General features: G+C 41.7%; 2 protein-coding genes across 3 annotated transcripts in view; both read left to right on the top strand.

Moving 5' to 3' along the window:
* The first annotated feature begins 30,425 nt into the window (after positions 1-30,425).
* LOC104349371 (interleukin-1 receptor type 1) lies at positions 30,426-47,882 on the top strand. Of its 2 annotated transcripts, none has more exons than XM_009954899.2 (10): positions 30,426-30,516; positions 32,212-32,443; positions 34,520-34,709; positions 36,710-36,884; positions 38,095-38,160; positions 39,816-39,936; positions 42,958-43,103; positions 44,683-44,826; positions 45,866-46,030; positions 47,506-47,882. In XM_009954899.2, exons 1-10 carry the CDS (start codon positions 30,426-30,428, stop codon positions 47,880-47,882), a joined length of 1,707 nt encoding a protein of 568 aa, XP_009953201.2. The 2 variants fall into 2 exon arrangements, with proteins under 2 accessions (XP_009953201.2, XP_086338273.1); XM_086482147.1 differs by having other exon boundaries at positions 30,456-30,516; positions 42,916-43,103.
* A 13,829-nt stretch (positions 47,883-61,711) lies between these two features.
* The window catches only part of LOC104345456 (interleukin-1 receptor type 1), a 16,361-nt gene continuing 6,419 nt past the window's right edge, over positions 61,712-71,653 (top strand). Inside the window, exons 1-5 of the mRNA XM_086482146.1 lie at positions 61,712-61,759; positions 64,477-64,546; positions 67,885-68,128; positions 68,506-68,692; positions 69,489-69,651. Of these exons, the coding sequence (XP_086338272.1) occupies positions 61,712-61,759; positions 64,477-64,546; positions 67,885-68,128; positions 68,506-68,692; positions 69,489-69,651 (712 nt within the window). The remainder of the gene's footprint in view (positions 61,760-64,476; positions 64,547-67,884; positions 68,129-68,505; positions 68,693-69,488; positions 69,652-71,653) is intronic.

The raw sequence follows: 71,653 nt of genomic DNA, 5'->3' as shown, positions 1-71,653 counted from the left end.
ACAGGTTTTGCACCTACTACTAGTGCATCCAGTAGTAATTCATTGAAAGCAGAAAACTAGAATAGCTGCAGCACTAAAACTGTTGCTCAGAGTCACCAGGAATTGGCTGCAGAACAATTGGCCCACCTTAACCCAGTAGGACCTGACATCCTAACAGATACAGGCATTTCCTGCAAATGATGGAGAAGGTATTTATTGTGGGAACCAGTGGCTCCAGACACCACTGTTGGCCTGACTTGCTATATTCTGTTTTTACAGAGCTGACAGGGATATATATTAGAGAAGGTATGCTGAGTCTATCTAAGAAAATCTGTACAGCAGCCTGTAGACATCAAACATTCTTAAGGCTGGCAGTTGACCTTTCCAGACAGACGTTGTTTCCACCTTGTTACCTGCATAGATTTTTGTGGTTGCTTCTTAACAGTCTGAGCTCCATGAGCTGTTCCCACGTATTTTATGCCTTGCTGCTTGTGTGACAGTTTCTACACGCTGTGTGGCACGTGACCCTACAGTTGAAATCATTACTATAGTTTTTGCTACGTTTTCCTGCAGAGCTCTTCTAAGAGTCTGACCCTCTGCCCCAGCACTCTTTTCTGAAGAAGAGACATAATGTAGGACACAGAACTGTGGGACTGCAGCAAGTAGTCTTCTGTGCTCAAGCTCCACCAAAAATGGGTAAAATACAAGAGCTACAAAAAGGGACAAAGTTGAGACCCAGAGTCCGCTGTTTGGTAGGTCTTCCAGGCTTGGGGTGGACAGCTAGCAGGGGTCAGAGATGTTGTGACACCAGCGACATTCAGCAGACATGGATTTGAGGGCACAGGGCATTACCAGAACATGGGAGGGATGCTATGATGCTCTTGCAAGTGTATATATCCTGCTGGAACTGGGGGCAGAACGAAAGAGAGCTCTTATGAATGCCTAAGCACCGAGTGCTCCCACTATGTGGGCTGTGAATGTATTTTACTGTGCAGTTCATATACTGCATAACCAGGATTGTGAAAGAGGGTGGAAGAGCTCCAAGGATGAATAATCAGAGCACTTCAAGCACATGCTGTCCAACTGGAAACTTCAAATCTGCACCCTGAACAAAGTCTGGGGGAGGGAGAGACTAAAACCATGAGGTTTTAGCTAGGAGGACAGAAAAACATGTTCAAAGGTCAACTTGGAAAGGGAAAGAAGCTGAACATAGCATAAGAACAATTTTCCTGCACTGTCATCTTCAGTGGGGGCTTCTGTGAGCAAAACCCACACATGCAGGCTCCAGGGAATCTGTGGGCATTGCACAGCTGCAAGGGCTTATTTTTGCTTAGTGGTGGCCCAGTGTTTTCAGAAGGAAATCCCTGAATCTTTGGATGAAGTCAGAAGAGATCAGATGAACCACAGAATCACACAGAATCACAGAACGGTCGGGATTGGAAGGCACCTCCAGAGATCATCTTGTCCAACCCCCCCTGCTAAAGCAGGACCACCTAGAGTAGATCACACAGGAACGCGTCCAGGCGGGTTTTGAATGTCTCCAGGGAAGGAGACCCCACAACCTCCCTGGGCAGCCTGTTCCAGTGCTCTGCCACCCTCAGAGTAAAGAAGTTTTTCCTCATGAAGCACTAAATGTACTTAAGATATGAAGGAAAAGAAATGAGATGAAGTGTTGCAAAATGAAAAGCGAAGCACCCCAAGGAATTATCCGCTAATATTCAATGGGATTTTGAATTGGGGTTTTGTGAGTTCTTCAGTTCACCTGGGTTTCACAGGCGTGGGGGGACATAAAAGCCCTGAAGTGACTGTACGCTCTGTACTTCCACCTCTTGAGATTACTCTTTTTTTCCAGATGCCAGAAGGATGCCTGCCTGCCTGTGCTCTTTAAGAGCCTCTCTCTCTCCCCTGTGTAATCAAACGGAGTTTAGTCATCACCTTGAGTTATTTTTAACCTTTAGCGAGGAAACTCCTAAATAAGTTTGAAACACAGTGTCACGGGAAATGGAATAAACGGGGCATATTTTAACAAAAAAGGTGTTTAAAATGATCCGATATGTCTTTTCCCTGTAAATCTTTCTTAGACTGTATTTAAATATGCAGTTCAATATGTAAACTATATATTATAACCTGTATTATTGCTATAGTTTTTGTGTATGTATTATAAGCTTTTGTTAAATATACACCTAATTGGAGAGAAAGTTTACTTTGAAATGATGGACTGGAACTCAGAGTCTTTGAAAGATGCTGGAATAGTTTTGGTTTGGGGAAAATGACATTTCTGGCTCAGCCTGTAAAGACTTACACAGAACTACTGTGCTCCATGCAGGGGAGTTTGGCCATGGCAGTAGGTAGCTGCGTTTGCACTGAGCCTGGATGAGGGCTCTTGGGAACACACTGGACTCGGAGGAGATGCCGACATCATTCTTGCATCTTATAAGAACTTTGAACCCAGCCTGAGCTCAGGCTTTGTAGAAATACTGTGCATTTTTACGGAGGGTACATGGAGATGCCTGCACCCTTTCCAAAAGGACTTTTCTAGACAAGAAAGGTCCCAAGCCATCCTTTTTGTCTGATTTTAAAACAAAGGCAGATAGAAACCGTATACTTTGTATTCTGGGAGGCTTGAGCATTGGTCACATCTGACATTTCCTCTTGGGAATACCAGCAATTTAACTTTAAACCTTCTTGCATGAAATTCATATTATCTTCCTTTCTCAAATTTAAATAAAGATGTTTTTGGATGGATACTCAACAAACTTTCACAGTGGTATACTGCAGGCAATGAACTGTAATGAAGTCATATTTCAAGAATGGTGTATCACACAAAGCCCAACTAAAAGGGTGAGAGCCAAAAACAATGTAAAAATGTAGAAAAAAAAATGAGGTTAGTGAATAAGCTTTATTATGAGGATTAGTTTCTGATTCTGATCAGCAGGACTCTGGTCATTCAAAGACTTTTAATAAAAAGCTTAGTGTGCTGAATGTCTTCAAATTGTTAGGTTCCACAAGACAAATAAACGAATGCTTCATGAGCTTGTCCTGTATATGCAAAAATTCATATTATAATTTATAATTCGTTCACTTGTATTGTAATTTGTATTAGCTCTGTGTTAATAGAAGTCTCTTTTTGAAACGTAGAAATAAATTTAAAAAGAAAAGCCCTTAAAATTCATAGCTAAGTACAGGGATGCAATTAAAAGCAGATGTTCTTTCAGATAAGATGATGCTGTCACTTACACAATATAGTCCCATGGCTCACATGGTTAATGTACATGATATCATGATTACCTCTGTAAGTAATTTAACCAGTGAAGTACAAAAAGATGACCATAAATTATTTATAATTTCTCACTTTCATATCCAGACTGTTCCTCCATTAAGATGATCCAAAGTTCTCCAACTTTCATTTACCCTTGCTGATCTCAAGCAGTAACTCAAGTCAGTCCAGTGACTCATTCCAGATAGCTGTTTCAGCATCTAACTGGGGAAATCAATGTCAGTTGAGATAGAGTGTCTTGAGTGTTACAGATTTGGACTTGTTATTTCTGCTGTATGTGCGTGCCATATTAATGTTTTGATATTGCAGAAGCACCTTTATATATGTAATCTCATTCAAATCTGTTAAAATATCAGACTAGTGTGCTCTGGCTGTGGAAGTAGACTAGGGATGATGAGATTTCCTCCATGTCTTTGAGAAAGGGACTCATTGGTTTTGCTTTGGGTTTTTTCGTTTGTTTGTTTTTTGTTTTATTTCACAATTTTCATGAGGAAGAATTAGACTTACTCAGGAATTAGATTATGTCATGTGCAGACCAAAAGTATCTAGTGTATTGCTTGGAACTGAATTGATAATGATTTTTTCCCTAAATTCCTCCTGTTGAAGAAGTATAAACAAGTAAGCCTTTTTCATGCTCTGTGTGAGCTTGTTTAAGATGTACAAAGCTCTTGGCAGGGGATGAGGAGGATGTTAGGAGTTTTATCACTTCCTGCATTTTTCATGTTAAACCAAATTACTCCCTTCCTAACATTATAATTTAGAAAGTGCTCCATTTTTAAACAGGCTGCAGCATGACCTGACTCCTGGTTCATTACCAGCCTGCAAGAAACACACAGGGGTTATTTTGATTTATGTTGCTTATTGCATTTTTCTGTTTGTTACTTTCTCTACTGGCACAACACAGCATGTAACTGCTGCTCATAGCAATAAGGGCATGGCTGCAGCTTCAGCTGCTATGGCTTATCAGCCTCTAAAAATCCTTTTGACATGTGTCAACAAATTTCAAAAAGAAACACAGAAACATGTTAAAAATTCAGTACACGCCGACTGGTCTTTAATTTTCATTGTGTTGTATATGGAGGAATTTCAGGTAAAAGCTTTTGTTCAAAAGATTACCTGGTGGTGTTCAGAAATCCCTTTTGAGACAGGGAGCCTGATGTTTCTAAGTCACAAGTTCTAGAATTCATAACTCACAACCTGTGTTTTTGCTCATAGTTTTTGCTGTTAGTTTGCACCTATGAGCAAAACAGTTACCTAGCCGATGGTGAGAGTGCCCGTCCTTCCTCCTCCATCACAGTGTGGACATCCCCTGTATCACACTGGGGGAAGCACGAAAGCCTCAGCAGTGCTGCTGTTGGATCTGCTCCAAAAGCTTTTTTTTTTTTTATGGTAAGCTGTCATATTTATACCTTCCAACTTGGAAGTTTGGTCTATACAGTTTCCATGAGTTATTGGATTCTGAAGAAACTACCAGACAATTGATATGCAAGGATGATGACTGCAAGAGGCAGCAAGCTGTGGGTGATAGCGGCTGCATAACGACCTTTAGCCCTTATTGGCCACTTTTTCCTGCCTATGTATTGCCCTCTCTTTGACCTAGTGGCAGTGTTCCCAGCGTACATCAGGCCTTAACATAAGCTGTGTGTTAGCCAAAACCTGAGCAGGAGTTGAGTGAACAGTCACAGGGATGCAGTTTTCAATTTTGTTGTGAAAGCTGTGTTTTCTTACAGCAGAAAAGATGAAGGGGAAGGGCAAGAACACGGCAAAAGATAAATGCAGCTTTGAAGCCTGCAACACAATGCTCCTTCAGCTGGGAAAAGCTGTAATTCCCAAATAGGGATGCAGAAAATTTTTTGCGTCTAAAAAGAATGTGTGCTGTGTGCTACACTGCTAACGTAGGCCCACCCTCAATCTCCACACCATTAATTACAGCAGCATCCACCTGGAGCAACATAAAGTGCAATCTTCATCTCTCATTTACAGTAAGTTCATCCTTTGTAGCCTTCATAAAGGACATGATGACCTTACTAGCCAGTCTAGTTGTGGTCAACTTTGACAGTTTTGAGCTATCAAGGCACAGCAGAGATTTTTCCTCAGCTTATTAGGGTGTGTATACACACACCTGCTAGGAGGTGCAAATATCCTCATCAATTAGATCTCGTATTTTGAAGGCAGACTGTTTCTTTTACAAGGCTGAAGCAGGTTCTGGTGAAGGGTGAGGTGATGCACACCCTGATGGAGGCAGCTTCACTAAAGAGCGGAGATGTGCCTGGGAGTGCCACTCAGCTGGCAACTTGGGGACATCTCCAGGCCCCCTCGTCAAGGCAGAGATGTGGAGCATAAGGAAACAAGAAGTACTGAGCCACTTTCCCAATTCGGAAGCTGTAAGAGGACTAAAGAAATACCTGTAAGGCATGTAAATGTTGTAAGAATCTGGGAAATATTTAGGATCGCTGGCCATTTTTTAGGTAGCTAGGGACTTGTTCTCAAGTCGAATGCTATTGTTCAAATCTAAAAATATGCAGAACTTGAAAGTAGAGGAAGATGGTTTGGCAGCACCTTCTCTTTTTTCCTGCCACACATGAAAGAAGGAGATAAAACAGGAATCTCCAGCACATCCCTTTATTGTTATATATTTTCCAATTGCCTGGAAATGAGGGAGAGAAGTGCAAAGAGGTGGAGACAACACCATCTCAAGAAACTTCAAAACAATCTTAGCTGCTCATAATTTGATACACTCATACAGTGAAAATGATGGTTTCCAACTTCTAAGGCACTTGTAAGTATTTCTAAGTTATAAGTTATTCATGGGTTAATAAACTCTGAGGCACGAAAGAGAGGAAAACGATACGGTGGGAAAGGAAAAGGATGCATAAGGGATGGGATGATGACAGACACTTCAGGCACATGTTTCAAGGTTTAGCCAAAACTAGTTGAGTACTGGCAATGTCACTGCATGATTTAAGTAGTGCCTGTTACAGCCTGGACAAAATCCCTCCCTGTTGAACAGCTGGATTTTATATTGTACCAAAATGATCTCATTTAATTGCCTAAAAGTGTTGTCTAATGTGGCTTGCTGTAATTCTGAAAGAAAATTCTAGATTAAAATGACCATCATAGTTTATGTTTTAATTATGGAACTTTGACCTTATGTTCACTGGTAGACAAAGGAAGAGCTTTAGGATCTTTTTGAGTGGACCTTTGCTCTCCTCGTGGGTTCAGACTAAGTGATGCCATCCTTCACAGCTATTTCTTGTAAAATTAAGGTAAGAAATCATTTGTATTTGAAGCTGGCTCAGCTGGCTCAGCTCTTTATTTGAGATTGACCTACTCAAAATGAACAACGAATCTGAGCCATAAGAAGACTTCACAAAGCGTTTCACCTAATGAGAACGCAGTCTATTATTTTTAGTAAAGACTTTGTGAAATGAGCACTTACGCAAAAAAAAATTGGCTTGCTTAGCACTATGTGTAAGAAAAATGCCCAAACAAACCATCTTCAATAGAAAGCACCATCAAGCATCATAGAGGGCACAGCTATGTGGTTAATATGGGTAAAATACCGATTATTTTTAAGACAGACATTTATAAAAGCATATCTCCTGCTTACAAAGTCAGGTCAATTTCCATCACTAATTGGGTCAGCTAACCACAAAGGCACATGCTTCACTTCCTCTTCAAACGTGTCCTTTGATGGCTTCTCAGAAAGTTACAGCTTGTGTACTTTACTACACTACTTCGAAACACTCCAGAATCATCAATGTTCCTTTTGTCATCATCACCTTCCTTCTGTTCCATTTTTCTCCTCTTTACCTCAGTTAACTCCCCTTTTCTTTTTATCATCTTAAAACATAATCACCTTTTTTCGTCTTTTATACATTCAGCTGCTACTTTATATAAAATTTGAAACATTTGGGTTTAGGGTTTTATTTACGATATCTTTTCTGTGACTTCTTTAGAGATTTTTTTGTTTCTCTATACTTGCTTATTTCTCTTCTATGTTTTATTTCGCTTCTCTGATAAAGCTATGCACACGTTGCATTTCTCCACTGGTATCCTCATTTCTTTACTAGTGCAAATACTCCTTTTCTCCTCTTTTTTTACATCAGGGTAGCCTTTCCATTCTCCTTCTCTAATTTGTTTAATCCAGCTCCACTCGTTTTCATCATTATGAGAAATTAGGAACTTTGAGACTAAAATACCATAAAATATTCAGTGTTGATAGCTCATTTATGAAATGCAATTGAGAAATACAGTGAGATTATGTTGGATGTTAAATGTCAAATTCCTGGTTTTGTAGAAAATGGAAAATTCCACAATACTCTGAAGATTTCAGCCTTACTGAATGCTCTCGATTGCTTTGCGGCTGTTAGTGCTGAGCAGACAGAACAAGTCTGCAGAGCAATAGGACCCTCCAGTTTAGGAGCAAAATTGGACATTCCCTGTATTTACTATCCTACAATGAAACTGGACACTACTACTGAGAGGGGGAAAACTGTCTCTCCTTGGCTGTCTGTGCCCATCCTGCAGCTGGTCAGGGGGCAGCAGGAATCAATCTGCACGAGTGCACAGGGGACTACACCTGGGCCAGAGGGACAGGAGTGGAGAAAAGAGGTACGTGATGCACCTCAGAAGAGGTTGAGGGACATGGCTGGAGAGTGGGAGAAGTGGGGCAGGCTGGACATGGAGCATAAGCCTGAGAAGAGGACTAACTCCCATTAAAGTTATATTAAGAACAAGCGGTTCATATTCTGGTAAGCAGTTTGAAGAAGTTACAGAAAACAGGTAAAGTGGGTAGGAAAGAGAACGTTATAAAGAGAAATTTTGGAAAGAGATAGTGATTGTCTAGACAAGGAGACTGGCATTAGCCACTTCTGTAGGAAGAAAGAATACGGGGAGAGTTTGACAGGAGATAGGTATACAGGGAGTGGGAGACAAATAAATGGGTATAAGAACTAGAGAAGAGGAGACCGGGAACTGGTTGGAATACAGGGAGGGTGTGGTAAAGATGTTGTTTGAAGGAAGAGATCAGTGGAGAGACTGGGACAACAGCCACTAGGGAGGAGCTCATGGGCAGCTGTAAAGTGGGAGCCTTCAGAAACACGGAAATGACAGTGAGACTGGAGGCATCTGTTTTGGAGCAGGAGGGAATGAGACTACATATGAAAGGAGACTATGACTGAGGTTAAAGGTCAAAGTAAATAAAGCCTGTGACAAGAAACTCCAGGTGCATCTCACAAGACTAAGAAAGTAGGCAAAAGGTGGTAGATAAATCTCAATGTGGGTAGATGTGAAGTAATGCACATAGATAAAAATAGTTTAGCCCATGCCTACATGATTCTGAACGCAGAACTAGCACTTACAGCTCAAGAAATAAATCCTGGACTAATCATTGACAGTTCTCTGAAGGATTCACTTCAATGTGCAGTAGAAACAAGAAGACCTAGCTAAATGGATTGAGAATAAAACAGAAAGCCTCATTTTGCCAATATATAAAACCTTGGGGCACCTGTACAGGGTATTGTTTGAACAATTGAGTATCGTATGGTACCCTTACTTCAATATATAGGTGCATTACACAAAATGATGATTGTGGGGATGAATCCCATGAAGGGAGACAAAAGGCTGAAACTTTTCAGTTTACAGAGAAGGTGGCTGGTGGGGGACAAGAAAGATATCTTTGGCTTACAAAATTTTGAAAACAATGAGTAAGATGGATGTAGAACTCCTATTCACCAAATCTTACAGTACTAGGATTAGAGGACTGTCATTGCAACTGGCACTAGGCTTAAAAAAAGATTTGGAAATGGTTGCTACAGGCAGTTGTGGAGGCAGACAGTATAAGCAGGTTCAAAAAGTAATTAGACTAATTAGAACACTTCAGCGTGTTCTCCAATTCCACAGTGGCACCACTCCCTTGCCTGTCTGTTACCTCCACTCCTGGTTCTGCCTGCTGAACTCCCTTGTGGGTCATGGTCAGGATCCCCTCAGACGTGTTGAGGAGGCCTCTCCCATCAGAGAGGGCCAGGGCCTGTAATTTATGCTTGCCCCGAAGACAAGATTGCACTGCCTGCCAGGGTCTGGGCCAGTCGTCTCAGCTTAGGGGCCCTGTGTGGCAAAACTTGAGGAGGAAAGGTCAAGGGAGAGAGCTGTCTGCCCTTGTGAGCAGCTTGCTCTCACTTTAGGGTGTCCCCTGTAGTCTTCCCCAAGGACCCTGCTTCCCCACTGCAGGTAGTTTCAGTTGAGTTGTCTTGTGTGTACTGACCCTATCACCTGGATAGTGCCACAGAGTGAGGGGACACCTGGGTGTGAAGGGCCACTGGCAGGGGTGTATCTGGGGCCAGTCCTCCTTGGTGCATCAACGGAGAAACCCAGAGGTGCCATGAAGCCCAGCAGAGGAAGGTGGGCAGTGGTGGTAGCACCCCACCCACAGTCAAGCACCCATTTGCCATGGCGCTGGGAGTGGGGTGATCCTAGGAGAGGAGTAACATCCATGCACTTTTTCCAAATGCAAGGCAGGAGGAAGGGAGGAGATGGGTAGGATGAGGGAGAGCAATTGCCAACAGCTCCCAGCAATTCTGGATGCAAGCTTATATGAAAGGAGCAAACCATAGCCAGTGGCCAGATTTGCATGATGTCCCTTAATAGCACCTCCAACGGCCATTGCTGGAGACAGAGTGCTGGACCAGATGGGACGTTTTGGTATGGTCCAGTTGGGCATTGCTTTCATTCTCAGATTATTATCAAGATTGCAAAATGAACAATTCAAAATTATTTGTTGCTTAAAGTTGCTTACGCAGTCCTAACATTTTTTTCGTTTTACATGCATAACAGCTATTTAGTCACATACTATTGCACCTTCTAGGAAGCCTTTGGCTCTATTGGCAAGCACGAAGGTGCTCTCTTTTAATGATCATGTAGTTAGGAACTTTTTTTCTCCCTGGTAATACAGTGAGCATCTCCATGCCTTATTTCTTGTCTTCCATCCAAGCCCAGCTCAGAAAGTATTTGTTTCTACATGGATTTCTTTTTGATGCTCACCGTTATTTTTTTTCAGCACTGACTTTGCAGTCAAGTTCTTTTAACACAGCGAGTTCATGCTATAAATTCAGTCAGGACAAGACTTTGTGCTGAATGTAATTTTTGCTCTTTATAGCTGCTAACAACACTGACAAAGGAAAGAAGCAAACACCATAAATCTGCCAGTAAAACTTCAATAGTTCAGGTATCTTAGCATCAAGAGACTTATCAACTAAACAATAAAGACTAGGAAAGGCTAAGCAAAGGTGAGATACATGAAACTCAGGGACTCAGGTGGCTTCCATCTCCTCAGAATGGGGGACGCTCGAGAAATATGGCTTTAGGAATGAAAAAGAGCATCTGCCTATGGGTCCCAGCTGTTAGTCCTCACATGGTTCACATTTGTATTGCATGTGTGGATCCAGAGTTGAACACAGATATGAAATAACATGTATCTACTGTAGACAACCAGGGAATTAGCATCCAGTTTGACCCAGACTGCCAAATATTATCAAATATCTGAAAATGTGGCACAAAATAAAATTGCTAAAATTAAATCACCTCTTCAATATAAAACAAACTTGCAACATCTGCAAGTGTTGATGCTAATTTTGTTCTTTGTGACTCCTTTATTGGGTGTTACAGGGAGAGGCAGGAAGCCTGGCAAACCACAGAAGTATAAGCATAGCATGCTGGTACCTTTTCAATAACATTCCAGTTGCAGTCTAAGCTGCTGTAGTGCTGCACTGATTGCTGCTCTGCCCTATGTTTGATGTAGTAGACATTACTACCTTTGTGTAACTCCACTTGTGGCTGAAAACCTCTTGAATGAGAAATTCAAAGTGTTCTAGTGACCTCTTTTGCAAAATTACTCTTATAGTGAGGAGCTGTTTTCCCTGTAGTCTGCTTTTTTCTAGGTTTTTCAAAAAATCTTTGTAATTGATAGAACAGTATTTTAAATCTAATTAATCTCCTTTGAAAATCGTTATTGCTGAACAAAACTGACTGCTTCAACATTCCAACAAATGTACATTCCCAAAAGCACTGTGGGAGCCTCCTTCAACTGCTTGCATTACCAGGATGAAACAACTGGCTTTTAGGGAACAGAATTGCTGTCTAGCTTACTTCAGCACAGGCTTTCCTAAGAGTGTTTTTCAAAGACTTTTTCTTTCAAAGCAGCCATTACAATGAAAACATACAGAAAAACCCATCAACCATTCATATGCAACTGATTTGTGCATGGAGCATGCTTTGGCCAGTTTTATTTTAAGTTGTTATAACTGGCTGGCATTAGATCTCAGAAGGGGAGTTACAATTAACAATAGTAATTAATAAGTAATAACATGGATGGGGTTGAAAAAAGCCATCATTAAGTTTCTAGATGAGCTTTTTAAAATGTTACTAAAATTATCCCCTTGGACAGATATTTTCTATGCTCCATAGTCATCTAAGTTGTTTTTTTTTTAAAAGGAAAGTCACTCAAATCCATTCAGAAATTTCTAAAATGAGGTTAAAGAAAAACACTGTGTCTACATGCTTTAAAGCTAGGAACAGGAATACGGCCTTTGTCAGGGACATGTAGCTTGTATTTCTGTGATGTGCTATGTGGATTTAGCCAAGTTATGAATCATTGCATATTTGATCTCACATATGCTCATATTTGCTAAGAGTTAGCAGCTAAGGCCTTTGAGTTTTTTCTTTTTAGGGTGTTTTGTCTGATTTCTGTCTATGCTCCAGGAGCTCGATTTCTGTGCCATTAGAGAGGAAGTGCTATGTTATTGCAACATCCTCTTCATAAGTCATCGATGCCATCCCTTTCCAGAAAACCTAGAAAATTCTACATTCTAACTGCTGTAGATACCAGTGGAAGGAAGGTGAGGAGACAGCCTGCAACTGCTCTGTCCAAGGCCAGTTGGGACCACAGGCTAGTTTCTCCCACGTATTTTTTATATATATATACACACACACAAGTATACAAGCTGCGCTAAATTGTAGCTCATTCAGAGCAGTCTATCTATGCTACTGGATGAGTCTGATTATGCTTTTTCTTCTCTATTCTCTACTCCAGGTTTCCTAATGACCTATCTCTGAGGTTAACAGCTGGGATGTACAGCAAAGGTCACAGGGAGGTCCACAGGAGGAACTTACTGGGCACAGAATCACCTGGAGGGGCAGGAGACCTTCTCTGTAAGGGGCACAGCCTGCTAATCATGCTCCTTCTCCTCCCCACCAGTTGTGTTTGAACAGCAATAAGCACCTGGTTGGCATAAAAGTGTGTCAGATCTGTAATGTTTTCAGTGAACTGAAACATGTCCTTAAGCCTCTTGAAGAAAGCAAAACAACCTTTGAGAAGCTTCTGCTAAGTGAAACAAGGAAAATAACAGCTTTGTAACTTGTGGGACCTGTGCAGTTAACGTTCTAAAAATGGAGACAAGGTCTGTTCTGCAATGAGATCTATGTCAGAGACAGTTTATCTACAGTACAGACTTGGCTTCCTTCCTTTAGCTCTGTCCTTTCCCTTGTATCCTTTGCCTTATTTGCTCCTTCTCCCAAGTATGCTGTCATTCTGAAAACTATCACTGCAACGCTGGTGAGCAACACAGCACAAACACCACACAAATGAAGAGCAGGGAAAAAAAAAAAGAGCTCTCACTGTTGAATCACATGAACAAAAATTATTTTTTCCAGCTTGCCTGCAGGTAATGCGAATTTCCACCCTTGGCATGTCCCGTTTAAGAAAACCAAAAGAAAGCATAATGTTGTGGTCTGGCTCCTCTTCCCTTCTTCAGGCTTCTGCTGAAGAGCAAGCAACTGAAATCAGGAGGACACGAAGCTCACTCATCACCTGGTGGCATAAGGGAAGCCGAGAGCATTCATAGCTCAGAACTGCTTCTCACATTGGCTCCAGGGATGAAGAGATGCTGTCTCCCATGGTATCACCTTCCCAGCTCTCCAAAGAGTGGCCAGAGACCCAGAGAGGCCAGGGTGGATGTGTGGAGGAGCCAGTCATTATAGCAAGTTGAACTTTTTTGTGCATCTCAAACAAGCATTAAAAAAGCACAGCTGCTTTGTCCAATTTAATTCATAGAATCATAAGGTTGGAATAGACCTCTGAGATCATCAAGTCCAACTGTTGACCTAATACCACCATGCCCACTAAACCATGTCTCGAAGTGCCATATCTACATGTTTTTTGAACACCTCCAGGGATGGCGACTCCACCACTTCCCTGGGCAGCCTGTTCCAATGTTTGACCACTCTTTCAGTAAAGAAATTTTTCCTGATGTCCAATCTAAACCTCCCCTGGCACAACTTGAGGAAATTTCTTCTTGTCCTGTCACTTGTTACTTGGGAGAAGAGACCAACCCCCACCTCGCTACAACCTCCTTTCAGGTAGCTGTAGAGGGTGATAAGGTCTCCTCTCAGCCTCCTCTTCTCCAGACTAAACATCCCCAGTTCCCTCAGCCGCTCCTCATAAGACTTGTGCTCCAGACTCTTCACCAGCTTCGTTGCCCTTCTCTGGACATGCTCCAGCACCTCAATGTCTTTCTTGCAGTGAGGGGCCCAAAACTGCACACCAGTACTCAAGGTGGGGTCTCACTAGTGCCGAGTACAGGGGCATGATCACCTCCCTACTCCTGCTGGCCACACTATGTCTGACACAGGCCAGGATGCTGTTGGCCTTCTTGGCCACCTGGGCACACTGATGGCTCATGTTCAGCCGGCTGTCGACCAGCACCCCCAGGTCCTTTTCCTCCAGGCAGCTTTCCAGCCACTCCTCCCCAAGCCTGTAGCGCTGCGTAAGGTTGTGGTGACCCAAGTGCAGGACCCAGCACTTGGCCTTGTTGAACCTCATACAATTGGCCTCAGCCCATTGATCCAGCCAGTAATTCACTTTCAAACTCCATGCTTAGCACTCATGAGAGGTTTCTGTTAACAGATTAATAGCTTATACTACCATCAGCTCAAACTACAAGTGTGATGCCAGTCAAATGGTAGTCCCTAATCAGTCTTTTTGCCTCCTCTTACATCAGACATTCTGGTCATCCACTTTGTTTAAGCTAACACCCTCTCAGACAGTGATTTAGCACCAGTTTCAGGGAAGTCCCCAAAGGACAAAGCCTTGAAGTGACTTGCAAGTTCTCTTTTGTTCTCTTACACTGGTTCTATTGGTCAAACTCACAGGCCTGGACCTTCCTCATCTCACTGTGGTTGCTTTGAGCCAGAGAAACATCAAGGCTGCTGTGAGCAATGGTGAATGGGCTGGCTCTGAAGTAATTACTGAGTCTTGCAAAAAGAGTTAAATCAGCAAAATCTGATTTCATAATAGCAGTAAAAGATAGCAATTATTGTTGAATGAAAGAAAGCCACTAGTTGACTGGAGATTATGAGGTTATATCCTGTCACAAGCTTTCTTTGCAAAAGGAAAGACAAAAAACCTCCAGACAAATCCGTATCAATGATGACGTCCTTTAAGATGCTCTGGATCCTGTAAATAAGGTCAGGCCCCCTCAAACAATATTTGCACCCACTCAGTCCCTCTGATTATTTAACACCTTTTTGATACTTCCTGTAGACAAATAATAACACGCTGCTCCCCAAATCCAGAGAGCTCAGTTGAAGTGAACAAGAAATGGGAAGAGTAACAAAGCTCAGTGACATGTTCCTCACTCTCCACCTACACTCGCTTGTAAAACAGTGGCTAACCCCTGAGCCAAAGCTGCAGCTGCTGTTTGTACCACTCCACCCTGCTGCCACGGCAGCCTGATGACATTTGAATGATAGATTTTAATTAGGATTCCAGTTCAAACATTTGTCACAAACCTGCTCTCAAAACTCCTGGTTGCTCTTTTGCAGGGGATCATGAGGAAACTATTCTCTACTTGCAAGCACAGCCTTGCTATACCTTGTAATGATATTTCACTTAATCTTTCTTCTTGATGTGGCCCCAGAAATCCTCCTTTCTTCCACTCCTTTGTCTGTGCTGTTACAAACTCTCTTCTTGCCATTCACTCAGCACCATAATACCATCTTTTTCAAAAGGCTGTCTGGCTGTCCATGCAGGTACTGCTCGAATTTTCCTCTTTTTTATACAAATCTGGCTGATTTGATGAGCTTCAAAGGTCTAAGACAAAGGTTGAGACAATAATAGTTTCTATAGAACTAAAATGAGCAAAACAGATTTATCTCAGAACAGGGGACTTGGAACAGACTGCATTGTCTCCCTTGGAAGACCATAGAGAGTCCTCATTTATTGTTACTGCCATCTTTGTCCTCGCATACAAAAATTTCTTGGTAACATCCTTTAATTCTATACATATTCCATGCTCTTTTGGGCATCACAGCTGTTTGCCCATAATTTTGCATAATGGGACAAGACATGACCAGGATGCAATATTATAAAAATTATGATCATAAATAATACATATAATGGTAAAGCTCTGTTAAAAAGGCAAGGAGCACTGGAATCAGCTGTATAATTAAGGGGACTCCAGCACTTGAATCTTTAACTGTTACTTTCTACAGTGTTGACTTAAGCTCTACATTTTGCAGCTGAAAGGTCTGGGCATTTCAGAGGAAGTTGTTTCCTCCAGTAGGATGCTGGGAGGCAGGAAGGCTGGCAACAGCCTCCTTACACTATCACCCTCTATTGTGCCTGACACCTCACAAAAAAAAACACCTTCAGCTGCAGTGGAGACAAGTCAAATTATTTAAAGGATTTTCACCTGTTGTCACTATGAATTACTTGAACTCAGGATGCATATGGGATGTATGTTCTCTTTTGTTTCTAAAATGCATACAATATATGAAGCCAGTACTTGGGGCGTGAACTGACTTGATATACTATGAAAAGAAGAAGAAAATTAGTACAAGATATGTCCTTAAGTTTAAGCTTAACCCTGTAAGTTCATCAACATTAAATATTAAGCTGGTTGTTTGTTTTATTACCTTGAATGCCAGCACATAGCAATAAACTCAGAGATTTTGTACTTAGTCTAATTTACTGTAAAGAGGTAAGAAGCCTCTGTCTGGCTCATTGAAAGAAAAGCTTGGCATTAACAACACATTCTGGCTCAGGATGTTTATCAGGTGCTGTGCTTTTTTAAAATATAAAACAGTGAAATCAAAGCCAGAACTTCTCATGAAACCACAGCCCAAGACAACCCCAAATGGTTCCCACTTTCCTTACCTCTTTGCTCAACTGAATCATCTTCAGCATTTGTGCTTTTTTAGCCAAATACTATTTATCTATCATACTAATTTTCCTCCTAAAAGCATTATCAGAAGACATCCATTACACGTAATTTACTCCCATCAGACAACGACTTCTTTAAACCAGACATATGAGCTGCTGAAAACTGTAGAACTACTCTTCATCTGCGTGGACCATGCTAGTTTGGGACATGTTTTGCGGGCAAGTAGGATGGATACCCCTTTTCATTGTTCCCAGCTCTCAGCTGACACCAGAGCCATCCAGGACATTTTGAAAAGTCACCTTCCGTGGGAGAGGATTCAGAAAAGTAATGAGACTGTTTGCTGTTGTTGGTATCCACAATAGCACAGCACCAGTTTAGGCTGCACTATCTCTGACTGTTATTAAACACTCTCGAAGAGGAGTCTAATCATTGCTGGATGGTTGCAAATGACACTTAGGAAGTGTATTAGCAAAAACGTATATTTACAAAGCTCTGAAAGACAGATATTGGGGAAGTGCACGAGCACAGCACACTCTCTCAATTCATTTGTCTGTCATTCTGGACAGCCCCTAGATATCCCTCTGAGTTTACCTAGGAGCATCTGAAGGTACTGTGCATGCTTGGTCTTGTGTGCAGTGGATGATGCCTTCCATCTGTGCAAGACACCGTGCTTGACATCGTTATGGTCTCCACAGACAGGGAAGCTGGTCTGGAATGTGATCCTGGCTGGAGCCGTAAGATGTAGTATTAGATGTAATCAAAGAAATCTTGTCATAGAATGGTTTTGGTTGGAAGGGACCTTTATAGGTCATCTAGTCCAAGGCCCCTGCAGTAAGCAGGGACATTTTTATCTAGACTAGGTTGCTCAGATCCCTGTCCAACCCAGCCTTCAATGTTTCCAGGGATGGGGCTTCTACCACCTCTCTGGGCAGCTTGTTCCAGTGTTTCACCACCCTCATCGTGAAAAATTTCATCCTTAGATCTCATCTAAATCTGCCCTCTTTTAGTTTAAAAAAACCTTGTCCTATCACAACAGGCCCTGCTAAAAAGTCTGTCCCCATCTTTTTTATAGGCCCTCTTTAAGTACTGAAAGGCCACACTGAGGTCTCCCTGGAGCCTTCTCTTCTCCAGGCTGAATAACCCCAACTCTCTCAGCCTTTCTACACAGGAGAGGTGTTCCATCCCTCTGATGATTTTTGTGGCCCTCCTCTAGACCTATTCCAATCCAAATCTTCTAATCTGTCTGGAGCGGCTTTATAACTGGTTTCATCTCCCTAATACAGACTAAGTGCCACCTTATTGCAGATGAATTATTAAAAGAAGTCATCATTGTGGGGTTAACTAAAGGGGGTTTATTAATGATTAAATAATGACCAAATGATAATTAATTGATGATTGAATTAAAATTAAACAGTAATAAAATAGTGATTAAGTAATAATTGAATGGTAATGACAGTGACTTGAAAGTTACTTAAATGGTAATTTAAATGATGATTTAGATGGTGGTCAAACACTACTACTTACTTCACTTCTAATAATTAAGCTATAGCTAGATATATAAATGTTGCTAGCATACAATATAATTTTATGTAATTGTAAACGTAAAATGTCGTTTACCTCATTACAGGTATCAGATGCTGGATCAGGGGTCTCTCAGCCTCAAGGACTAACTTTGAAAGGCATCTCCGCTCAAGGGGAGATCATCACCATGCAGCCTGCTACCCTACAGGGTGGGGGGGGCTATAGATATTTATAGTGTAAAGCAATTGACTTATCGTCAACCCCCCCATTTGGTGCAGGTGCAGGAGTGCAGCTGTAGCAGTTTTTAGTTTGTCTAGTCTCAGCTCAGGCTGATACTGTTAGCTCCTGATAAGACATGGCCTAGACTCCTCAGTTCCTGAGAAGATAGGGCCTGGCAGAGTTCTCATGGTTTGCACAGCAAACCTGATTTCAGTCAGGCCCACATGTCGGTGATGTCTGAACCAAAGCACTGTTCACCCAGTCAGAGTGGGGGCATCCCTCACACTCCATCTCTTACGCCTTTTGCCTTTGTGTGCTCCTCTCTCTCCTCCACCACACAGAAGAATAGAAGTTCTGACAGCTGACATACCTGACCGCAGGGACCACAAAGTTGACCCAGTAAACTCACTGACAAAGGAGATCTCCTTAGTCACAGTCCCAAGAGATCCCTGATAAGCTCTGGCCCTGATAAGCTCAGCCCAAACCTCCTTGATGAGGAGTAGTGGGCAGGATAAAGAAACCCTGATGGGTGCAGGACAAAGAAACTGTGATAATGAACTGACCTTCCATGAAAACAGGAGTCAGCAGCAACTGTTCCAGGAACTGACGTCTTACGCCCACTTATGTATCTACCAAAAAGTTATTTATGCCAAAAAAAGATATAAAAAGTAACTTGCTACCTGCCCAAAATGAGCTTCTCTGCAAGACTTATGCTGCGAGAGCTTCGCTGTGAGAGCTTCTCTTCAAGAGGTCTCCCGGACAGACTCCCTTGCTGGGGAGATCTAGCTGACTCAGGACTCCATGATGTGGATCATCTTTGCAGTGAGACTTCTTCCACTGCCAATTAGTCCCACTCTTGGAAGTAGTTTGGTGAATGTCATACTGGTAACACCTCACATAATATATTTATAGGCCTGCACACAGGTAAAGGTTCATAAGTATATACTTGTTTCACTACTTGAAATTCTGCAATAAATTTTAATACATGTGTATTTGTTTTACTCTTGTAATATACATATACTTGCTTTCATAGTGGTAATTTCGTAGTGACTTGCACCATGTATTTGTATTTGTATTTAATTTATTTGTTTTTATTAATAGTAGTTTTGTAGTGATTTGTAACAAAGAAAGTCTCAGAAACACCAACCTCTGTGTCCTTGTTCATTGCAGAATCCTGAGAACACCACAGTTACCATCTTTACACACCTGTGGGTCAGGAAACCTCCACAGGTCGTAACCATGACCATGACCACTACAGTACCCATCTCTGTGGGTATTCACATGCAATCTAGAGAAAAGACAGACAAAAAGAGCATGTGGAAATACAGAGAAGGAAAGCATCTGAATTCAAGGAACTTCAAAATGAACTTAATTTATCTTGGAACATAGCAGCCTACTGTGCCATCTGCAGCTGTATTTACTGTGGGTGGAGAGATGGTTTTCATTACCAAAATCCAGGCAAAATATTATCTGTAGCCTAATAACTCAATGAACACAGCACCAGTCTTTTACAGTAACTTTCATATCACAGGTCAGTTGCTAAGATCAGTTAAGCAAGGACCATGGGAACAGAGGTGACTAGCTGGGCAAAAGGATACACACAGTATTTTTTCTTCTACGCCCATAACAAGATAGTCCTTGAGTGAGTGCCAATAAGAAAAATGAGGAAATTTTCATGAAATTCATCAGAAAAGCTCTCTGCGGCTGTTGAAAATAACAATATTGGGGTGGTTTTTCATTTTTTTTTTCCTTTTTCTTGTCTTTTTCCCCCATCTCCAAAATGCCAATTTATAGCCGTGCTCCAGTTGTATTTTATAGCAATAAAACCACATAGAATGAATGTCTACAAGGGAAAAAGGTTAATGCTAGTGGGAGCTGGGATTGCTTAATACCACTGTCAGCATTTGCACTGACAGAAAACCAGCTCCTGAACCACTTCTGTATTCCACATTACTGTTTGCTTGTCTTGGCTGAGGAGAAAGCCAGCTCTTCAGGGAATGGAAAGTTTCAGTGGAGAACATAGAAATCTCCTGCAGGTACTTTTGGAAGTCACAAGAAATTACTAGTTCCAAAAGTAATACAACCCATGAGGGAAATTGTCTTCTTTCTTTTCTGTAACATGTTCCAATAACAGGAATTATCATAAAATAAATAATTAAAATAATTATAAAATGTATTAGAGATTCTGCAGGCTGTTCAGGCAGGTCTGAAGACTGGATTCATCTTCTCCACTGTAGACATGCAGCCATTGTACAGTTTGTCCAGATTTTATTGTGTGCTGTCCCTTTCTGGCTGGGTGAGAAGGCTAAATCTAGGATTCCTTTGCTCACAGTTCCAGGTTCCTTTCCAGTATGTTGCCCTTTATAGTATAACATTCAAGAATAATTTCTGAGTGCACAGTGTACATAGCAAACTGGAAAAGCAGAAGTTAGAGCGCTACTCCATGATAACAGCATACAGATCGTGGTCGTTAGGCGAGGACATTTTAAACTCACACTGGCTATATATGAGGGATAAACCGCTGCATCCATCTTACAGACCTCACTGCAAATTAATTACAGCCGTTTCAGTTGCACTTCTGCTGACTCGAAGAGCTCTAACCCACAAAACAGGATAAGATCTTGAGGTGGTTGTGTGTCAGGCAGGGGTATTGAGTTGTGAAACTTGATTTTCATTTCAATGACTCACCTACTGGCTAGTAAAAGCTGTCACTTGCTTTGGCTGTGATGAGTATTGTTAGTGCCAACCTACTGTCTCCACCTCAAGGAAGTCCTAAGGAGACCAACAATAACCTTGAAGCTATTCTGAGATCTGCCTTGAGAACTGCTTCAGTTCAAACCAGAACTACTGAGGTCATGTCAGTAATATAAGCACTACTGATTTACTTAAGTAGCAATGCAGTAAAGCCAAAAAAGCAGGGGTCTGGACCTTCATAGTTGCTTTGGAAATGAATAAGTCTATAGCTTCTGTGTGCTGAAGGCAAAAGGGAAAAATCCCCAACTGTCAGCATTGTTCTCAGGAGGCATGGAAGAGTCACAGAGAAGACAGAAGAGAAGCATCCTATAAGAAATCCACAGCGATTCTGGGTGTACAGGGAGAGAAAGGTGCTCCTAGCATGCCTTCCTGGTTAAGTGTCGCAGTGGCAGTCACATAACTGCACAGACCTCCTCCACTCAAGCTGCAGTTGCGCTTTGGAAGTGTTTGCATGGAAACATGTAAAACTGATGAAAGATCTTCTAGCTTTTTTGAAAAGAAAAATTATACATCTATTTTTATTTTAAATGAGATTCCAATTGTCAAAGCTGCCTTTTGAGATAACTGGTATGTTCAGGTTTTTCACTTACTTTAAAATGTCAATTTGAGATCAGTCGCTTTACCCAGTATAAATTTGCTTTAAGTGCTGGTGGATACACCTGATCAAACAGGAACTCTTTGCTTTGTGTGGAAATCCTGGACTGTGTGACTGAACAAGCCTCAATACGTGAAAGCGTATTTCATGTTACTGCCACATGTACAAAATAGGTCTGACCTGCCTTTGAAGGTGTAAACACTGGAAGCACTATTATGAGTGCAATGTGATGCCAGTGTCTTTGTGTTGCAGCTGCTACCCTCTCCTCTCCAAGAAGAGTGAGCTTCGCATAAGAGGGCATTGAGGGAAGGGATCTAGTAGGATATGTAGCTACTCAGTTTTGATTTACTTCGGACTTGGCTGACAAGAAAATCAACCACTGCTGAATTTAAGGTTTTCTGCAACAAGGATCTTGGTGGGCATAAACTCTGTTGCTGTGCTAAAACAGGTGTGTTCAGACCGTAGACTTGGAACTGGTTTGTTTTCAGAGATCCACAGCTTTTGGTGCTGCAGCAAGCTGTAACAAGATTTAACTCAGTACAAATAAGCTCACTGGCATAAATTTGCATTTCTCGCTTGCTTTCCACATCAACCTATTTTAAACTACAAGACCAAAGAGAGAACTTCAGCAGAATTCAAAGGGCTGCCTTTGAATTAGCTAGTGTGACATAGTCATCACTTCCAACATCAGTGATCGATGTGTCAGGAGCTGTACCTTTCAGGGCCAACAGGAACAACTTACTGTGCTGCTCTGAAGTTCATCTTGGCCAGTTACTCCAGGATACTGAAGGACACAAACCTCTGTCTGGCTTCTTGGTGCTGACTGATTTCTGGACAATGCAGTCTCGCTAGCAGCAACCTGGCATCAGCCCAGAGGTCTGAGCCCTGAAACGTGCCTCACAGGCCTGCAGTTGGAAGCAATGACAGGCTTTTCCCAATTACGTGTGAACTCGGCGCCTAGGTACACTCACACAGTTGACTGTGTAATTGAGGTAACAGGTTGGGTTGTAAAACTCACTTGGGAAAATAGCTTTACAGTGGAACAAGAACAGAAATTTGCAAAATTACTCCTCTCTAACTGGAGTCTTACTAGATGTTTCATGCTCAATTCATTCACAACACTCTTAGGAAACTCTAGGAAACATCCTCTGCTCTGAGAAAAAATGCATACTTTGCTCCTGAATCACAATTTGGCAGTGCTGACACTTGCGTGCGTTCTTTTGGAAGTCTGCTTTTGGTTCAGACTGATTAGTTTCTGTAAAATGAATGTCAGAGAGTACTTTGGGTTTTTACTTTAAAAGTGTGGTCAGGACAGATATTGGATACCAGAATTATGGAAATAGTGTGCCAGATTCTACAAATGGCAATTTTATCTTCAAGTATTACACGCATCCGATATATGTTACTCTTGAGACTGCTGGGCTTCTGACATGCTCCATGTTCTCTTCCTACATTGTGGACAGCTTTCCTGGTCATTGCTAGCTACTGGAAGACACTTCTTTCTCTGAACCTCCCCTGTGTCACCAACTTTAAACTTTGTGCAGCTTAGCTGGAAGCATTGCTGTTACCCTTTGGATATTGTGGAATGAAGTGTTGGGCAGATAAACTTAGAGCACTCCAATATCTTTGTTCTTAAGATTGCTATGGTCTATGAAGTTTCTCCAATTTAGCCAGTCACCTTAACACAATCCTTGACTCAAAAACAGTGAAGGCAAAAGCAGATAAAAACATTTTGCACAGCTAAAATAGACATGAGAGTTGCAAAGGCTTATAATCACACACAGCAACAGGAAGAGAAATTTACCTATCCAGCTCATAAAGGGTTTTCTCCCTTTTTGTATCATTGGATAAGCTGGTAAACATTTCACAGCTTGCATTCCTCTCTGAGAGCCCCGTGGCTCAAGCCAGCTCTTCATCCTCATATTGTCAACATGGAAGAAGGCCATAATGAGAATCCCTTCTTTCCTCTAATTTGCGTTAATGAAACCAAGAGGGAAGCAAACTAGCCCTTCTACCCAAAAAAGCCCGAGCTCCCCACTTGGGAAAGAGTAACGGTTCTGTAAGTCTGGAACAGAGCATCTCCTCTACCATTTAATAAGTTAAAACATGTCTTCCCACATTTTTCCAAACTCTTAACCAAGCTGACAGTCCCTTCACATTGGTTTGGAAATTGTTCAAACCCCAAGATGAAGCTTCTTCTTTCATTACATTTTTATAATTCATATTAAAATATATGTTTACTTCAACTGGAATGTAAATAAATAAATCCATGTGGATCTTGAATAGGAGCAGAGGTGGGGATAAGCAATCACTCTGAGTACCCTACAGTCATGTCTTTGAGGAGTGAATAAAAGTAATCTTATGGGAATCAAAATGAAGGAGGTGAAGGCACACCCACGGAGGAAAAAGCACTGAATTGAAAACTGTGGACAAGGAAACTTCTCCCTGTCGGGAAAAATTTGCATTTCTGTGTTCGAAGATGTTTCATTTCATCATCAAACTAAAGACTGAGAACTGTATAGAGTTACTGGCCAAAGCCTGGAGGAAGAAACCATTGTTTGAATCAAAAAAGTGATAACCTGGCACAGCGGAAGGGACAGCTGACCAAACCACATCAACACTTACATGATGGAAAGCAAACAAAGCTCTGCTCCAAATAGAGAGGTTGAGGAACTTCAGGTGACAACAGGAACTGTGGCACCAGGCACTCACATGTCCGTTCTGGTAAATACCACTTCGCGAGCAGGGTGCCAGATTCACCAAGGGCTGGTTTGGCTTGTGTGACACAGGCCCCCCTGGGCGGGCATGGTTATGTGCAGCATGTCCTGTGCGCACCGCGGGGCACGGGTAGCATCTGGTTGTTTGAAGACATGAAACATCTCCGCTCTCACTGGGCTGCCGAAAGGGCACTAGCCTCACATCGCAGCAAAGCCGGCACGCTGAGCTGGCAACAGGGCTTCCCTGCTTCCCCAGATCCGCCTGGTCAGGGCTTGCCATGCACCCCCGAGGGAAAAACGGTGCCCACAGAGCGCCGAAGTCAACTCCGCCGCCCTGGGATCACAGCCCGAAGGGGAACTCGACCCAGGCGTGGCAGTCAAAGGAAGCGGGTTGATGCCAGAGAAAGCAGGGTTAGCTCAAACTTCGGGGAGATGCCCCAAAGGAAGCCACACAGGAGGCCACCACGAGGGCCAGCTCGCCTGCTCTAGGTGCTCGCACACCCTCGGGGCTCGGCTGCCCGGCTCGCCGGGCTCCCCGCAGCCACCCAGCCCACCCCGAAGCAGCCTGCCGCGCCGCCGCCAGCGGGCAGCGGGCCGGCCCCTCCCCGGGCGGTGCAGGCGGTGGGGCGGGCCGGGGGCGGCCGTTGGGAGGGGCGAGGCGCCGGCCGTGGCGGCGGCTCGCCGGAGCCTGCTGCCCGCCGGGCCGCTGTGTGGCGCGGGGAGCGGACGGAGGTGAGGAGGAGCGGCGGGAGGCGCGGGGGCGGCCGCCGCGCTCCTTCCCGGGGCTCGGCTCGGCTCCCAGCGCCGCCGGCCTGACTGGGGGTGGGGTGGGTGGGGGGCGCAGCGGCGGGGCCGGCGGGGGGCAGCGGGGCTTTTCCTTCCACGCGTGTCTCCCGCCGCTCCGTGGCCCGTTCGACTCGTGGGGAGCGTGGGGAGCGGGCGGCAGCGGGAGGGCCCCCTCCGGCCCGGCCTCCCCAGGCCGGCCAGGGTGTCCGCGGGTTGCGGTGCAGGCGGGGATCGTCAGCTCCTCGGCAGGTAGACCGCAGCGCTGATGGCTTCCCAACAACCGACCCCAAACCCCTCGGTTTCTGTTAATTTCGGGCGTGGTTTGGGGGCGCGGTGTGTTCCCCCAATCGCGCTGCCCCTGCGTGTGGCTGCTGGTTTTCCAGCTTCCTTGGAAGTCGTTTTTTGTTTTGCGGTTTTGTGTGTGCTTCCTCGCTGTGCATCGCGTTATAGAAAACCAGGTGCGAAGTGCAGTGTGAAAATGAAGGCTGGAGGAGTGCTGAACGCTACTACATTTTTTAAAGTACTTGTAACAGGAAGCGGGATAAAGCTTGGCGTAAATCTTGACTCAGTAAAACACTACAGAAAGTATTTCTTGCATAACCATGATCAAACAGGGGCTCTTTTTTAACTGTTCGTATGACGACAAGAGCAAGGTTTTCTGGGCGAAAGAGATGCCTGCAGAAATACCGGTATCAAACCTAGCGAGGAGCTGCTCAGACAGTCCTGGACCTGTGCTGGTTGCAACCAAGTCGGTGCTTGGCAGCAGCCCGTGGAGCCACAGCTTGCTGGGGTGAGCTATGCATTAAAAGCTACTGAGCTGAATCAAGGTTCTGGTTTGTTTCCAGCAGCAGCTTTTCGTTTTGGAGAGTTTTCATCAGGGACTTGAGCGAAATGCTGGATGTGATTTGTTTTACTTCTTCATAAATTCGGCAGCTGCACGCTTGTTTGACTTGGACTATTTGTACGTGCTTGGATTCTCAAAAAAACAGGTTGGAGTTGCTAAATGAACACACTTGCCTGAACAGGTTGCGAAATTGGAGTGCTATAAAAGGTGAGAAATTGGCATAAAACTCTTGCAAGAAAATTGTTTTATAATGCAGAATCCTTAATTCAGATATTTTAAAATAAACTTTAAATGATTTCCTCCCTCTGCCCCGAGAGTAATATGTTAATTTTTTAATGCTTCGCATCGCTGTGTTTTTGATACATAAAGTTTTATCTGCATTAGCCAGTCTGGTCCTTTTAAATGCCTCTTAACAGTACTTTATAAATGTTAGTGGAAAAGTAATAACTTTAGACTTAAAAAAGAAATATTCCACATTAAAGTCCACATTACTTTATATTGACAGGTATCAGGAGTTGAAATGACATAGAAGAGTCTTCAAAGTGCTGACTGCGAAATGAACTCCTTCCACTTGATGCTGAAAGGAGGTACTGTTTTGAATTGATTTGAACACTTATAGGATCGATCTTTTCAAGGTGATTTGGATGCTCTCATTGCCTCTGGTTTGATGTGATGTGGAAGTGGGTGGACAGCTATCTCTTGACTGTACTGGAATCAACTGGCCAGTTGTGTGGAGCTACAGATACCCATCTTCCCCACCGCTGCCACCGCCCCCCTCCTCTTGTGCTTTGGGGAAAGTTGAGTCAGTACCTGTAACATTTTGTTCAGATTCAGAGCAGTGAATACTTTGTCTCAAAGTTGAACTGGAATTTATCTTATAAAGATTTAACTATTGCAGGCTTCTTTGTGAATCTTCTTTTACTTCTGTGACTTTATTTTGACGTAGCTTCAACAGAATGTCTTGAATAATGGGTTTTCCTTAAAGGTATGTCTCTTCTGTAGTCCTGCAACTTTCAGGATTGTCCGGAAAAGAGGCATCTAAGGACTAAAGTTTGTGGTCATTACTTCAGTGTCAGAATACCACAGTGGATAATCAGATCCACTTCTAGAGGGTGCTTGTGCATCATTTTGTGTGACTCAGTGTTCATGCATGCCCCTGTAAAACGATCAGCTGCACTTTGTTTATATATTGAGCATGTTAGACAGGAAAGTTGGGACCTCAGGAAAGTGGTAGACTGGAAACAAGGTGTATTCTGTTAGAAAATGCTTTGCTGTTGTGGTTTAACAGGTCAACAGGAGTAAGCACAACAAGGAATGAGGTATGAGCTGTATGAATTGTTGTGGGTTGAATGTTGTCTTGGTGGTTGTACTTTAGAGCAAGAGGCCGTGAATGGGTTTGGTTCTCCACACCCTCCCTGCCCCATTTCAATTAAACTCTATTGAAGTTTTAATTAAAAAGTGAATGCAGTTCTTCCATACAGACACTGTCACTAAATTGGAGCACTTTACACCTCTATGCTTTTATGTCCTTTGCAGAGATGATGAGTTGCCTTTGAACCACAATTTCTATGTTCCTCTGTATGGCTGGAAGGATAAGGATCTGTTGGTGGGCCTTGCTGTAAGGAGTCCCCACAGACGGAAAGACACTTAAATTAACAGCGACCTGCTGATATGCAGTTGAGGGGTTTAGATGCTTTCTAGGCTATGGTCTTGAGTGTTTTTTCATTGTGTTGGCCTTTACAAGGATCTATCATGTCCATGTATTTATAAATTATTTACAAGTCAAATCTTTCAAAAAATTGGAGACAGAAAATTTGGAAAACAAAGATACAGTTATGTGTTTTGCACAGCTTCCTGAAGAACAAGTTTGTTAATTTTGCTGCATGCAGACTTAGGGACCTAATATGTCTCTCAACATGTTCTTGTGGCATTTAAAGTTGGCAACGTGCCTAAGGCAATTAAAAGGGCACATTCTGTGAAGATAGACATCCTGCAAAGAGCAAAATGTCAGTATCTTAAATTAGGTCCACATGTTTTCTGGTTTTGTTTTCAAGATAGTAATTTTTGAAATTTGAAGGAGCAGTAGTAAGTTGTATTTTAACTATGGGAAGATAAATATTAGGAAAATAACTTGGAAATCAAACCTTTTCTTTTTTAGTAGTTCAAACCACAAACAAGATTGATTGGTGTATGGGGTTTTGTTTGGTTGGGGTTTTTTTGTTTCTTAGAAGACTTCACCTACGTTTTTTCTTTAAGCCCAGCAAGCTTTGAGCTGAAACAGTTCTCCAAACTAGGTATGTAGGCAGTGTCCTCAGTGAAATGGCCATTCTTTCTGTGTAAGTGAGATTTTTGATCTTCTGTGGTTGTACCACAGGCGTATTTCATATTGCTAAGACTGTGATGCAAGGCACTAGAAGGCTAAGTTGTTAGGCATGGGAAGAAACATCTGCTTTTTAAACAAAGTTTGCTGTTTCACATTTGTGGATTTTGGGTAGTGTTTCTCTGTATATTCTGTGTATGAAAAAATGTAAAAACCTTATGCTGTCACTTAAAACTGTGCTAACCAGAACAGAAATGCTCCATATACTGTGAGGTGTTGCAACTACAAAAGCTAGAGGCTTCTTCCCTTCTTTCCAGAGTTTTTAAGCTTTACCACTGCAATATTTGAAGGGGGTGTGTATATGAGTTTGAAAGAATAGAACGTTAAAAAAGTTGAGCTTTAGCATACAATATTAGAAAGACATCCACCCTTGGTACTGGAGACCAGCAATGGGGTCAAAGTATAAAGCTTGACCAGTTGAATTGCTTAGTTATTCTTATCTTGCCCTAAACAAATTAAGTATTCTTTGTTTCCTTTTAGTTGTTAAATCTGCCTTACGAAGTGGCTACTTGTGTCTGGTTTTATTGCTTGCTTGACACCTGTGTAATGTTACCTTGTTTTTGACAGAAACTTCATTTTCCAAAGCTCTTTGCTAGAATTGGTCAATCTTAACTGCAAGTTTTGTTGTTGCTCCTTTGGTTTAAGTCATCTCTCTAGTATTGGCAGAGGGATGCTCTTGCATTTACGTTTAGGATATCTGTAGAAAATTTGGTTTTGTATGCGTATGCTGCTGCCCAAATGATGTGTTTTGTAAAATCCTTTTTTCCCCTTCTCCACTCTTTACAGGTAAACTGAAACTCCAAGAATGACAATCAGCTTATTGGCAAGTTAGAGTTAAACCACACACAAGGCAACTAAATAAAGGCTATGGCATGAGTGCTTTGTCAGATAAACTGTCCAAAAGAAGTATACGCTTGGAGGCCATTATACTGAAGTGTTGAACTCTGCTCTCTGTGTCCCTCCCTACTATCCCAAACTTCTGCATATGGAATGTTTCAAAAGGAGGAGCTAGTATGGCTTATTTGTCACTAAAGTGAACGACATTGGATATAAAAGTAAGTCAAGGTCATGTGTGTTTTTTTGGGGAATGCCATCTCTTCTTCCAGCCTTTTCTAGCTGAGTAGAAGGAAAATATTAACTAGGGCCTGTGCAGTGATTGTTTTGCAATGGGCTGCTACGTGGGAAACCAGCTTGCTTTAGAGTGAGAAGCAGCAGCGTGCAAAATAGCCGGGAACTGAGGAAAGGCAAGACAGCTAAATGCAGACCTTAACCTACAAGGAGCTGTCAGAAGGCAAAGGGGTGAAATGTTTGCCAGCTGGCTGGCAGTAGAAGGCTCGTGAAGGGCTCTGATGACATCTTGCCGAGAAAAAGCCATCGCATCTCAGAGGGGAGCAGGACTTTGTTAAGATTTAAAGGTTTCATGAAAGCCTCTTGCGGGCTATGAGGGCAGTGGGTGTCTGTTCAGTCATGTCTTTGTTGGAGAAAGCTGCAAAGAAGACCTGAGGTGTGAAGTGAAACTATGGTTCTTGAATGCTTTGTTTTGTGTCTGACCACAGCAGTTCATATTAGCTGTGGTTTCCACACACATTGACTTTAGACGCCAGTTGAAGTGCCAGCTCATGCTGGAGTTACAGCGTGCGTGTCCTTCTGTAAAGAATGACAAGTTCATCTGCTCCTAAAAGCAGTGCTGCCTCAACTGTACAAGAACAGTTCAAAGAACAAAACCTCATACATCTCTGTGATTGTGTCTCTTGTAAACATGTGGAGAGAGCAGTAGCTTAATCAAGCCTGGTTTCTAAATTATACCATATAGTTTAAATCACTATGCTAGCATAACTTCTCTGTGCTAGGGGGTTGGGATTTTTTTTTTCTTTTGGCTTAACTATGCTGGCAAAAGAAAATTATACTTTATGCAAGAGTTATTCCAGCAGAAATTTGGAAAAATTCCAGTAGAAAGCTGAAAACTGAGCAGCCTTCTGTGGACGCCAACAGTTGCTGTAGTTGAACTCTTCAAAAGCTGGGGCTAGATTACCAAACCCACTTTTTTCCCCTCCCCAAGATGACTAATACTTCTGAATTTTAAGGAGTAACGCAGGGTGCAGATGACAGTGCAGCTTGAACACTCTTACCGCACTAATGGAAAAAAATTCTTCTTTGCAGCAAAAGATGACATCTACATTTTTGCTCATTGGTCATCTCATTCTACTCATACCTCTGTTCAGTGCTGGTAAGTTAAATAAGTTGTTGAAATTACGATTTTAAAAAAAGAAAGCCTGCGAGAGACGAGTTGTGTGTATTTAGTAGAAAAGAGTTGCTGAGAGCAAATAGTGGATTTGGGATTTGGTTTTGCTTCAGCAGCATATTGAAGATATGCTGAATGCCTCTTCTTGGATTGAAGTTGCACTGGGGATGGAATGGAGGTATTGACATAAATATTTTTAAATCTAGACACATAAATTTTGTAATTGAGGCTTGGATTAACCTTTCCCTGATTCTTATGAAGAAAGTCCGAAGAGATTGGCTTACTCGACTTAGCTGTTGAATGCCTTCTTTAAAAGCCATGCTGTAGCGCTAGTCCTGAAAGCAGTAGGGCTCAGTTTCCTCTACAATTAATTAGTGCTAATTTTAATGGTAGATCTAATTTTTCCATAAAGTTTAGGACTACACAAATTAATTATGCTTCTCTTGCTGCTCTTGGCATAAGCGGTTTAGTATTAATGTTTCTGAATTAGTTTAATCTCCATAGGGACCTACTTGGAAATTACATTAGATGATGGGAAGGTGGTATAACTGGAAAGATGACTGAAGACTCTTTTATTTTGAAATTGAATACATTAGTTTTGTATTTATACAGCCATTCAGCACGATTTGTAAACTCAGTTCAGTCAGATGTTTTGCGGTTTCATAGGCATTCAGTGTTGCACATGTATGCAAAGGTTTGGAAGCTTCTGAAATCAGCTTTATAGCCAAATGGCCTGCTCTGTTTGTGCTAAGCTGGTATTCTCCAAGTGGTTTTTGCTTGCAGATTTGGGTTCTTGCTGATTTCTTGCATACATGAAGTATCTGGCTTCCTTTTTCTAGCATTTTTTTTTTGGCTGATGTTTACAAATTGCTTGCTAGGTTGCATGATTGTGTCTTGTCAACTTGTTATGCTCCCATAATTATAAAAATTCCATTTATGTTCGCCTTTTATGTGATGTTCAGAATAATGCTCATACTTTAAAGAGCCCTCTGGATAAAGATGACAGAAATTGCAAATGTACTAAGGAAATAATACATTATAGGCGAGACTTCTTAATCTAAACACTGCACCTCTCCAAATTTCCTTTGTATTATGACATGTTGGTTCCCAGACGACTTTGGTGTGTTGAGGTCTTGATCTTATTTAATACTGTGGTGTGCTTCAGGTCAAAAACCATATTTCCCGCTCCCACCCCACGCCTTCTTTTCCTGATTTGTTTTTGGGCCCACAGTCCCTATGGCCAGAGTACTGTGAAGAGCTTTGCACTGCTGCTGTTTGCACCTTGCTTTTCATAGATAGTGTCTACATTAAGAATCTGGTAATTCTGCAAAAGTACTAACATGCTCAAAATAAAAAGGACACGACAGGTGAGTTCTGAAGCTCATGTTGCCTGGTGAATCCCATGTATCTTCTTATGCCCTGGTTTGCACTGAGCCTATTGGACTTGCATTGTTGCTGACTGCCTTAATGGGGGAAGTTGTGGGTTAAGCTTTGTAAAATTTGTGGTTTAGATCCCCAACCAGAAGGTGCTAAACAAACAAAAAATGGTAGCCTTGTTACAGAAAGGTCTAATTCTCTGTAACTTGGGATGGATGTTAATACTTTCAAAACGTAAAATTATACAGATTAAAAGCATTGATAACTTTTTCTTTTTCTTTTTTTTTTTTTTTTTTGAAATAGAAGAATGTGTTATTTGTGATTACTTTGTGCTCGTTGGAGAGCCTACAGCTATTAGTTGCCCAATAATTACACTGCCAGTGTTTCATGCTGATTACAATGTGACATGGTATAAAAATGGTAGTGCTACACCAGTAACCACAGAGAGGCACGCCAGGATCCATCAGCAAGAGGGCTTGCTTTGGTTTATTCCTGCAACTCTGGAAGATTCTGGACTTTATGAATGTGCTGTAAGGTAAGGAAGGGAGGAGGGAAACAACTGGGTTGCTAATGTTTGCATGTGTGATAACATATTTGTGGAATGTGAGTGTACGGAATTTTTTGGTTTAGGTAGAAAGCTTAGATCAGTTGAAAGCACTGTTTTGACCATGCTTTTTGTTTCTGTGTGCTGCCTTCTTTCTATTTTCTTCTACACATGTAGCATTGTAAAAGTGGTTCATACAGAAGACACTATGTTAAAGCATGATAATATTAACAATGGTCCGCATGGGTTGTTTTTGTTATGTTTGTTTGGTTTTGGATTAAGTGTAAGCTCACAGGGAAGACTTTTAACTGCTTCAGCTTTTCCTATGTTCAAATTGCTGTTTGATACTGACAGATCAGAAGAACATTTTGGTTTCTTCAATGGATGTGGTTAAATGGAAGGATCTAAGAGGTGCAAACTCTGCATGTTGTGCAGTATGACCACATACAGACTTTCTGGAGACCTTAGTCACTTTTTAGGAATCCTTTTTAGAAATTTACAAATTAAAAGGCAGAAAACTATTCTTATCTTTTATTTTAAAACTTTACCAAATGTTACTGTTCAAAAATGAGAATGCATGTGAAGAGCAAAGCTATGCATTAGACAGCTTTAGGGACAGTGAAAGTAGCTCATCCTCAGTGCTGCTCAAAAGATCTGAGTGCACAGAGAAGAAGAAAAAAGGAATAGATTATTTTCAACTATTTGGTACTTTAAAACTCTTGCCATATTTACAGCTCAGATCAGTTCACTGGACTTCACCACTTCAGGTGGTCAGATCTTACTTATAATGGCTGAAATTCACCATGTGCTGAACAGGAAATCAATTTTGGGAAGGCACATGGAAATTGTTCTTTTCCTCATGGTCTTGCCACAGCACACTGAGAAACAGCCAATGCAGGCTTTTCGGGTGACCCAAAATTTGTTTTAGTAGTGTGTAGTTATGGGTACTGGTGTGCATATAGTGCACCAGTTATGCTGAAGTGGTTTGGGTTGTGAGTGTAGTAATAGTGATTAGGAAAAACTTCCAGTGTAGGCACAGGTCACAAGCCTCTGCACCTTCCTGCTCCAGAGTTGATAATGAAGCTAAAATTGAAAGTCAGAAGAAATGTAATCCTTTCAAAGCTACACAGTTAACTAATGTTAAGTTGCTCTTTCCTGCTATGTTTCCAGTTACTCTAGCTATGAGATGTGTTCCCGTGAGCACCTCACGTCCCTGGCTTGCATCATGTCGGCAGGAGAAAAGATCTGCTAAAGTTCAGTTACGTTAACTGTAGGCTATATTTTGTGTATCAGTCACTTAAACCTTAATTACAGAGCTTGTCGAGGTGCAGTATATAGAAGCTGAAGCCGGGACTGTCAAAACATGTAGTTCACTTTTCTGGAAACTTGTCCCTTAGCATAGATAGCATTGAGAAATGAAGAGTTGAGCAATGAATTAATAGAGAGTATTCCTTTACTTCTGACATAAGCTTCTGGTTTCTAGTGCCATCTCTCCTCTGCAGAGCTACTGTACCAGAGGTTCTTGTGAGCTCTTGGTGTGACGTGGTCTCACATTGATGCTGCACCTTGATGTGTATGTTATTCAAAAGTTCTGTCTCCCTTCTGCTAAGGTTTGCAGCCTGTTTTTCTTGATATGTCCCTTCAAGGAACATTGAGAGGAACCTGTCTTCTCCTGTTCGTTTGGCACCAAGGGTGTTCCAGTGCATGTTTTGGGTTACCCTGCTCTACTGTGTGCTGGCAAACATAGCACTGAAAATGGCAAGGCTGGGTTGGTGCAGTGGGCTCCATAGAGCGTCAGCTCTGAGAAGTCCTGGCATCCCCTCTGGTGCTTCCAGAGCAGACCCCACTTCTGCTTACAACACAAAATCAGAGCTTATTCCCATCTTTTGGTCTGAAGCAGGGAGTGAAGAACTGAGGGTGGTGTTTAAGAGCTAGGGGGGCTGTAGCAGAGGTGTTAGAGGCAAGGCTGGTGGAGATGCTGAAGTCCCTCTTCATAAACTCCCTGACTTGATGGAAACAAGGGATTTTATTGTTAACGACCTGACTTATCTGCTGTTCTAATTACAGGAGCCTTAACCACTCTAACAAAAAAACTATAAATTTAACAGTTTTTAAGAACGATAACGGTTTGTGTTTTAATGGAAAAATGAAGTTTGAACAAAAAGTGATGAGCACAAATACTGGAAAGATTATATGCCCTGATCTAGAACATTTTAAAGATGAAGACAATAATCAGCCTGAAGTACACTGGTATAAGGTATTGTGCATGTGTATTTCAGATATACAAGATATGAAATATTCTGTATAAAATGTGTTATGAAGTAACTGTGAAAAGTATCTTTTGGAAGGGAAGGTGTCATGGTTTAAGCCCACCCAGCCGGCAACAAAGCACCACGCAGCCACTCACGCGCTCCTACCCCCTCACGCCCCCCGTGGGATGGGGAGGAGCAAATACAATAAAAAGCTTGAGGGTTGAGACAAGTACAGGGAGAGCTCACTCACCAGTTATGGTCATGGGCAAAACCAGACTCAACTTGGGGAAACAACATCAACTTAATATGAACAACACCACCAATTTACCAATCAAACCGGAGTAGGATAATGAGAAAAACAATCACCTTTTAAAAACACCTTCCCCCCCCCACCCCTCCCTTCTGCCTGGGCTCAGCTCTGCTCCCCCAATTTCTCTACCTCCTCCCCCACCAGGGGCATGGGAGGATGGGGAATGAGGATTGCGGTCAGTTTGTCACACGTTGTCTCTGCTGCTCCTTCCTCCTCAGGGGTAGGACTCCTCACACTCTTCGCCCGCTCCAGCATGGGTTCCCTCTCATGGGAGACAGTTCTCCACGAACTTCCCAGCGCGGGTCCGTCCCATGGGCTGCCATCCTCCCAGCAACGGGCTGCCCTGGCATGGGCTTCCTTGGGAGTCACGGCCTTCTTTGGGCACAGTCACCTGCTCTGGTGTGGGGTCCTCTACGGGCTGCAGGTGGATATCTGCTCCGCTGTTGATCTCCATGGGCTGCAGGGGGTCAGCCTGCCTCACTGCGGGCTGCAGGGGGATCTTTGCTTCACCGTGCCTCCCTCCCTCCTTCTTCACTGACCTGGCTGTCTACATAGTTGTTTCTCTCACATCCCCCTCCTTTCCTCCGCTCCCTAACAAAGATTCGCCCAACAGGTTTCCCCCCCTCCCCCCTTAAATGTATTATTGCAGGGACACTGCTTGGCTCAGCCTTGGCCAGAGGCAGGTCTGAATTGGAGCTGAGGGAGCTTCTAGAAGCTTCTTATAGGAGCCACCTCTGTAGCCCCTCCCCTGCTACCAAAACCCTGCCAGACACAAACCCCACACAGAAGGTTTATTTTCTGTACAGTTTGAGTAAAGCGTGTATCTTGCTACACTACTGGGGAGGTGTAAGGAGGTGTGAGAGGCATATTTAAAAAAATAATTTGAATTGCAAGTTTTTTCAGAGTCAAAAACATGTTTTATATTGTTGATTTGTGAAAATCTAGTTAATCCTTCGATTAATTTATGTGGATAATAAGTTTAAAAATTTGTATGTTTCCTTAAATACAAGGCTCTGCATAATTATATCAGTTTCACAGAATATTAGGCTTGGCCTATCTGTTGATCATGGCGTGGTATTCTTATGCCTTTTGCGCTGATTGTGCCAGAGCAGAAATGTAAACTATGCAAGCTTAGAAAGATGTATTTTGTCCACGTTAAGGTAAAATTCTGTAGTAGTTCAACTCTTAATTCTGGTGTTAAAGTAGCTACATGGGCCTGTACATCTTCTTTTGAGATTAAGCGATTCTACACTGCTTATAGGACAGGGAAGAGAAGGAGGTGTTTCACTGTATTTGCTGTAGCATCAGGCATTGCTACAGCAGCTCTCGTTCGTCTTGGTGAAGTAGGAATGAAGGCATGTACTCTCATAAACTCTACTACATGCCTATTAGCTTTTGTTACACCTGAGATAAATAACCGTCAAGCTATTAAACGAAGGCAGTGAGCTGAAACACAGCATTTGAAAACTTAACGGACTGACTGCAGGGATTTTTAAAAAGTCCAAATGCAGCAAGACGTCATCAGACTTCATGTTAGAGCATAGTGATGCTTGGATAAGAATCTACATCGTGGCTTTCAAAAAAAAAAAAAAATCAATATTTGGCAAGTATTTTAGTAATCAGTAGAGTTCAGTAACTTCTTTAATTATCAGAGTATTAGTTCCCTTAAATCACAGGTACTTTTAATATATTTAGGAGTGTAAGCCTGGATTTCTTGAAGACAAGCGACTTCTTTTGGCAGAGGGTGAAAATGCTGTCTTGATTCACGATGTAACTGTAGAAGACAGAGGAAACTACACGTGCCGTATGGTGTACACATATATGGGAAAACAATATAATGTTTCACGAACCATGAGTCTAGAGGTTAAAGGTGAGCGCATTGAGGTTATCCTCTTCTCTTTCTTCTCTTTTTAGCTCTGCTGTAAATATTTGTATGCAGGCATAAGCTGTTTGGCATGTTATGTTTCAGCTCTGTGAAATTAGAGTTGCAAATATTTTTTTAACTTTTTCCTGAATGTAAAATTTAAAATACAATAACGCATGTTGTTACCCGTGAGCTTCCAAGAAAGAATTGTCATGGGGAAATGAGAAATACAGGGTTAGTAGTGAGAATTAGAAGGAAGCAGTGCTTACTGGGGTGGAGAGGTTGTTTTTGCTAAAACAAATAATGCATCATTAAATTGAAGAAATTAAAAAAAAAAAAAAAAAAAAGAGGAATTTTTGCTGAGACCATCACAGCAAAGCACCTGCTTGTGGCCCTGTTGGTGAACTTGCTTACAACGTTCACTAGAATCTCAATTGATGGGAAAGGAGATGTGACAAGCTCTATCAATACTGCAAAGTTAATATCTTCCTCTGGGAAGGATTGGCTTATTCTTGGCACTTGGTTGTGCTTTTCTGCATACAGGACTCAGAACTGTCTGTCTCGCTCTCCCAGTACTGTCATTTATTGCAGTGATAGTTGTGGTTGCATCTTTGTAGGTAGCACTGCTGCTGACCTGACCGATACCATAATAGTAGACCTATCAGAAAAGTTGGCTGGAGGCAGAGTGTTCATCTTTTTAGATTAAACCAATATTCTGACTTTGGATAGGTGATGCGAGAACAGTGGGTTGTTAGCAGTGAGTCTGTACATTGTGCAGAATGATAGAATTCCAGCCCAGTTTGTGCGTGCTTACTCTTTTACTTAAATAGATATTCACCTGATCTAGGAGGTCGTTTATACAATCCCTCTTTCTCTTCCTTGTCCACCTCTCTGACAAAGTTAATCGCATTTTTTGGTTTTGTTTCTGTTTTCTGGTTTTGTATTGCTTTTATATCCACGGCCCGTGAATTTGAGATTATTTTGAAAAGTATTTTTAACGTAAGCTAAAGCCTTTTATTAACTTCGAAGCTAAAATAGAATAATATGGATAGAGAATCATATGAGAGATTTTCTGTTGTAAATTTGAAACTGGTAGTAAGTATGGAGCTTCAATAATACCAAACAATAAGCCAAAACCATTGTAAAATTATCAGTTGAAGTGAGTTGTGGAACTCTTCTTGCCTGAAGACTTTATTTTTCTCTTTGTTCCTATTAGAACGACCACTGCAGATAAGGCCAGAGTTTATTTATCCGAAGAACAATACAATTGAAGTAGAACTTGGTAAGTAGTGACTATTTAAGAAAGTGGACACTGCATTAATTAAAAGTTGCTGATGTATTATTGGAATCTTTAGACCAGCTAAGATGAACAAACCTTGATTGCCTTACAGCCTTTAGGAAAGCAGACACGCGTGAGGCTAAAAGGAGACACACAGCCTCCACCCACAAAGTGGCTCAGTTGTGGCTACTGAACAACTACAAATGAATCCCCACTACTGGGGGGGTACCTTTTAAAGGAAGTTGGTGAAGTTTTTGGGTTGGGTGGGTTTTTTTGTTTTGTTTTTAAAAGGCACTGCTATTCAAAAGTACTACTCTCTGTCTGGTACCTTTAATGGGATGCTGGAAAAAAAGTCTTTGCTCCTATTAAATGCCTGGCTGTGAGGCAGAACCTGGAAACAGCTGCATGAACCTAGAAACACCAGTATGCTTTTTGGATGAGAAATGGCAGGAGAAAGTTGTGTGGAAACTTAACAGTACATTCATGGATGTATGGAAATGGAAGGCATGGAACACTTGAAGGGTTTTCTTCCTTTTGAAGAGCTGTGCAATGCACTAATTCATATCTTTAGAAGAACTCATTATTGTGGTGGAAGGACACAAGGGAAGAGATTGTGATTTCTGTGTGAACTCTTGTTCAAGGAACTGCTTTGCGTGCGAGCTAAAGGTTTATTCCACGCTTTTGGTAGAGACTATCCCTTGGTGGAAGCATCTAGATCTGATGTGGTTCTAGGAAGCAAAACACTGAGATCTTTACATAGGTGAGCTGAGAGCCCACCTTCTCCTATCAAACCATAACTTCCATGGGTAAAATACAGAAAGAAAGGACTCCAAGAAAGCTGCTTACCTTCCTGTGAATGGAGCTCTCTGAGGTACATTGGCAAGAAATGTTTTCTGCAACTTGGCTTGCTTTCTTAATACTGAGGCATTTTGTAAGATCTGGACTCCTGGTGGCAAAAGAGCTGAGTGACAGGTGAGCTTGCTCTGAGAGCAGAGTGTGAGAGTATTCAGAAACCATCCCAGTGGACAGTGTTGTCCAAAAGACTCTTGATCTGGAGTAAAGATATGCGTGGCCATTAAGAATGGGATTCAGCTCCAGGGTGTTGTCTACACTTGGGTAACTGTATATGAGCTAGGGTCCTTAATTCATGCTGTTATCAATTGGGGATCAATTCAGTTGCCTATGCATAGATGTCTAGTGCTGTTTTGGGTGGTCTGGCTACTCTAGCAGTGCAGGTTTCTTGAAGATCTGGAGTCCTATCTGCCAGCTCAATCTGAATGTCTTGGATGCTGGAGAGCTGCATACATGCAACTGCTTTGAGCCCTAGAGATCTGTCAGTGGAGTCTGGACAGCCATTAGTTGATAAACCCCAGGTGTCTACTTTAATGTGAGTGGACTTCAGCAGAGCTGAACTCTGAAGCTAGCTTGGACACCTAGCTTACAGTAGGTGTGAACGTTTAGACACGTACATTTAGGGTGGAATTGGTATCTAGATTGGAGACACCCAAGTGTGGATTACAGATGGATGAGTTTTAAGGACTCTGCTTTTCATAAGGTAAGTGGGTTTTTGGATATACCTCCTTTTCCCAGCTGTTCCCCAATCACTTGATCCTGCTTCTGTGACAAGACCTTCAATTGTATTTAAATGTTTTTTGTAGGGTCTCATGTAGTTATGGAATGTAATATATCAAGTGGCATAAATGGCTTGATTCCATTCTGGCAAGTTAATGATGAAGATGTTGATAGCTTTGATAGCACCTACAGGGAACAGTTTTATGAGTAAGTATACTTATTATACACTGAATTGCAAGTGCATTTGTAGGTACAGTCATTTGCTGAATTTGACTACTAGTCAAATGTCAGTAGTCATTGAAAGACTGGTTACAAGTCTGCATCAAGTACATTATATTCTTATTGCTTGGTTTTAAAATAATTAAACATTTTATTATAAATACTGATGTATCTGATACAAATGTAATGAAGCAATCATATGTAGGTTTTTATAAAGCTGTTGTGAAACATATAATTTTGTAAGTCTTGCTTAACCATTTGTTCTTATGCAGTCCTTTTTGCTAATAGATTAAAGCTTGCCCTCTATCATTAATATGGGAAGGATAGATTGTTCCAAAACACAAAATCACCCAACTTATTTTTATTTGTGAAGTTGGTCCCTTTTCTATGTACAGATGCAGCTGCTAATGCTCAGGAACACAAAGCAGAAGCTTTTGTTGCAGGATATTTAGAGTTGGGTTTTTTTGTTTGTTTTTTTTTTTTGTTCAGGCAAATGAAACCCAAATTAAGCTGATAAAACCAGCAATTCTTTTGAGAGAGCAGGACCTTTGTTACTCAGTGACTGATCTATGCTGTACCTGAGTGTGGATGTACTGTTCGCTTTCTCATTGTATCCATCACTGCTGTTAAATATAATCCTTAAAACATAGTGCAAAGAAGAAAGAGAAAAAATCTCAGCTGATCAGTTCACACTCACGCAGAAGCATTGCCATCTCCACCAGGTGCCATCATCAGTGCAAAATATGGCTAGAGTTAGGTTGCAGACTGCTTTTAAAATGATCTTTTTTTGTTGATCTTTTAAAATGATTCATCTGTATCTGCCCTCCAGAAGGAATCTTAGTTCTACTTTGTCCCCAGGTTCCTTTAGGGGAGGTTTATTACTTTTGTTATAGGTTTGTATACTTGATTGTTTGCCCAGAAATATTAAGCCCTCAGCTTACAGTCTTAGCCTAAGGCACAACTAAGTCCATTGTTCTTTAGGGTGTGAAGTTTCTCAGCTTCACCAGTTAAGACACACGTGCAGCTCTGTGTAGCTATGTTTAAACTTAGAACTTCTGAAACCAACTTGATGTTGCTATTAAACACATCTTCCTGAAAAGTATTTAATATATTAACTTGGAGCAATTCTCTGATAAGATTTTTGCATTGCTTAGAAGGGATCTCCATTTCTAATCACCACCCTGCCTGATAGTTTTCCCATGCCAGAGATGGAGATGTGCAAAATACATCTTGTGCAAGTTCTGATTAGGATTAATTGTTCAAAGTAAGTTATCCAGTGTCAGGGAAATGGATCTCATTGCAATAATGATGTTTTATTTAAAAAAATAGTAGCAATTCCTCAGCAATTAACTTTGTGGAGCATTTGCTAGTAGCAAAGCACACTGTAGGCATGGCCAATGTTATGGACTTGAGGGCTCACACCTAGGAGTTAACTCCTTCCTCTGCTGGGACTACAGTTAAAAATGACTTGAACAAATCTGAACATGTTGCAAAATGAGGAGGTTTGTATCGGCATCCCATGACAGAAGTTGCTGGCAATTATATATGTAATAGAAACTGGTTCTTCAGGATGTTCTGCAAACCAAGTTTTCCTCCTTGTGTACATAAGGTGACATCACTTTGGTATACAGAGTAGGATGTCAGTTTGTAGGTGACTTCCTACTGTGGCCTCTCCCACCTTATACCTGTAAATCTACCTTAGAGCAGGATGGTATTTAGTAGCGTAGCATTTTATAGCTCCAAGCTTCTTGTGGCAATAGCTGTCAGATGTAAAGGCAGTATCACCGTGTTTGTTGGTCATTTGACACCAGGGTCACCCAGCTTTTGTGAATTTTGTTCATCATTATTCCCCAAGTTGGTTGGTGCCATTGACTGCGGACGCTGTGAGCTGGGGGAGTCTGTTAGTATGCTTAGAAAGATCTCTGCTTCATCATCAGTATAAAGAATCCTGCAAGGTGATTTTTTTTTTCTTACTAGTTATTACTGGTTTGAATAGTCTTTCATTGATAGAATCATTTAGGTTGGAGGGGACCTCTTGAGATTGTCTAGTCCAACTGCCCTCCTCAACCAGGGTCAGATAGAGCAGGTTGCTCAGGGCTGTGCCCAGTTGAGTTTTGAGTATCTCCACAGGTGGAGACTTCACAGCTTCTCTGGGCAACCTGTTCCAGTGCTTGACCACACTGATATTAAAAAAGTGTTCAGATGGAATTTCAGAGGGGAAAGTGTTTCAATTTGTGCTCGTTGCCTCTTGTCCTGTCAGTGGGCACTACTGAAAGAAGCCTGGCTCCCTGTTCTCCGCTCCTTCCCGTCAGGTATTTACACACTGATAAGATCCACTCCTGGCCCCCTAAGCCTTCTCTTCTCCAGGCTGAATAGTCCCTGCCCTCTTGTATGACCATCACACCGCTGCCCTAATCATTTTCACTGCCCTGCACTGGACTTGCTCCAGTAAATCCATACATCTGTTGTACTGGGGAGCCCAGAACTGGCCCCGCTACTCCAGGTGTGACCTCACCAATGCTGAGTAGAGGGGAAGGATCATCTCCCTCAACCTACTGGCAGCGCTCTTCTTAATGCAGTCCAGGATGCCTGGGGAGTGGTTATTCTTCCTCAGGTGCAGGATTGTGCATTTTGCTTTCAACTTCATGAGGTTCCTGTCAGCCCATTTCCCCAGCCTGTCAGGGTTCCTCTGGATGGCAGCACGACCCTCTGGTGTATCAGCCGTCCCTTTGAGTTTTGCGTCATCTGCCAAACTGCTAATGGTGCACTCTGTCTCGCCCAGCAAAAAAATCCCAACAACACAATGTGAATTGAAAATGCCAAGTCACCTCTGGTCATGAAGGTGTTTGTTACAGGGCTGATACTTACTGTGCTTCACTGGCTTTTTAGGTTTATAGAGGTAAAAAATGCATGTTCTTTTATTTGTGGATAGGTGAAGCTATCCCATATTAAGCACTGATATTTCAGTTTCTCTACAGATGTTTCCTTTTTACCCTTTTTTAATGACAGAGAAGGGATGCCTCATGGACTGGCTGTATCTGGTACAAAATTTAACATTTCAAAAGTGAAAGTAAAGGATTATGCTCATAAATTTTTCTGTCACTTCATATATGGTTCTGAACAATTTACAGCCTACATCAAATTGGAACACCCAGGTAAGAGATCTCATCGTGATAAAACGATGATCGGTGATGCTTACTTCTCAGTTAGTTTGACAACACCCTACTTAGAGCTAAAACCATGTGATGTGCCTTTGTGCAGAGTGGGCAATGCAGCTCAGTACCTTTATTTGTGAAATTTTTTGTTGGGTTCCTAGCAAAATTAAAGAAAATAGCACATTTAATTTGCTTTGTCTTCTCTCGTTCAGTGTTTTAGGAAACATTAATGAAAGACTGTAATTATTGGAAGCAAGTATGAGACCTCAGTGGAATACTGTGCTTCATTTTACCCACTTATACTTAAAGAAGCATGTGGATTGGAGGAGATTTGTGTGTGTAGAAGAGCAATGAAAATAGCCAATTCTCTAAAAGAGCTGGTGGGGAAGACTTAAGCGTGGAACAGACTGTCAAAAGGACATGAATGTATATGTGGACCTGGTTGTCCTATCCTTCAGTAACAAATAATGGGCTTAGATGGCCAGGAGAAAGAAAAAAAAAAAAAAATCTATTTATATAGTCGAAGAAACTAATGATGATGATAGCGAAGGACTGAAACGGATTGCTTGGAATGGTTATGGGCTTTCCATTACTGATGCATGTGCTGTGTTATCACCTTCTAGATAGGCTCATGCATGTTGATTGGGAGCATCCTGCTGCTTGTTGGAGACCCTAGTCTTGTGCTCAGAGACAAGAATAAGTTTGACCTATTGCTGGCTAGCATGACATTTTCTTTTTAGTAGATGAACTTAAAGGTAAAGTGAGCTTTAAAAACTCAAATGCAAGGCTGAAGAACTTAATTCTTTTTATTTAAAAACAGATACACAGATAAGCAAACCATCAGACATTGTGAGTGCCTGTTATTTTTTAATTTAGCTGCGGAAGAGCCTCTGGTCTGTTGAGCTTGTGTTGAGCTGGATTTGTCTACTGTGAGCCAATCCTTTGATAAATGTTATTCTCAGACTTACCTTTAACTGGCCACATTGTAAACAAATAATTGACTGAAAGTGGATCTGAGCTCTAGCTCATTACATAGATTAATCATAAAGATTGTCAGGGTAGGATTTAACCTCAGAAATCCTTTAATGTGCATGAACTAAAAAATGCAGTTTGTGGAGGGTGTTTGTTTTAAGGACAACAAAGTAGTAGGTTCAATGACGGATCTTTGAAGAGACTAGAGACAGTGGAAACCTGGTTGGTCTGGGGAGAATAGCATGGTCAGGAAATCACCTCCCCACCTCTGACTTTCTTGCTTTCTGACTGATAAAATTTTGTACAGTCTACTGCTGCACTGGAATATACGTCGGTACTTTGGTGTTTCAGCTCAAGAGTAGCCTCATTTGTCACATTACTAAGGTAGCTTTTCTCTGAAAGATAAAAGTAGGCTTGTCAAATAGCAGTATTTGCAGAAAGCATACATGAAAAACTTCAGTCCTATTCATTCATTCCATTTAAAAAAAAACCCCAACAAATTATTTTAATGACTAAACAATTTTTAACATCTCTTTGTGTCTTTCTCTGGTTCTAGTGTATAACTATGTTCTGTTTGTTTTCTCTCTTTTTGTTCACTCTACTGCAGCTCAGAACATTCAGGGTTACTTAATTGGAGGAGGAGTTTCTTTGGTATTTTTAGTGTTTTTTACTCTCTTTATCTACAAGATCTTCAAAATTGATATTGTGCTTTGGTATCGGGACTCCTGCCATCCTTTCTTGGGTAAAAAAGGTACGTTTGTCTAACAGTGCTGTGTGGTGTAATGAGCCTCCACCTTCCCTTGCAAAGCAATGAGTTAACCTCATGGAGTGTTGTTGGTTTCCCTTGGGATTTTTGAAAGGATGACATGCTTTTAGGATGTTTAGAATTAATTCAGATAACAAAAACATCTATAGGGGAAAAATCAGCAACTTTCCAGGAGTCCAGTACTATCATTCCTTTCCCTGAAGACCCAATTCAGTGGTTTGAATGCTGTTCTGGCAGCGGTTGTTCAGATTTCTTTTAATTACTGTCCTAACAGAAAGCAGTAATCCAATGGAATTGTTGGGTGTTTTTTATTTTACATAGACGAACCGGGACAAATTTCACTTTCTTTTGTATTTGAAGGCACTTCTGATCATTTTACTTTTTGTAAATTCCTGGCATTCAGAAAAATGTTGATGGGGTGCTGTCTATGAGAGTATGTTGATGTATGGGTCATTTCCAAACATCTGAGAGGAGGTATATGGTAGAGAAACAGAAAATGCCTTCTAGAGGTACTGAGGTTCTGTTAGATTTCTTTGAAGTCTTTTAAATTCAGTCTTTTTCAAAAGATTGTTTCAAAATAGCGAATACAATTCAGACCTTGAGATTTGCCAAATATTCAATTTTTGCTTTCATGTCTAAGTGATTGCTGTGTTTTGAAACTCTAGGTTACAAAAATGACCTATGAGTTTATATGGCAGCTGGAATTTTAAGTATTCAGTTGTACTACTGGAACCGCTATTTTCCAGATAATTCAGTGATAACATTTTTTATTTAGAGTTCAAAAAGGAATATTCAAACCTACTTAAATTTGCAGGTCTCTTTTTTGCCTATTCAGATCCAGCATACTGAATTATAGAAGGCCTGATTCTACAAATATTTCAGGCTTAGTATAATTATACATGCTTAGGTAATGATTTAAGTGGGGAAAAACAGAGTTTAGAGATCTTTTTGTTTGTTTATTTGCTTGCTTGCTTTTCTGTCTTTAGGATCCATTTTTATATTACTCCTATTGCTCACTCCTTAGTTTCAGATGGGAAGGTCTATGATGCTTACGTTCTGTATCCAAAGAACAGAGTGAACTGCTTGTATTCATCAGATATTTTTGCCCTGAAGATACTGCCAGAGGTCTTAGAAAGACAATGTGGATATAACCTCTTCATATTTGGGAGGGATGATTTACCGGGAGAAGGTAAGCTATCTGAAGACAAATTACACTTGAGTTTTCTCATTGGCAGCTTCAAATACAACTCAGAAACAGGAAGTCAATCAGATGTGATTCTAAATATCTCCCACCATCGAACGAGCTGTGATTTTTCTTATTCTCTCTGATGGAGAATGAGAAATATGGCACTGGGTGCTCCCATGTAGCCTGTTTATCTCAGCCTTTCCCTTGTCATCATTTAGCTCCTCCAGTATTTTTCAATGTCTGGCGAGCCTAGACACCTGGAGATGGAGGGATGAGGGGAAGAGGAGTTGAAATTGTGGTTGTGAATGTTGATTAATGACAAGAAAAGTAGGTCTCATGAATGGCATGAAAAGAGCCTGTTGCTTTGAGGTGCCATTTGGCAGGATAACCTCTCTGCTGTTTCATTTTTGTTTGCTCTGAGAATTGCTGTCAAACCAGTGGAATGCAATAAATGGTATAATGGATGCTTAGACAGTGTAGGTAGAAAAAACCAAACAAAACAATGCAACACTAAGTTGTCAGGAACAATCAGCTGTATCAAAGACTGCTTGTCCCTAGTGAAAGTTCTTACGAAGCATTGCCTTCCTTGCAAGGCTTTAAAATCCTTGTGGAAGTTTCCTCTGTGTGCATATGCACATCAAATTTAAATTTCTAGCATCTGACACTGAAAATTACAAAGTCGGTCCCACTGACTGCTTATGTAAGGTGAAACGATGAAAGGCTTCTGAATTCTTCGTGATCTTACGACTTAAAAAAGATAATACTGAGACTGAATGAATTTGCAGAGTGGGCCCTAAATAGAAGTGTTTGTTTTAAAAAAAACCCACCTACGTGAGGTGGTTTGTGTATCACTTTTTACATCTGAAGGCTTTTCGTAGTGGTTTGAGAAGGAAGGGTTCCCTGAGAAGTAGAGTCTGCTTTAGATGCCTGTTCTCAGAGTTAACCCATATGGGTTTTGTGTGGCATTTACATTTTTTGCTGTTTTAGAATTAATTGGCTGGAATGCCATTGAAGGGAGGATTCTTTGCTTGCTTTTCCACTTACATGTAACAAAAAACCAGTTAAGCATATCAGAACAAGCTATCTAAGGAAAAAGGTCATGGTTTTATCTAGACCTGTGGTTTTGAAACTTGGTTTTTTGCAATTGCACCTATGATGGTAATAAAATGGCACAAGGGAGATTAGTAGATAGTTGATATCTCTTCTCTGTTTATGCAAAACCACACACTATAGACATGCAGTCTGATGGGGTCAGGCTGTGTTGCATTGGCCAGATCTCTGCTTGGCTAACCTAAGGTAGCTGCTTGCGTGCTCTTTTCCTGCCCCTGTTTGTGAGGTAAAGTGTGTTGGCTCAAATACCAAACAGCGAATGAACCAACTGCAACATGTTCGTTAAAAAAAAAAAAAAAAAAAAAAAGAAAAAAAAGAAAAAAAAAGAAACATACAGCCTTAATTTTGCACAAACTTTTTCTCTACAGCTATGATCAGCATTGCTGATGAAAAAATCCATCAAAGTAGAAGAGTGATAATTATTTTAGTACCAGAACCCTCCTGTTACAGTATCTTAGAAGATGTGTCTGAAAAGCATCTAGCCATGTATAATGCTCTTATCCAAGATGGCATTAAAGTGATTCTCATTGAACTTGAAAAAATACAAGATTATGCAGCCATGCCAGAATCCATCAAATATGTTAAGCAAAAGCACGGGGCAATCCGGTGGAAAGGGGACTTCTCAGAAAGGTCTCACTCGGCAAGTACCAGATTCTGGAAGAAAGTGCGCTACCACATGCCATCCAGAAAAAATAGCTCTTCATCAGGATTGCATTTGTTACCGACAGACTGTAATTCTCCCTGAATAACAAAGGAAAAATGACACTTAATGACTATTTCAGTTCACATAGTTCGTGATGGATTGATTGAAGGTCAGGTATATCTGTTTTGTGCAGACAATCTTATCCAAATTTCCTGGATTGAAGGTACTACAACTTCATCTACAGATGTGAATCATTTTTACTTCTGGCCAGATCAACAGAATGCCTTGAAATGTCATCGGTAGCACAGTGATGACATGGAAACCACTTCCAAGGAAGTACATGAGGCCTTTTCGAAGAATTGCACTGTGATTTGGTGGAATTTTTTTGATATTAAATGTGGAATGGGAAAAAAAAACCCTATCAAAAAACCAGAAAACTTGGTTTTTTTGCAATTAAAGGTTGAATATGAATGGAACTATGCTAATTATAACTGTGATATTATGTAATGGGTCAGTAAATGGGGTTTTAAATTTTTTTTTTTTTAATGAAATGACAGAAAACTTTTCTTTGTTACAAGTTTATTTGCCTTGTTCAGTTTCCTGAAAGATAAATCCCTCTGTGTTACTGCATCAGTGTGTTATCGTCCAAGCAAAAAGGTAAGAGAATCCTAGCCCCCCTCCCCCCCCAAGTGCTATATTGAACCTGACAAAGCATAAATACTCTTCACTGATCTCTTCTACATTTTAAAGAAGTGCACCATTTTTAGTCATGTGTCCCATACAGTCTTCATAAAAATACCATTGTAATGCTGTACTGAGTCAAAAAAATAATCTCCAGAGGATTTTTTTTTTTTTCCAGTTAAGTGGCTTAATATATTTGTTCCTATTTTCTCAAGCAGAACAAATAGCTGATGACACGGACTCTCTCATGGGGAGTACAGGGTGGTTGGCTTCATCCGCCTTTCCTTAAAGGCCACATCAAGGGGCTTCAGGGCACCCACTTCTCATGGGTTGCTGTTGCTGAAGGAGAGCAGGTCTTCCCTCCTGTTCCCAGCCAGGGTGCTGGCTCTGGCATTTGTCAGCTCCGAAAGCTGAAGCCGGCTGAACAGGCTCACGTGGCAGAAATCATTCTTTTTCTTGGGATAGTTTTCTCCCAGATCAGTGAGTTTATCTGGTTCCCGGAGGGGTCAGAGTGCAATGGGAAAAGAAAAGAGGTGGTAGGACCGTGCTTTTTGGCTCCAGATGTGTTTAAAAAATAGAGCTAAAACAGCATTGTTGCCCTGTACTCCTTAAAGTGAGAGAGAGATGCCCTGTGTTACCCCCTGCAGCTGCTTGCTTTTCTCCTTTCTCTCTGCCCTGGTGATGTAAGGAATCGCAGGTGACTCTGAATTTGGCTGGGGCTGAGTGTGTTGAGGCTGGAGTTGCAGCATCCAAACAGCTGTTTGGGAAAGGAAGTTGTTAAAACTTGCTATGCATGTTGAATCCTTTCTCTTTGTCTCTCTCTTTTTTTTTTTTTTTTTTTTTTTAAGCAATTTTATGTATGCCACAATTGTTAACTTTGAAGTTATGTAGTTTGTAATGATCAATTCTTTTGGGGGGGGAGGGGATTGATTCGATTCATTTAAAAAAAATATCAAATCTGTTTAATGCCATGTTTATAGCTATGAATTTTATAGGAGCAGATATGAGAGCCAAATCGCCTGTGCTTTTCGAATCTGTCCTTGAAAGTTAAATTTTTAAGTTATGAGATCTAATTGTATATGGAAGCTTCAGGATTTGACTGTTAATGCCTTTAACTGCTGCTTGCAGCTCTGAATTCTTCTCTGTGTGTGTGTGTCCTATCAGCTTCTCACTTGCAGCACGTTTCGCTCTCCTCCCATTCAAACTCCAGCAGCTCCGTTATCTTGGAACAAGCAACTTACTATTGTGTCAGACTCCATCACTTTCCAAGTTGTCCTTGAAGGCCATTGCTAATACAGTACTAGGCAGAAATTTTCCCTTTGACTTGGTTCTTTCATATCTCCGCTTTTTCATCTGAAAAAAACTCATGTTCTGCATCCTTCAGAATTCATCTACTCATTTTGACACTGAAGTGTTGGCGTTTTCTCCTTCAGCGGCTCAAGCATTTGTCTTCTTATGCCTCCATCCTCAGTGAAACGAAACTGATAGTGTGAGCTGCCATCCCACAGAACTGCCCAGTGAATGTGGGGTGATGTGACCCTTGTGTTCTGCCTGATAAGTGACAAAACCAGTGGCAATAGGTTCCTCTCCCACCTAAAATGCTTTGTTTACCTTGGTGTATGCTGGAAACTTTAAACTCTGCTTCTGAGAGACAGTGCCTTCTGGGGTTTGTGAGCTGAGTGTGTGTTTGGCCAGAATGGAATAGGAATCCCTTCATTTCAGGATAGGAGGGGAAAAAAGTGCATTTGAAACATCAGACTGTTTCAAACTGTCATGGTACTGGAGTGTTTTATTGATGAATGTCATGTATGTATAGACCAATGCACATGTTTGTATTCTGTTCTCGTTCTGTGTTTTAGCATCCAGGGAGGATCAGTTCTGGTCATGAAGTGCCACATTCACTTAGCTGTTGCACACAGTCTGCTTTTAAATACGGTGTGTGTTCAGTGACAGCCTGTTGTAGAGTAAAAGAGCCTGGAGATTCATCTGAAGTTACTGAGCTCCATCTGAGCAAGGCTAATTGTTACGTTTCACATCGATAGAAGAATTTAGTAGGACAGAAGCTGTACAGTTTGGTCACAGAAATCTTCTGTAAGAAGATCCCTATATCAAATGTGAAGACTAGACACTGGAAGTATGGTATCTGTACTCTGAGGACTAGGGTATAATACTGACTTTGTGCTTCCACCTTGACAGCTCGCAATATGCAGGCCAGCCAACAGAGTTCCAGTGACCTTGGGCCTCCTGAATTATTTTTTCTGACTGGAATAGATTGAATGAAAAACTGCTACTTGTTATCCCTACCTTTAGGGATAGGAAAGTTATTTTACTGAGCCAAAAATACTGTTTTTTAAAAAAATACTTGTTCCTTTTGATATATTTATACAAATGATGCTAAAGTTTTCATGTGTGTTATGTAAAGGCACTTTGAAGAAAGGTCCACTTTTTAATTCAATAAAGGCACTACATATTTTTTTCTTACAATACTGCTGGGGTTTTTTTTGCTCATTCTTCCACTAAACTGTGCTGAGAATGAACAACGGCAAGCGGCAGTCTTGAATTGTCTTAAACAAGACTTCTACGTTAGATCTTCATTCAGGCTGCTGAATGTGTGTGGGGGAAAGGGTCCCATTAACCATTGTGTTAATCCGGTCTTGGCACCACATTAGCACTAACCATGGGAGCTGTGAGCTTGGCTCTGCTCTGGCCTGTCCTCTCCTTGCAGTGAGGTGAAGCTAGAGCAGCCCCAAGGCTGCTGCCACGCTCTCTGGGACCAGCGTGGTCCCCAGTGGTGTCCCACTGAGCAACCTTCTGCTGCAGCTCCTCAGGAGCTGGGGGAAATGCAGGACACCTCAAATGGAGGAAATGTGAAGGGCTAATCAGCAGTAGTGGAGAGGCAGCCTTCTCTGCTTGTCTCCTCGGGCAAGCCCTGACTCTCTAATCTGCTCCGGGAAAGCCAGAGCCTTGGCAGCGGGGCTGTAGGGGCTGGTCTCGCATGAGACCTCACGTTGAGTTTAGAGGGGATAATGTGCTTAGCTTAGGGTTTACAGATGATTTTCAGTCCTAATAGATAAAAGGAGCTTATAAAGAAGTTTTCAGTTTGGTCTGTACTTTTTGCATTCTGATTATTTTGAACTTCTTGAAAGCTGTTACTGAGTACCATTTCTGACCCTCTTTCTGGTTCAAGTAATGCCAGCTCTGTTTACTTGCTAGTTTAATCCTGGGCTTGTTTTTTCACACAAGATAGATAAGCAGATAAGAAAGCCATTAGAGAAGTTCTGAACTGAGTTTTTATATAGTTGTGTAACTCTCACATTAGTTGTTTTTCAGAATCCAAGAACTTTCGTCAACTTCTGTATAACCAGCAGCAGTAAGTCTAATTCTATATTTAGACTGTATCAGCATTTTCATGTGAAGTTTCACAAACAAAATCTTTTTCAAGACCCGTATTGATAATGCTTTTGGTTTTCTTCAGGCCTAATCTGTACTATACGCCTGTCTAAAATGCAGGCAAGGGTTCAGGCTGTAAATTACTGTGTGTTTGAACGTCCTATGCATTTGTTGCTTCCCCTTAGGAAGAGGATCACTATAAGCATAACTTCCTTGCTGACAGCAGCACAGTACAAATTCTTTTTAAGCAGGAGGTGGTGGATGATTTGCTCCTGCAAATATCACAGAAATGCAGACAAAAAGCTACAAGCATTGCTTTGCTTGACGTACTGGCCATGTTGCAGCACACATTGCTTCAAATTAATTTAAGTTATGAAAATAGTGAATGCTTCCCTAGTCAGGAAGAACAAAGTTACGCCTAATTCCACTAGTGTAACTGAGAACAATTTATGTGAAGACTTGGACAGATGAACTTCTAAAAGGAATATTAATAAAAAGCAGAAAAAATTAAGGCATGTATTAAATATAATTAATAAGGATAGAAAGAAAGCATTAAAGGTGTACCAAGGACTTGATTCTAAGACTTTTTTTCCCCCCAGTAAGTGAACTGAAATGCTCTGTTCCTTTGCTTCTACTGAAGAAGCTCACATGTTTTACTGACCTACAGTGGAGTTCTTGCAAAGAATCTGGAATAATTTCTTGACTAGTTTTAAGTAACAAAAAACTGCATCACAAGTGGGAGATCTGACTCTATGAATCGCCCAGAGAACTCTCTTTAGGCAGCTTAAGGAGACCTAAATTTCTGTGGTTTGCATTTGCTTGAAAATGCCAGTGACATGCAATATTTTCATCACGTCTTTCTTTTCCTTTGCTGGTTTAGCTCAAAATCCTTGCAGTTGATTGGTTGCAGGACTCCTTGCACTGGCATTTTTAGCTGTTGCAAGACGGAAGCATTACTCTACATATTTTTAAAGACTGATGGTGTGCCGTGGCATTAAACCCGGTATCTTTGCCTGCAGAAGCGAGTATGCTTGCATAATCACACAGATAAAGTGCAATACACACTCCTAGGACTGCTAAGAACTTTTTAACAAAGTAAGCAATTGTGAGGACTTTCAGGAGATGACCCTATGGAGAATTTTGTTTGGTATTTCCTGTGTTATCTTTTCACCAGCTAAATTGTAAGCCCCCACTCTGCTCTCCAGTTTTTAGAGAGGGCTTCATCTCAAGCCTGCTAGACACGACTTTCTGCCAGTAAGTGTCACGTGCATTTAAATATAAATGCAATTTTTTCCTTGTCTATGACTAAGAACTCAGTTGTGTATAGCTGTGCAATGTATATATAGCACCCAGAAGGCCTGAGTTTGGGGAACACAGGATAGAAAGGGGCTTCCTCTGCCCTTTGGAGAATTCATTCCCATCTCAGGTGTTCAGTTATATTGTTCTCTTAGTGATTTATCTTGCTTAATCCTAACAAAGTAGCTAGGCTTCTTATCTCCATTACTGCTGTTCAAGAATCTCATTCAATTTGATTCTTAGAAACTTATGAATTTGTAGCTTTAATGTATTAATTGACAGCTGAGACTGTTCTTCTCCTTCATTGGTATCCAGCGGATGTATTATTTATAGACAGCAGTTGTAGTCTGTCTTCAATTTAACCTAGACAAACCAAATTAACTTAATCCTTCCTGAAAGGTAAGCTTCTCATTTTCCCTATACTAGTAATCCTCCTCCCATGAGAAGTCTCTTCAAAATTGTTAACATGTTGACCAGGAGAGTGCACAACACTTCAGCCAAAGGTGGGCCGGTACCCTGAACAGCGTTGTCAGGCTCCTAAACGGAAGACGCGTGCGCACAGAGGAGTTAGTGATCCATGTGAGAGGCGATGTGAGCAGGCGCAGGCTTGATCTGTGCTGCACCTACCACATGGTTGCAGGACAACCTGAACCAGCTCACCCTAATGGAGAAGCCTGTAGGCAGCTCCCACTTGGCACCTGATGATGACTCCACCTTCATGTCTCAGCTTACCTTGAAGAGAAACAGCCTGTTTTCCTACAGCATCCTTTGCTTGACAGCAGGGTTGATGTTGTCTACCTCTAAGAACAACTCGTAAAAACCTAAAGGCTTCAGTGTTGGCAAATCTCCCCACAGACAGGATTGGCGCAGCATGCCATGCCCTGACTAGAGATCTGGCTGATGCTGCACAGCTCCAGGTTCCCAGCACCTGAAGAGACACAAGATTATCTGTGCCATCTCCTTTTACCTTCTCAGGTTGTCTCAAATAAACCAAATTTTAATCGATATCCCATGGAGTCTGAGTGCTTTCTCACTGGGATCTATAATGTGCATTTGCATCAGTGCATTACAGGTGTCTTAGGTACTTCTCTAACTCTATCGGAAACAGTTCACCTGATTTAAGGCAGCATTTGCTATTTTTATTTTAAATAGATATACCATACTGGTGAGTCATGGGACTTTTGACACTCAATTCTTCTCCTTAGTCTGTGATTCTGGATAGCAAACCATTATTTTTGTGGTTTTTGTTTTTTTTTTTTTTTTTAAAAAAAAGATGTAATTTCTGAGTGCAGGAGGAGCATATGAACAAACGTCGTTATGAGCCAGGCCTCTGGGTCACACACTTCTCTTCCACCTGTTGTGCCATTGGCAAATTACATAGGAAAAATTCAATTATTTTTTTGTGCTGACAGTGCTGATGAAAACATCTATATGAAGGCAAGGGCTGATCCCTGGTGAGTTCCCTCTGTGACAGTAACCACTGCCACACCTTGGCTCTTCCCTTTTCAAGCATGCTGTCATCTTTCACTAGCTGGCTTCCCAGTCAGCCTTGCAATTCTGGTTTTGCAATACACCTCAGCTTTCTCCGCTCTACCATGATAATCGGTTTCCAAGATGAAGGCATTAAGGATATCAAAACAAAACAACAGACTAATGTGATGTAACCGAATGCTGCAACATTACGTTTGTATTCTCCATTTCCAATTTTCTACTCTCATCTTAACCGTTCTGAATCAAAAAGTTTTGCATACCCTGCAGCGTATGGTTTGATTGGTTTTGAATATTTCTTCCTCAATAAAAGATTTTCTGTTCTATAATTCTATAATATATACATTTATCCTATAATATATACATTTAAAAAAAAAAGACTGTAGAACGTTTTTTCTGAAAAAAAGCTTGTCTGTTCTTCCAAGCAATTTAGATGGCCCAAAGAAAGATACCGTCTCTTGCAGTGGCTCTTGCCATGCTTTGAGATTACTAGCTATTGGGCCTGCAACTTCATACACTAGTTACTCTGGGATTCAGGATAATCCAGAAAACTTAAGAATTTTGCTTTCTCCTTAGTAATTGTAATTTCCTGGTTTATATACTTATTTCTATTAGCCCGTAGTTGCCATTACCTTTCTCAAAGGAGAAGGGAGGATTAATATGGTTTTGTGGCCACATGTAATTCTTTTGCTGATTCTGATTGCACTGAATTTCCATTTCATTGGTCATTTTTATAGCTAGAGAATATTTATTAACTGTTTTAATTTACCTTGCAAAACTAAACTCCACCTGACTTTTGCCGGTGCTCACGGTTATGACCTTGAAAACAGATCTTTGTTTACCAGTCAGTCCCATGTCCCATTTCTGTAATGTTTTTTGCCAAGACGAATTCCCCCAGCTGAGTTTTAAGCCTTCTAACCTGCAGGTAAAGTAGGAGAAAGTAAATTTGTTGGAAGCATGAAAACCAGTGAATCATTTTCTTTGGGGGAAAAAAGGATAGATTTTGCCATAAAAAGTGTGCCTGGCTTTTCTGCTAGAAACCTGCTAGAAGTACAAATTAAGTCCTGTGCTCTACTGGTGAACAGTTTGTAACTGCAAGATGTGTGATTACAACCATGTTTGATGATTACTTACAAATCCAGAGAAATTCTTGTAAAATGGGTGTCTGCAGGATGTAAATGCTAAGCGAGTTGCTCAGCATTAAAGCGAGATGGCTCAGTAAAATGGAATTACACGTTGTCAGCACTGCAAGCACATTTAGATGGCCTTGACATTTCTAGTGTTCTGGTTTGGGATGACAGGTATCAAAACAGACTGCTTCATGCAGCTTTAACTGTATCTAAATAATTACCTGCAATTATATTTCTTGGTATTTTTTCTTGTAGCTTTACAAGTTTTGTATGTACAATGATACTCTTAATGTCTTTTTCTGTTATCTTGTGCAACAAAGGTTAAAGTAGAAATGGCAGAAAAATATACGTAAAGGTCTTTAAAATTCTGTTAGGTTTTTATTTGTCCTCTTCGGTTTCAGATGAACAAGATATACGATGAATACATATTGCAGCCAAAACCAAAAAATAAGACTGTGGCTACAAACCACATAGTTTTGCCCTAAAAACACTTCCGGATGTCTTAGAGACACGATGGGGCTATAGTCTCTTTTCATGTAGAAGGGATGATTTACCAGGAGCAGGTAAAACACAAGATTACTGAATTCTATAATTTCCTTTACAGAAGTAACAATTATGTTTGTTTGCCATTGTCACTTGTCCTAAAGAAAATCAGGGCAACACTTGCCCTGATTTTTGCAGATGAAATCAGTGGGTGTGGAGGACCCAGTGTCCACACAACACATGTTTCAAGAAACTTTATTTCAGATGAACTGCTGTCAGGTACTGTTGACATCATGGCCAAGCAGCGGGAGCTTCTCTTCTAAGTTTTGTCTTTTCTGAAAGGAATCTGTTCCATGGGCTCCAGGATTGTTTGGTGATACAAAGTGTTCAGGGTGGGGTTGAGAGGGAGATCAAACAAAAATGTGGCTACTGCAGCCACATGCATATGCCCAAAGGAGGTGAGTAGATATGAAAAGGGAAAGTTGTCACTATTATAAATTGGGGAAGACAAGTGATCTCAAAAGCTGAACAAATCTACTGGAGGATGTAGGAAAACAAAAGGTTTGTGGTAATGAAAGGCAATGATCTAAATTAATCCCAGGCAAATTCCATCCCTTCCCTACCTAAGGGTAGGGAATGCTTTCACTCTGATTTCCTTCTACGCGTAACTCAAAAGGATTGAACTATTTATCGCGGGTAACGTTCTCCCTTCATTGGTTATATATCATTCATCAAATAAAGCAAGCAGATGCTTTCTGCCATTCGATGGAAAAAGGACTTCACAGCAAATATGCTGGAAAAACGCAATATACCAAATGCTACCTCCAAGTCCAGTGTCTTCATTTGCTCAGAAATAGCCTTCTTTGAACACCTCCTCAGCTGCAGAAAGATAAGCCACGTCACTGCTCTGCTGCAATCCACTTCCAAAGGTGGCACTGACACGTTGCATTAGTGTGGGAGAATAATGGAAGATCGGCAAGGAAGATTGTAAACGCACTCAAGTGACTTGCAGCTGGGGTGTCAAAACCCACATATATCACACTAATTTCTGTTTAGTTTTGTGTGCTTGACAAGTAGAACATGTGTGCTCAGATAACACAGGCCTGTGATGGACTTGGAGGCACCTTATCAAACATGAGATTCCTGCCCTACTGTGGGAAAAATCAAAGCACAGTGGAAAACTACGCCTGCAAAAATCCCTGATACACAGGCAAAAGCAGCGGGTTTGAAAGCTTTTTCACTATCTAGCAATGATGGAGCTCCGTGGTGCTTGTGACCCCGCTTGTGTGCCTCCGCCCAGCTGCTGCTGCGGAGATCCCCCAGTTCACGAGGTAACGAGAATAAATGTACTCTTTGCATTTCATCCGTGGCTTTGTGGTTGTTCCTCCATCCTGCCTGTGCCGGCTCACGCAATTAGAGCCTTCCCTGTGCTAATTACAACAGGTCATCCTGTCTGAGAGCTTTATGAGACAAAATACTTCTGAGTGGTTTTGTAGATTTAAAAAAAAAAAAAAAAAAAAAGTCAATTCCACTGCACAGATCTGATCAGGAGGATGTTTGGATAGCTCCTTGCGCAGCATCACTTTCGTTGCTGGAGCTCGTGGTTCTTGTTCTGCTTTGAAGCGTTCCTGGTGTCCACATCCAATGTTCATGCAGACTGGTGTCAATGTCCACTTTCCTCAGACAACCTACTTCTCTGCTCTTCCCTGTGATTTTTGTCTTGCGACTGCCACGTTCTGTATATTTTGCTGTCTCGTGAAATCCAGCCATTTCAGTTGATACTCCTTCAGCTTTACTATAATGGGCTTTTCCTAAATTCAGAATCAATCACTGAATAGTCACAGAGTCACAGGATGGTCGGGGTTGGAAGGGACCTCTGGAGATCACCTAGTCCACCCCCCCTGCCAAAGCAGGTTCACCTAGAGCAGGTTGCACAGGACTGCATCCAGGCAGCTAAACAAATGTTTAGTTGAATGATTTAATAGTTCTCATCTTACCTATTTGTTTTGGTAATGTTTTAACATTTTTTTATCAGAAACATTTTTTCACTATTAGTGGTATTATAATGAAGACATGAGGGGAAAAAAATAATACTGCACAGAGCAGATCCTCTAGCATGTATGTCTCAGAAAAAGTTCTTCAAAAATGATTTTTTTTTTGTTTAAATCAGTGTTTCTAGTGGTAGAGGAGATTAGGCAACATCTCACTTGCCTTTATGATAACCAGATTTAACTCACAGATGTTTGGTGGTGGTGCAAAATAACAATACAAAGACTAGAAATCTCGCATAAAAATTATCTGACCTAATGCAGTGAGTTCACAAGAAACATCGCCAAAATGATATATAGATATAATTGCTGACCAAAAAGAGTCTGGCTGACTGCATAAATTCTGCTATCTTTGCTGAGCCAGGAAAGAATTCCTTCCCTTCATTCCTCCCAACAGCACCACGTCTGGAGCTGTTACAATGTGCCTCAGGCAGCACTACATACCTTGCATTGACAGAGGACAATAAATGCAGGCAAAGCAGTAATCTCACATCTTTGCTTAACTGTGGCTACCACATAGAGGGCAGGATGGTTGAACGTGTTTCCGTTTGATAAATACAATAGTATTTATAAAATTGGAATGAAAGAAGTACCAGAAGTAGAATGCAAAATCAGGGTGGAAAGAGCAGGTCATGTCTGGATTATTCTCCGTATTTTTTTCAGAATACTCGTAATTTTCTTAGCAAATGTGTCTATGACATATTTTTAACAATAATGAGAACATCTACCTTGATAATTCTGAAAGGTCCATGATTGCTGCCTACTTAGGGAGGAGCCTAAGAAAGAGCTTTCCTCTACCTTACTATATATTTTAGTAGCTAGTCAACAAATTAGTCAACAAGCTTGTCAACAAGTACTGACCATGCAGCCTTAAAAAGGCCCATATCCGATTCTGTGTTCACCATGCTACCTTTGAAGAACGTCTGCTTTGAAGAACTCTGACTCCAGTTGTGGTGTGCGAGTGAAACACCAGAATATAGCGAACACACTGTTCCCAGAACAGCCACAAGCTAAGTAACCTCTAAAAAACATGGGGCCTAATTAGTCGTTGTTACGTTTGTAGGTAAAAACTCAAGGGCTACGTGGGACTAAGCCTGTATGTTCAAGCTTCAGAGCCAAGTATCTCAGTGACATGTGGCTGTCTGGGGAGCTCAGACCAAGCTGTAGAAGTAGCCCATTGAAGAAGGCTGATGTCCCCGAGATGCTCCTGCCAACAGCTCCCATAGTCTAGAGGGCATCTGTCTCTTCCACGGTCTCTTCAACTAGGGAAGTTCGCAGCTGCACGTACTACTGCTACTACTACAAAAAAGAAGTCCGTCACCCCAAATCTTGCAATCCTTACTGGGAGGATTTCCTGCCTCTCCAACACCCACCCCCCCGCCCGCCCCGGGGAGGAGGCCGGGCCCCGGCCGCGCCGGGATGGGGGATGGCGGCTTGGGCGGCGGGAGGAGTGAGGTGGCCGCCACCGCCTGCCTTTTTCGACAGAAAGTGGCTCTTGCTCAAACTCCTGATTTTTCGCAGCCTGGGTTTAATCAGCACCGCCTGCCTGCGCCGGGGCGGGGCGGGGAGGCAGCCCGGCCCAGCCCGGCCCGGCCCGGCCCAGCCCAGCCCGGCCCGGTTCGGTTCAGTTGCGGGGCCACCTCACCGCCGCGGGGGCACCCAGGTTGGCAAGCGGCAGTCGGGGGGGCGGGTGAGGCCTCGTCGGCAGGAGCCGCTTGTGCGACGAGGCGAGGGCCGGCAGCAGCGCCGCCGTTTCCGGGCTCTCTAGGAGACGGCAGCGGGGGCTCCCCCTGCCTCGCTGCGCCCCCGCTCGGCCGGGCCGGGCCGGCAGCAGGTAGGCAAGGGCGGGGATTCGCCTGGGTGCTGGCCCGTCCTGGCGGAACCTGCCTGCCCTCAGCGCCGGCCGTGAGGGGAGTGGCGGGGCTTCCCCGCCGGCCAGGGTGGGGGCGGCCTCCGTGGCAATGCCGGCAGGGGAGCGAGGGCCCGTGCCCGCCCGGGGTGGCCGAGGGCGGCAGCGGGTAGGGGACGGCGGGGAGCGGTCAGGTGTGGCGGGGAGCGGTCAGGTGTAGCGGGGACCGCTTTTCTTCGTCTTGGGATGATCCCGGCGGGGACACGCACACAGACACACAGCCACAGCCACACAGCCACAGACACACACACACACGACAGGCGGAGGGCGGGGAGACACGTAGAGATGCGGCGGCAGTCGTACTTTGCTCCGATGTCCCGTTTTTTGGGGCTGGGCGGTGACTCAGACCGAAGTGGTGTCCCCTGGGGAAACCGAGGGCCGGGGACGGTTTAAGGGGCGGGAGTGGAATCTGTTTTAAAAGGTCAGCGTTTCCCTCCGCAAGCCGAGCGTGCGACGCGGCTCGGTTCGTGAGAGAAAGCGTGAGAGCGCCTTCTCCCCGGAGCCGCACCTTGTCCCCGGGGCGCGGCGGGTCTGCCGGGGCCGCCGCCCGCCTCGCCCCGCCGGTGGCTGCCGGGTCGGCAGCCGGGGAGCCCGGCCCGGCCCCGGCCAAGCGAGTTTTCGCAGGAACACGCAAGAATTGAAATGAAGAATATTGAAAAAATGTTTTCCTGCCATTACGTCGTGAGGGAGGTCAGCGACTCACAGAAAAACGGCTCTCGAGGTGGTCTCAGCGCTGTCACTACGGGGTGGGGGGGGGGGGGGGGCTGGCTAACCCAGCTCTGCAGCACCAGTTAGGTCTGCCTCAGCAGCGAAGGGGTGGATGTATTTGTTGTAATATTTTTTCCTAGATCAGAAATGAGACACTTGGTTAAGCTCTCTTGAAGAGGCATGGCATACCTTGCAGTTGATAGAAGTGTTTCAGGTAATACGAATATATACGCTTTTATGATTTAAAATGTTCATGGGCTTATGTAAAAGAAGTGGCACGATAGTCTGACTTTCTGTCAGTTCTCCCAACTCTGAGGACTGTTGCACGTTTTAATCTGTCCATGTTTTTGAATAAGGCATTCAAACAAAAAGTGCCACAAGCGTGCAAAAATTAGTGAAAGCCATGATTCTTCAAAGTTCTGATGAGACTGTTTTTTTTTTAATTGAGCAGATCAACTTTGAAAGGATTAGAGAGCAGAGGAGAAGGTGGGTGTACCAATTTAATGACAAATTCTAATGAGAATTATGCTTTACTATGTGCTGTCATGGATGCTGTAGTTGTAATTCAAGTGTGGGTATCATTGAAGACCTCTTTCAGACACTTGTGGGTTTTTTCTTTTTTTTTTAAATCTTAAATTGATACAAATATTTCCTTTTAGGGTGAAACTGAATGGACATGGCCTCAGATATATGGAATTTTTTCCCCTCTGGAAAATTTGGGCAAAGATAACTCCAGCAGAATTCTGTCCTGAGTGGTAAAGCTCCACAGGCTGATTGCAGGGTCAAGATGTGGACAAAATGGCTGGGAAAAGGAAGAAATTTAGCTGTTTATCATGGCGGAAAGTGGTAGGAAAACCATTTCCACTTGACTCTGCAGTCTTACGTTTGTTATTTTCATCATGAGCTATGTGAATGCATGCATGGAGCAGAGCCTAATTTTGTAGTTGGGTATGCCTTCCAGAGAAATGAAAGTTTTTTCATCATGAAAAGTCAGAAACAAGAAGGAGTCGCCTCAGAGCAGTTCATGCATATGGTTTTGCACAGGGCTATATATATTTGCACGTCTTCCATATTGGCAAAAGGGCAAGTTATAAATTTAAATATGTAGAAAGAACATTGAATTTACAGAGAAGCAGGATTCTGGAAGACTCCTTTAGAACATGTCAAAGTACTACTGCTATATCTACGCAGTTTACTGCTGGGGCAAAAACCTGCTTGAGAGAGCATGTGTGAGACAGAACACTAGAGTAAGGTAATGCTCTACTGGAGCAAAGCTTATGAAAAAAACACAATTCAGAGAGGTCATAAAGAAAATACTTGGCCATAAGTGGAGTCTGTTCAGTCCTAGTTTCTCTTTAAATTATTTCTGTTATAGTATTTTCATCTTCTATAAAACTGAAAACTAGAGATTTTAAGAGTTAGTGTCTGTCACAATTAGTGAAGAAGGTTGGAGTTTTGTACAAACATATGTAAACCCCCTCCAGTGATTTTGAAGTTTTGTGTGCTTCTTTTTACGCTCAGCATTCTTGTGGGGACTCACTCCTTCTTACAGCTAAGCAAGAAAAGGCCTGCCTGGTAATTTCTCTGAAAATTTGCAGTGAGGGAGGAGGGAAGAGAAGGGGAAGAAAGAGGAAAGCAGGCACTGCAAGAAGCAGTGTGGATGACTCAATGTATGCCACGCTGCTGAGTCAGTTCGGTGAAGTAAGACACAGCAGCTGGAGGTGTCATCTTTGGCTATTGTAGAAATTGGTGATCAGCTAAAGATTCTTCACAATAGGATGGGGTTCGCCTGCTCATCCTTCAGTTTGAATAATTGCATTCGTTCGTTCACAGTGCTGTAAAAACTGAGCAGGAAAAAAGCAGTAAGGCAGGACAAGTTACAGAACAACTTGTCAGAGGTATGAAACTACTAGATCCTTCTCCAAACACATTAGGGATAAGAAGCCTACCAAAACGGCCTGAAAGCCAATAGATTATTCAGGTATAAAAAACCCCCTCTGGGATGGGTTATGGGAAGATATGAACATATCAAGGGAAAAATAAAAAGAATCTTTAAAAAGCTTGGATTTCAGTGCCAGTGCCTTTTCTTATGGCTAATCTTCCATGGAAGGATCTGTCTCAAACTGAAAAGTCAGTAAAAGGCAGTTATAGAATGATAAGATCTGTAGCAAAGCACGACGACTGACTGATACTCACTCTTGTGTGCTCTTGTTGAAAATGTCTCATTTAAAACAGCTGTGGGACCAAAAGATCAGAAAGTGATAAATGTTTTTTTATCTTCCCCAAGTGATCAAAAGAGAGACAGGAAAGTGGAGCCCAGTGAGCCTGGTATCTGCAGCAGGCAGCTGTTTAGAAACCATAGAAGCAGTGGAAATGACCCCTTCCCTACATAATTTATCTTCAGCAGTGACTTTTGCAAAGGGATGACACAGTGCTCAAATGTTAGAAATGTGTTAGAATTGTACACGTGTATGTGAACACACTGGATACAGGAGACATGGTTGGATACAATCCACCTTAATTTCCAAAAGGCATTCAGCCGGGGCGGTCACTGAAGCCAGACTGCCATAATATTTTTATTCTCACATGTATAAATAAGTAGGTAAAAGATAAATGCTCAGTTTTTCAGATGGAGGAAGGTCCCTGCTGGAGTCCCAAACAACACTCTTCTGCTCAGCATGTATTTTTAATGATCTGGACAGAGGGAAACTGTTTGAATGGCAGAATTTGCCAACAATGCAAAGTTATTCAGGCTAGAACACAGAGGTGTTAATTTCAAAGAGTGGCAGAAGGGTGTCATGATAGTGAATGACTGGGTAATAATAGCAGAAGAAATTTGTTTTAGATAAATATAAAGAAAACTTAAAGTGAAAACAAATGGGTAAAATCCTAACATCCTGTGCTCAGCAGCTGACTGAGTTTACCTGATTTTTAACATTCAATGATGAGATCTTGGGATTTTACTACATAGGCCCATGGAAATATCAGGTCAATACTCAGTAGTACTCAAAGAACAAATAGATTGTTAGACATTATTAGGGGAAAAAAAAAAAAACCAACAAAAAAACCCAACAGAAAAAAAATTGTTTTAGTTTATAAATCCGTAGTGCACCTATATTTTGAAGACTGTATACGAGTTCTGTTCTTCCCTCCCCACCCCAGACAGGCTGTAGCATAACTGGAGACAATACAGAAGAGAGTGGCAAAGATGGTCATAAATATGAAATCAGATTCCATCTGAGGGATAGTTAGAGGAACTGAGACTGTAACTTGGGAAAGCAAGAACTGGGGAGGAGTGTGCTAGAGATGTAAAAGATCTTGGGTACTTGACAAGACAAATAAGAAATGTTCACTCTTTTTTTTTTTTTTTTTTCTTTTTCCCTTCTGTTATAATAATTAGGAGCTGTCAGGTAAAACAAGCAGGTAACAGGCTCAAAACAAGCCAAAGACAATTCCTGTATTTCCTGTGTCCTGTATTCACTGTGTAATGCAAACATTGACTTTAAATTGTGGAAGTTTATATTGGAAATGACTAATTGAACGTTTTCTTTCCATTTCTGCAGCGAAACTTGACAGCAAAAGCATTGTTTTTGTATAATATCACAACAGCATTTCTGTCTTTAATTATTGCAGGTAAGTTTGTTGGTGGCTGTAGAAGCTCTTGTTCTGAAACTTGTTTTTCCACAGAAGTAATACTAATTTTCTGTGAAAATGGCTGTAAAAGTCAAATTTAAGTACATGCCAATGAGGTCTTTTAAACAGTCCTAAAAGCAGGAACCTATAAAACATAAAATATGTGGTGTTTTATGTACTGTCTTATCACAGAATCATTTAGGTTGGAAGGGAACTCTTGAGATCATCTAGTCCCACCTCCTTGACCACCCCAGGGTCAGCTGGACCAGGTTGCCCAGTACCACGTCCAGCTGGATTTTGAATATCTCCACAAATGGAGACTCCACAACCTCTCTGGGCGTCTTGTTCTGGTGTTTCATCACCTTCACAGTAAAAAAGTGTTTTCTTATGTTCAGATGGAATTTTTTGTGTTTCAATTCATGCTTATTGCCTTGTGTCCTGTCAGTGGGCACTACTGGCAAAAATACGTCCCTTTGTTCTTCATTCCTAGAAAGACCTAGATGATCTTTCAGGGTCCCTTCCAACCCCTAACATTCTGTGATTCTGCGATTCCCTCCCATCAGGTATTTGCATACGTTGCTAAGATTCACCCACACACTCTCCAAGCCTTCTCTTCTCTGGGCTGAACAGTCCCTGTTCTTTCAGCCTTCTCGCGTGAGAGGTGCTCCACTGTTAATCATTTTTTTGGCCCTGTGCTGGGCTTTCTCCAGGAAATCCATGTCTCTCTCTTACTGGGGAGCCCAGAACTGGCTGCAGTACTCCAGATGTGGCCTCAACAGTGCTGAGTAGAGGGGAAGGATGACCTTCCTCGACCTGCTGGCAGGTCCTAATGCAGCCCAGGACACTCTTAGCTGCCTTTGCCATGAGGGAGCGTTGGTGGATCATGGTCAGTTTGTTGTCCACCAGGATCCCAATGTTCTTCTCTGCAGATCTGCTTTCCAGCTGAATGGTCTCCAGCGTGTGCTGGTTCCTGGGGTCATTCCTCACCAGGTGCAGGACTTCGCATTTCCCCTTGTTGAACTTCATGAAGTTCGTGTCAGCCCACTTCTCCAACCTGTTGAGGTCCATCTGAATGTCAGCACAACTCTCTGGTGTATAAATTGATGAAATGAGTTGTCATTTTAACTTTATAGAATGTGTCCTTAGGGTTTTTTCATATGGGAAAATATAGCCACTTGACAATAATATAACATACAGATTTTTGTAAAATGGCTAGGCTACTCAGTTGCAACTGCTTGTTTCTGCCCTTCAGCTGTCAACCAACAATCCAGTTCATACTTAAAATGTTTCAGATGGTTTAAATGAGTTGCTGTCATAATCCTGTCATTCCACGCGGAATCTTGCAGCAGTGCCAGACTGTTAAAAGAAAAACTTCACAGATTTCCTTTCCTCAAATTTCTAGCAAACTGTTTGGTTGGAAATGGTTTGGTTTTGGTTTGGTTTGTTTTTTTTTTTCCCATGGGTGGACAAGCTGCAAGGTTCACCAATGCATTGGATAGTCTGTTTTTTGGCTAAGTAATCATATGGAAAGGTGATTATTTGGCTGCCCTCCCCCAACAGCAGAAAGTTCCATTGTCTGTTTAGTTATGTGTGTACCTTATAATTCTTTCCTGTTCCATGGAAATAATGCAAGGCATTGGAGGGGCGGGGTGTGTGTGTGTGTGTATTTCAGAGAAACTGAGGCAAGACATTATGTCAGGATTTAGTGGCAGAAAAGGGTTTTCAGTTCCTGTGGCCACAGCGTTTCATAACCATCAAAGTTATTATGGGTTATTTAATATACATATATGAGCGATTCAATGTTTTGGTAAATAATTTGGAAAAGATTTATAGTGAGATAGTGAGAACTGTGGGTGATACAAAGATTACCCCTTGGCGGTCAAAACTAATATTCACTGTGAAGAGGATGTCTGGATATTGAATGGTTTCATGATAGAATGTCAATAACTAAAATTGAATGGATGTGGAAGAGTCATCCACATGCAGCAGAAACATGTATACTGTGTATGTGTGATGTGAGCAGTAAGTTAGTTGTTAACCATTTGGGAAAACTGGCATTTTGACAACTCTGGATGCTCTCTGGAAGCATTAGCTCTGTCATCAGCGGTGGTCAGAAAAGCAGAATTTTTAGGAAGCAGTAGAGCAGAAAACAGAAAGCTTCTTATGCTACTCTATATGCCCATGGTGAACGTGCATCAGTTGAGCTCTGCAGTTCTGGTCGTTCCGTTTCAGAAAAACTATGTCAGAAGAGGTAGAGAGAAGAGTGACAGTGTTGTCTGGTATGGGGTGGCTTCCATATGAGAAGTCATTAAATGGAAGAGGACTCAGGTAAAGAGATGACTAAGGCAAGATGTGATGGAGGTCCATAAAATTGTAAATACTGTAGACTAGGCAGATGAGGGGGTTTCCTTTGCCATTTCTCATAACAAGAAATACACGATACCCAGCAAAATGATAAAAGCCAGTGAATGGTTTTTCATGCAGAACATAGGAGGAAAGACAGGGATCAAAAGCAAAGTAGTACTCTACTTGTTATATCCTGCTCTTTCTTACATGTTTGCCAGTAGTTGTTATCAGAGACAGGGTTTTGGGCTAGACAGCACTTAGATGACTCTGTGTGGTGGTTCTTACATTCTAACAAAACAAGGAATTTTAGATAAATATAATACTGACTCAGGAATGTGATGGTGGTGTCCAGAATCGGTGCCTTTTTTGTCATATTGACAAAAAATATATCTCATGGTGTTGCTTTTTCCCATATGAATCTCCTTGGGTCAGCAGGAAGGAAAATGAGAAATTGGTAAGTGCTTGTAATAATTCCTCTCTAAATGCTCATAAAATGAAGGGCAAGTTGGACTTTCCATAGCAAAGTTACTATTTGTGCAACAGCAACTTTAACTTCAGTGTTTTAGGACTGAAAGTATAGTCTGTCTTGAAGACTTACTTTGAGTACAGTTAGGTGAAGTTAACTAATAAAGACGTTATATGTGAAAATTGTGTATGCATGTGTGTACATGTGCGTGAAACAGACTGGGGAAATACTTTAGTAATTTGCATCTGAACTAAAACATACCAGTGATAGTCTGCTGGAAATGAAGGGATTTTCCTGAGTGCAGTTTGCATTCAAAAAGCAGCATTTCACTTCGGTGGCATAACTGTATATCACTGAGTAGTACTCTCAACTGTAAAGATAAGGGATTATAATTGTATTTTTAGTAGATGACTTGAAAATGGAAGTGAAAACTCCCATGAACTTTGTAAATGTAATGAAGAAATTAGTTCAGTATATCCTTTTACAGTGTTTGAGGTTTTCTTTAATGTTTATCTCTTTCCTTTAGAGAAATGTGAAGCCTACAATGTGATATTGAGGCAAAATCTTGTGCTTGATGGGCAGCCTCTTGCTATTAAATGTTCGCTGGAAAAGAACTTGAAAAGTGGATACTACAACTTAACATGGTATAAAGTTGGTAACCAAACAGCTGTGCCTAGAGACAAACTTTCTAGAATTCATCAGCAGAAGAATTTAATTTGGTTTCTTCCTGCAATGTTAGAAGATTCTGGAGATTATGAATGTGTCATAAGGTGAAAATTAAAAAAAAAAAAATTAAGTTGCTACAGAAATGAGTTGCAAAGGGAATAACTTCTAGAAAGCAAGTAGAATTTGGGGGATAAGAGAAATACTAAAGAAGAAGGGAGAGTGTGTTCACGAAAACTAGCGTTAGGTTGGGGAAAGTAAGTCTAGTTTTGGTAAGAAGAAGGGAGAGTGTGTTCACGAAAACTAGCGTTAGGTTGGGGAAAGTAAGTCTAGTTTTGGTTTCTTTTTCCTTGTAGGCAAGAGTAAATCTATTAGAGAAACTAAACTTCTTGTCCTCTCTTTCTTCTCCAAAGAGAATACCATATATTTTTGAGTTGGAAAATATGCCAAATAGGTTAATTTAATTATGTCATATTAATTGCAGGAATTTGACAAGCTACAAGAAAATGTGTACAAAAGTAACAGTTTTTGAGAGGATTGATGGTTTATGCTTAAATGAAAAATTTGCTGTAGAGGAGGTGATATTTACATTATCATCTGCAAAGGTTGTGTGTCCACACTTGGATTATTTCAGGAATAAGAAGAGTATTCAACCTGTTCGTTGGTATAAGGTGAGAATGCTGTGTTTTGTACTGTCTTGTAACTGTCCATTGTTTAAAATATAAATCACTGGTGTTTGTGAATTGTAGGAGAAAAACTTAAGATTTATTGTAAATCGGAGAAAAACGCTTTTAAAACAAATTGGAAGAGGATTAAGACTTTTTATCTTTTAAAGGTGTATACAGGTTTTTTGATTAACAGGGTAGAAATGCAGCTTAGATGTAGGAGAGATGCTGACCCACGTACCCACCAGGTGGCATCTTTTTACCTGCTAGCGAAAGACACTGTCGTGAATTTCTTTTGTGCAGAAACAGATTTAGTATGTCGTTTGTGAGAGGTGGCATATCCATTGTGTGCTCAATATTGCTCCATTAAATAAATGCCATTTCATATTGTTCACGCTTATTTAAAGGCTTTTTCTCTTACCAGAGCATAGTGCCTTCTGCAGCTTTCCTGCCTCATGCCCATGCAGTCCGTATGGTACCAAGAGTATTTAAAAAAATAAGTCTAATTACTGAGTGGTTCTTCGTTAATGAATACTTTTACAAATCCTGACACTTACATTTCACTTTCTTATTTCTCTAATATTGAAAGTTGCTTTCTGTTGGAAACGAACTTTGAATTAAAATGTCTGAGCCAAAATGAAAAATGTTTTGCTCTTTATTCCACCGCCCTCACTCTTCCACAGCCTCTGCAAGCATCTGTCCTTATGCTGTGGGTCACTGAAAGTTCAGATTGCATTAAAGAGAGAAAAACCATGGAAAGAGACAGTGATACGAATTAACAGAGTTCTCTACACACACTTAGGACTGCCAGCTGCTGGAAGGGAAAAGGTTTGCCTTCACAAACAGTGATCTTATAATTTTCAATGTGACTGTACACGATCGAGGAAACTATACATGTGAAACAACATATACGTACAATGGAAAACAATATAACATTTCACGAGATGTCAGTCTGACTGTAGAAGGTAAGTAGATAATTTCACTGTGTTTGTGTTCATAACAATGACTCCAAATTTTTGTCCCAAGTTTCTAAAAACTAAAGCTAAAAGACACAATTTGTGGGTAGCCATGCTTAGGGCTATTAGTTTTCACCTAAATATGAGGGAAAGAAATGCTCTCTGCGAGTTTATATGTTTCTGTCTGTTGCCACTGTGTTGAAGATTTGTTCCTCCATTAAAAGTTGCAGTATGTCAAAGCTTTGCTGCCCAGACCAGCTGCCAAGGTTCCCTAAACAGGTGCCCTGTAAGGCTTGGTAGGTACAATACTTTCTGCTGTAGCTACACCCTCTATCCTGCCCGTCTTACCTCTCTCTCCTTTACATTACAATGAACTAAACCAGCCCGAATTGTAGTGGTATCTTGACTCTGTACGTCCTATTTGTTTCCTTCAAACCCTTTTCTCTTCTGTTTTTGGTTTTAAGCTCCTCAGTAAAAAACTGCTGATCTCTGGTGTCATGTATCTAGCTCAGCAGATCCTGATTTATGTTGGGGGGGTGGGGGGCACCAGCACAACAAAAAAATAAAAAAGAAGACCTAGCACATCCTTTGCTAGCACAGCATTATGAGATTGATATTGGATCACTGAAAAGGCTGTGCTATATCAAGGTATGAAATACCAATACTGTTTTTACATTCCAGCTGATGAAGGACATTTTCAGGTTTACTAATAGATTGCATACTATTTAATGGTCTCTTTTTGTGCTTGCCTGTTTTATCTCTGTGTGTCTATATATGGATACATATGTATGTATATATGTGTATGTATATATATGATATGAATATGTATCATATTCATATAATGGCATATGTATATGATGTGGATAAACAAAATATGAGGAACGTAAGGTCAGATCATTCTGGTCTTAAAATCTGCCCATAGAACTTCTCTGTTAGTGTAATTTCAGCTCCCACTACTCAGTAGAAGCAAAATCATACCTACTGTCATATATCTAGCCCTAATGTAAGGGGCCACTGGTGTTGACCTTTCTTATACATAGTGCTGTGGGAAGAATTGAAAGGCCTTTAACTAAAGTACAGAAGTTAAATTTCTCCTTTATAATAGTAAAAGTCTAAAAGAAACGATTTGCACTCTAAAAGTATTTGGCTGCGGTTTGTATCTGTGAGGTGCTGGGTGATGGGCTATCCAGATTGTAGGGGAGTAATACTGTAGATATTTGCCCATACCCATCTCAGAATCACACAGAATCACAGAATGGTCAGGATTGGAAGGGTCTTCTCTGAAGACCATCTAGTCCAACCCTCCTGCTAAAGCAGTTCACCTAGAGCAGGTCACACAGGATGACATCCAGGCAGGTTTTGAATATCTCCAGGGAAGAAGACTTGCACAACTTCTCTGGGCAGCCTGTCAGTGCTCTCTCAGAGTAAAGAAGTTTTTCCTTATGTTGAGATGGAACTTCCTGTGCTCCAGTTTGTGCCCGTTGCCCCTTGTCCTGTGAGTGGGCACCACTGAAAAGAGCCTGGCCCCATCCTCTTGACACCCGCCCTTTAGATATTTCTAAGTATTGATAAGGTCCCCTCTCAACCTTCTCTTCTCCAGGTTAAAGAGCCCCAGGTCTCTCAGCCTTTCCTTGTAAGAGAGATGCCTCAGTCCCCTCATCACCTTCATAGCCCTCTGCTGGACTCTCTCCTGTAGTTCCATGTCTCTCTGGAACTAGGGGGCCCAGAACTGGACACAGCACTCCAGATGTGGCCTCATCAGGGCAGAGTAGAGGGGGAGGAGAACTTCCCTCGACCTGCTGGCCACACTCTTCTTAATGCACCCCAGGACACCATTGGCCTTCTTGGCCACAGGAGCACATTGCTGACTCATGGTCAACTTGTCCACCAGGATTCCCAGGTCCTTCTCCGCAGAGCTGCTCTCCACTGGGTGGGCCCTCATCCTGTACTGCTGCTTGGGGTTATTCCTCCCCAAGTACAGGACTCTGTGCATGCAATACAACCAGATTTT

The sequence above is a fragment of the Leptosomus discolor genome, chromosome 1, assembly GCF_034619465.1.
Source record: "Leptosomus discolor isolate bLepDis1 chromosome 1, bLepDis1.hap2, whole genome shotgun sequence".
NCBI lineage: Eukaryota > Metazoa > Chordata > Aves > Leptosomiformes > Leptosomidae > Leptosomus > Leptosomus discolor.
This window is presented reverse-complemented; position numbering and strand designations above follow the sequence as displayed.

What these genes read in the sequence shown, in the direction of transcription:
- LOC104349371 (XM_086482147.1), top strand. Translation starts at nt 30,456, where the DNA reads ATGACATCTACATTTTTGCTCATTGGTCATCTCATTCTACTCATACCT. An exon ending in TACAATTGAAGTAGAACTTG is followed by an intron (nt 38,161 to 39,815) that starts GTAAGTAGTGAC and finishes TGTTTTTTGTAG; the next exon opens with GGTCTCATGTAGTTATGGAA. An exon ending in GGATGATTTACCGGGAGAAG is followed by an intron (nt 46,031 to 47,505) that starts GTAAGCTATCTG and finishes TTTTCTCTACAG; the next exon opens with CTATGATCAGCATTGCTGAT.